The sequence below is a fragment of the Haliaeetus leucocephalus genome, unplaced genomic scaffold, assembly GCF_000737465.1.
Source record: "Haliaeetus leucocephalus isolate CR32 unplaced genomic scaffold, Haliaeetus_leucocephalus-4.0 Scaffold598, whole genome shotgun sequence".
Lineage (NCBI taxonomy): Eukaryota > Metazoa > Chordata > Aves > Accipitriformes > Accipitridae > Haliaeetus > Haliaeetus leucocephalus.
Window position 1 is genome coordinate 5,292,471 of NW_010973034.1, and position 62,323 is coordinate 5,354,793.

The 62,323-nt window shown below is 39.2% G+C and overlaps 1 protein-coding gene across 1 annotated transcript; it reads left to right on the forward strand.

The window, feature by feature from the left end:
- Positions 1-29,145: 29,145 nt before the first annotated feature.
- On the forward strand, positions 29,146-60,694 carry HAPLN1 (hyaluronan and proteoglycan link protein 1). The gene is made up of 4 exons (XM_010578052.1): positions 29,146-29,265; positions 41,933-42,307; positions 51,933-52,235; positions 59,916-60,694. Exons 1-4 carry the CDS (start codon positions 29,166-29,168, stop codon positions 60,203-60,205), a joined length of 1,068 nt encoding a protein of 355 aa, XP_010576354.1. The 5' UTR covers positions 29,146-29,165; the 3' UTR covers positions 60,206-60,694.
- The last annotated feature ends 1,629 nt before the right edge of the window (positions 60,695-62,323 follow it).

The following is a 62,323-nucleotide window of genomic DNA, read 5'->3' on the forward strand; positions in this document are numbered from 1 at the left end:
CCACTTCCTATACTTTTTTAAAATTCTTTACTTCTTTTCCTGATTCTGTCCCACATCCCACTGGGTGGGGGGAGAAGTGAGTGAGCAGCTGCATGGTGCTTAGCTGGTGCCTGAGTTTAAACCACAACAACCATCATCACAGCTTCCACTGCAGTCATCTCCTAGGCACCTAAAGCAAGTGGTGAATAATCTATGGTTCTGATCCTACGTTTTTCAAGTAAGTGCCACAATGGCTCCTGGAGCAAAGAAGTATTAAAATACTTGGCAAAGTCAAGCTCCCTGTGCTTTACTTCCTCCTGATTTTCATCACTGTTTGAACAATAAATCAAATGGCAACATCACACTTAGCAGAACAAACAGTTTCCATGTCCTTCTCATTCGCTTAGCTTTGAAAACACATTTTTTTGTTTCCTTTTAATTAGTACAACAGAGTGGAAATCTTGAACATGATCAATGGCTCCAAAAACAAACATTTAAAACATGCAGTAAGAAGTCACAGAGCAGTAATCTGCACCGACTACTTTGAAAACTTTTCTCAAGAGTTATATGAAATATTACCATAGGAGATTGTTAACATGATGCATGAGTTAATGGCTAAGTGAGAAGGAAATCTGCCTTTCCATTTTTCAGGCAAAGTTTACAAATGAAAGTCTAGGAAGGTAAAATATCACAGCAGCAAATGGGCTAATTGATTTGATGTTGTGCTTCATAGGTAACTACCTCTCTATTTAGCTCCACCTGACCTGGTACTGTGAATCACAAGAGCTGCTAATGGAATCAGACCAAACTGTATTAATGAGAGTCTTTGCAAGGTCACAGAGTCTCTCCCGGGACAAAGATTCCCACTAGTGTCACTGGCAAGCAGAGTCACCGCCATTTCCTAGAGCAGATATTACAGCAGAATCTACATCGTTAATTGTCTGGCATAATAGAAATAAAATCGTGAAACCAGAAGAATGTCCCTGGATATATGCCTCTGACTTCAAAAAATGTCATCTTGGCATTTGTCTAATAGCAGAAGACCATTATCTTGAGACGACTTTCCATTAATAATATCTCTGAATTACTTTAAATGCTTGCAGCCTACAAGGAACATATGGGCAATGGAGACCAGTTAGATTAGAAATGTGTTTGGCAGAAATCTAAGTATGGGAACACAAATGTTTCAAACTTCTCCAGGGGAAAAAGAAGGAAAAGTAACTTAAAGGTAGTTCAAATTTGGGTTTGGTCAATTTTGGTCTGTACTTTTGCAAGTGGATGTATTAAGTTCAGGGTTGCTTCGGGTTTTTAGCATGTCATATCTCTTTAATTTACACTGCTTATGTCATGATACCTGGTAACTCATCATCTGAAGTATATCAATAAGTATCAGATAAGTATATCAATAGTATACCATGAGGTATAATGACATCTATTGTGATTAACATTTTTCCACATTCGTAATTCCTTTCCTACAATAATGCCTATACACATAGAGAAGAGGCAGTCTGTGTACATCTATGCATATGTATGTTTGTATATAAATAAATATATATATAAAAAAAATACATGCTCACATACCCTATTAGAATGTGTAGGGTTTTTTTTTTGGAGCCTGGTGATTGAAAATTGATTGTGTAAAATGGCACACTGCTGTTGATTTGTAGTTTTTAGGATACAGACTATTACCCTCCATTGTTTTAAAACTGGTGATTCATTCTTCTGCTTGTTAGTGGCTATCAGTGCTTGGCTTTTGCATTTTGGAAGATCATATACACAAAAGAGATGGTACAGTACCACTGCACTGTGAGATTCTGATCCAGCAAAACAATATGTAAGAACTTTACTTACATTAGTAATTCAGTGAAATCAATCGAAACTCAGACAGGGCTCAGTGAATAAAACTATTAATCCATTTGCAGAATGGCATCCATAATATTGCACATGGCTGATCAAAAAGCAGTACATAAAGCTCCTGACCTGCAAATCTGTTTAGGTTTATAGACATAAGTACCTCAGCGATGTCAATAAAGTGTTAAGTAAAACTGTGCACATTTACAAAGAGTAGAGGAATCAAGACCTGCACCTATGGAATCTGTGTAGAAGTACAAGTTTAATGTAGGAAAAAAACTTTAATTGCTAAAATAACCTTGATACTCTCCAGTTGGAACTGAGTAACTACTCATCTATTTATTAATATTTGAGAAAATATGTGCTACACCCTGAAATATCTATGTGGTGGTTGTTTTTTTCCATAAACATATTTTCAAGCAAAAGAAAACACCTGCCCTGAGCCATATACAAAAATACTGCCTAGAAATGGGAAAAGCACATTGCAAATTTTCCTGTTTTGTAATAGCTGTGAAAACATAGTGTTGGGTCCAAGCAAGATGTTTATAAGAACCATATCAGAGAAGAATAATGTTAGAGTAGGTGTGGTAGTTCTGTTACTGAGATTGCAGTGATACATGTGTGTTGCAAATGTTGCAGGCCATAACGGTGCTGCCACCTTCCGATATGTGCTGCTTATTGTCTAGGGTAGTTTGCTCCCATCTTCTAACACCCGAGATGCTGTACATGCAGTACTGAAGCTCTGCTGCTTTAATTTCATGCATAACCTGAAAGATTAATGAGCACATTGTTATTTTCAGATAAACTATGTTTCCGGATTCCTAAATGTCTGAAGGAAAATGTCAAGTTTTGCTGCCTGTTTGTAACTTGTTTCTTTAATAGCTTTGATTATATAGATTTAAAATAGGTATACAAAGTGCGATTCAGCTTTTATTAGCAAGTCAAACAGGCAGGCAGATTTTTTTGTTTGTTTTGGGTTTTTGTTCAGATGTTTCTGTATTTTTTCTTTGATTGGTTTATTAGAACACATTTTCACTGGTGTACTGAAATATACTATGATTGGACTTGATTAACTTAAAGGTCTTTTCCAATCTAAATGATTCTAAAAAATGTATTAATGCAGTGACTGTGTATTTGTCTGGTTGTGCATGTGGTGGTGTGTCTGGTCACATATATCATCATGTCATGATGATGTACTTGTTTTGTACATGTACTTGTACATGTTTTTATGTACTTTGGGGACTTAATGGTTATCTCTGTGAGCCAAGAACCAATGAGAGACAGTAAAGATGTTGATCTCAAACATTTTCTGGATTTTGCTCAGCTGAAACAGTGAACAAAGAGGATGGTAATTCAGCTCTTATTATTGATAAAGATAACTACAGACTACAATCTTTTTACTCTTAAATATTGATTAAAAGGCTTGGTAAATCCAATTATAATCTGGCCACTTTGTACTGCAGGTCTGTTCTCTCGAGTGTTGTTGTAAATGAGAAAAGACAGTAGATTTCAGATAGTCAGATTTCACTAAAGAAGTAGGCTATCAACACATTTGAATGCCAGGGTAAGAGGCACCATGTTCAGAGTCATTTACCCAGGGGCTGGTGCCTGATATGGCACACTGATCTGACTGTGCCCTGTGCTGGTTTGAAGTGACCTGGTCCCTTACACCCTGTGCATAAGGGAGCACATAGTACGAGACAGATAGAATCACTTGGCTGCTGCAGGGGTTATATGTCTTTCAACACAGCTCCTTTGAGCCTGTAAACCATGAGCCAGAGAAAAAGCAGTTGCACTCCAGATGTGGGACATGCTGGTCTCAGTCTGACAACGTAAAATAAAAAAAAAGGCAGAAAAGAGCAGGTAGAAGTAGAATGTCTGTACAGGAGCCAAAGGTGTTGTGCAATTAAATAAACAATGATATATCCTGGGAAATCCATCAAGAAAAAAATGCAATTTTTAACCAAGAATGTCTCAGAGTAGATCAAAAGAATAATAAAACATTTGTTGATGTGTCTGAATGGTTCTCTTTAATACCAACATCTGGTCTTTTAACCAATGAATGGATTGTTGCATCCAGTTTCCAGGCATTTCATTCTGTTTTCCCCCATAAGCAGGCTAAGGGAAGCATGCAATTATTACATTTTTCCAAAGCAACCTCCATATCTGATTGCACCTGCATTTTAATGTGTGTTCCACTCTGATCAAATCAGAGAATAAGAAAAAATTTCAAATCCAGTAGGGCATTCCTCAGTAGGATAGGAGAATGGTAGTGGCATGTATAACATCTTCATAAGCAAGCTAGGAAGAGACTGTCTTGGTAAAACTAGTGTGACATGTTTTCAAAACTGTTTAGGAAATCAATAGCTCACTGTGAAAATAGAAGCACATATCAAATGGGATTTTGCCAGGCCTAGTCAGCTTTGATACTCTTCAATATTTTCATTAGTAACTTGGATAATGGAATAGAAAATATGCTTAAGTTTTTAGAAAACACAAAATAGGGAAAGATTGAATTCTTTCCGAAGCTGTGCTTTGCAGTTAAAATGTTCTTGCCTAACTGGAGAAAAAACTGGAATAAGTCTTTCCAGCAAATAGAATCTGGTAAACTGAGGCAGAAAGAAAACAATCTACAAAGATGAGTAAAGTTTAAGGTCTCATTTGAGCTTGCACTGGTGCCAGGTACTCGATTTTGAGAGCTGTATAGACCAGCTAAAGAAAGTCATAAGGAAAATAATAAAAATGATAGTTTAGGAAGCATGAGTTGGAAGAACCAACTGAAAAACCTAACCTAGCCTAGCCTAGCCTACAGATGAATATACTGAAGGACAGGCATAGTAATAGTCTTTAAATTATAAAAAGGTGCTACAGAGATAAAGTAAATCATCTGTTCCCTATGTCTATAGCAGAGAAAAGGAGAAGTATTGGATGCATATTGCAGGAAGAAAGACTGGAGAAAGAGATTTCTAAAAGATGAGAAAGCTCAGGCATAGGTTGCGTGGAAAGCCTGTGAAGTCCCATTGTTTCAGTTTTCAATACCATGTTAGACAAAATGCATAGAAGTATGAAGGTGGTGACTCCTTTTGGTTCTCTGTTGGACAACTTTTCTACAATTCTACTGAATTAGGTAGTTTTGTTTGGGAGAAATACTTTTGAAAATTATGACTTGCTTTGGCATCTAAACAAGAAGAACAGTATTTAACAGAATCTAAAGAGGTTAATGAGTTTTCACAGTTTGTGTCTCATGAAGGCAACTCTTTGTTCTTGAATATAGTAATTCAAATACATGATCTTTGCAGACACAGCTGAGTCCAATCTGGCTTCAAATCTCATCTGGGCAAATGGAGCTTGAGAATTACTTATTTTTAATCACGTACTGCAAATCTGAGACAAAAGAAACATCCTCACCTATGCATATCACAGCACTGAGTGATTCATTTTAGGTGCCAAGCTGATAGAAACTTTAGATTTACTGTTTTTCAAGAAGTATCAAGCAGAAGAAAATAGCAGAGAATTATGAGATAATGTCACTTGAATAGAACATTGCCGAGGAATAATGGTCATCTATCAGAAAATTAAAGCTACCACATCTATGGAAAACACTCCTAAGTGTCAAGGGAAAGTACAAACATTTATTTCCAGACCAGGAGACATAGATCCTGTCAAGTCACACTGTGAGGGTGAGTTATTTTTGGTGCATCTGATGATTGATGCAGATTATATTGTTTTATCTGAGGAATGTTGTTTCAGGACTGCACCATTACTGTATTACTGCAATTTGTTTGTTTGGACTTCAGCCTCCTCCTGACATTATATTGGGGATATGTGACTTTTTATTTCTAGCTGATTAAGAGTTTCAGCAAATCTATATTTATTTCTGTGACTTGCAGTGTGCAAAATACTCATCTTGGAAAACAACCCTCCTTCTGCAGACAATGATATTCATTGATTCTTTTATTATTATTACTCCAGAAACTGCTGTGGAACTACGATTTATAGGTTTTATCCTTTTTTATATATATATTAGTACCAACTGTCCAGTTGATATTGAGTTTCTCACATAAAAGTTAAATAAAATCTTACAGATGTTGTGTAATAATGGGGACCACATGTCAGAGGGCAAGAGCTCACTCTAAGAAATATATCTAAGGAGAAGGAGATGGGGGACTCCAAGGTGGAAGCACACCATCTTTGAGTTCCTTTGACACCAAATAGCCAATTTAGTATATTTCTTATATCAGGCTTGAATATGCCCTAAACTATGACACAAAGTCATTAGAAATCCAGGACCTTCGTTCAATAAATTTTAACTTTCTGTCTTCTAAGTCCACAGAAATGCCACCTATAAGCACTGCCTTTTTTGGCAATGGAGTCACACTCCCATTGTGTCTACTTCACGGAAATTTATAGATAGTCTTTGTAGTCTGGAGGAAAACCAGAAGCAAGAATACACCTCTTCTTTTGCAATTAGAGGTTTGCAAGTTCAGTTCCTGCACACTGTGCAAATAAATATGAACAAAAGGACAAATTAAACACTCTGCTGGTCAACAGCTGTAACTTTTTATTGCTGTGTTTTTAGGATGCATATTGTCATTTTAGGAAATTTGCACATCTGAACAAAATGTGAAAGGCAATTCTGGTTCTCTATAGGTACATAAACTCTTCCCAGATTTCAGTAAGGACAATATAACACAAAGGAAACACATGTGGGCTTACCTCAAAGAGAATTTGGTTTGTATTTCTCTGTCATGGAAGCTTAAATATGGCAGATGGTCTAGAAAGCATAACAGTCTACTCTTGCAATTCTCATAACATTTTGTGAGTTTGTTTTATTAGGTCATCGGTTTTAAAGTCATAATATTAGATAAGAGTCTTGACTCACACTAAGAAAAGTCTTTTTGGCCTTTGTGATTACAATGGAAAGCTTGAATAGGTGAACTGCAGAAGTAAATTTGAAAGTCCTAACCACACGATTTGGTCTAGCAATTCTCTGTATCACTGGGTTCAGTGAGACTGAAGGGGGCATTCTCATCTCAGTGGTGCCCAATGACAGGAACAGGAGGCCAGGGGCCCACACAGAAATACCAGAAATTCTGTTTAAACATAAGAGAAAACTGTGAGGGTGGTTGAGCACTGGAACAGGTTGCCCTGAGATGGTGGCAGCATCTCCATTCTTGGAGACAGTCCAAACCCAACAGGGCACAGACCTGAGCAACTTGCTCTACCTGACCCTGCTGTGAGCAGGGGGACTGGACTAGATGATCTCCAGAGGCCTCTTCCAACCTCAGCTAATCTCTGATTCTTTGTCTCCTACAGACAAATTCATAGTTGCTCGTGTATGATCTAGACTCATGGTACTGAAGAGGAAAAGAGTCATTGATTTTAGCTAGAAAGGGCTATGGGTTTTTTCTTGGCTGCTTGGATATAGAAAAGCACAGGAATAAAGAAGGACAATATATTACAAAATTATGCCAAACTTCCACTTTAGCAGCATTTTCTGATGCCATTCAGGGAAAGAGGAAGAAGGGCAAAAGTAGTGGGAAAGAAAAAGTGAAAAATATCAAAATTCCAATATTGCTTTTCCTCAAACAAGAATAGAGAGGTGTGGGAGGAAGCTCACCCCTTCTGTGCATGGTAACTACTGCTGTCAAACGTTGAACAATCCTCTTAAAACCGTGTTTAGCTGAATCTAGAGAAGGAAGCAAAGAAAGAAAGTGTACAGAAAACATGAGGCTCATTTACACTATGTTTCCCAATTGACTCTTCAATTTTCTATCATGCAGCCCTTAATTGCTCTTGGATTTGACCTTTAATGTAATTCTCTAGCGCTAAACTGATCAGCATCTCTAGATTGACTCAGGAAGCTATGGGTACTTCATGGTTGATTCAGTGCTAGAAGAGCCTTTTGAAGTGTTATCTTTCATCTCAAAATGACATCAAGTATATTCCATATAGCGTATTGCTTGGACAGTGAGGAATAAGCCAACATATTTGCCTATGACGCTGACCTTTTATTTCCTCCTTCTGAAATAAAATCACAGTAGAGGACAGCCAAAGGTCCATAGGCACAAAATAGACCATTAAGGATAAGTTAGTGCTTGCTGTATCCTTCTGATATAGTTTATCATTTCAGTGCTGCAGGAGTTCTAGTATGATTACAAGTCAGGCAATTTTATTGAAAAGATGAAGACCAGCACCTTACTGCTTATATTTCCCTGTCACTGAGACTGAGAATTTCTTGGTGCATAATGGAATGCCCACCAAGGACTTTTACAGGGAAACATTATTGCCATCTTAACTCCTTGCTGTTTGAAGGGAAGAACTGTGGTTGCTGTACTAGCAGAGAGAATGTAACACAATATCAATTCAGGCATCTGAAAACTGTTATTAATTGTTATCTTTTAATTATGTATTACTTGCAATAGGGAAGAAAGTATTACTGACTAGTTAAGACATTTTACTGTAAAGATATTTTACTGTTGCTTGAGAAGCATAGGTTCAGTTCTCTGCTCAGACTTAGACCCCTGCATGACCTTGAATAAGTTGGGATCTATTAGTCCTTCATTCCTCCATCTATAAAAATGGGATGATAAAACTTCCCCTCCTCACAAGGATGGTATGAAGATACAGGTATTCACGTAGGCAATCTCATCAGTTTATCTAGTAGTGGTATAGAGCCACCTATAAAATGTGGCTCTGCAACCAGTTCAGTTAAGCAAGGCATAACCTCCAGCTCAGTGCCATATGTATTTACTCTTGTGACACTATCCCAGAAAGTGTATATCCGTCTTCAAGCAAGCCAATCTAATCCTGACCATCTCCAACGGCTTTGAGAGGGATCATAATGGAGGAAATCCAGAGGAACCGCATGGCGAGTACATCTATAGCATCAATCATTGCTCAATTGATACCACATCATTGTTTTTATGCTAAACTCATGGTTCCAAAGGGGTTTATGAGCTTTTGTGTGACACTGAATCACAGCAAGCTAGTCACTGAGCCCAAAACAATTCCTCTAGAAGCTGGAATAGTTCTCAGTGCTCGTATTGCTTGGGGCTGTCATCTTCTATAGTACTTCAGATAGTCATTACTCCAAATAAAGGAGAGATGCCTGCATGTTAAAGACTGCAAGAAAGTAAGAAGATGAAAACGGGACCATAGGTAAAGAAAAGCATTTAGATAGCCTGAGAGTACTGGGAATTTTATAGTTTAAAAAAAAAGTCATCTTCTGCCCCAGAAACTTTTCAATTTGATTCTAGAAAAAAAATACAACAAACTACACAGAGAAGATGTGGAAATAACAACATAAAAAACTTACAAAAATTCATACAGCTTGTCACATATTTATACACATTTTAGTGATCAAATTTAAAACTAGAAAAATGCATATAGTAATAGAAATTATATAGGGAAATTTGTGCACCTTTTTTAATGCAAGGGAACCCCATTATTCACCTTGTTTAAGATACTGTATGTGAATGCTATGCATTTACTTCAGGAAGATATAATTGTCTACACGAGTAGAAGGCAAATAAAAATCTGCTCAAAATTGAGCAATAAGGTTATCGTTCCATATGAAGAAGACAAAAAAGGCAATTCTGGCTCATGCTTTGTTGAAAATAGTCATGTAACTTTCCATTGTTTACCTTTCCAAATGTTAATACAGCAGCCTGAAAAATGTTAAATAATTACAGTAAAGATTGCATATGCTAATGTCTTCTGGCTCATTGACTCAGAGGACTATAATATTCCTTTTGATTTTCTGACTTCATGCTCCCTCTAAAGTATATATAGCTTCTGAAATCATTAATTTATAAATTTGTAGCATTAATGGGAATACATTTAGGTATTTCTTACTGCATATTCGAAGCAGGTAAAATTATTTTATATGGTGGCCAGCAACGTCATCTGTCATGTCAATATGTCTTATATTCCATCCTAGCCTAGATGGATTGCTGCTGTCGTAAAGGTTTTGTTCCTCCATGTGCTGAAGGAAGGATTCAGTTATCAGAGTATGTGATCTTCTCTCTGTCAAGGTATTGGAAGGTCACCAATTCAAGTTGGAGAAAGCTAAACTTGGGAAGCCAAGCTTCCCATTGCACTGGTAAGTCTTTGTCTAGTCATGCCACTTCTTAGGCAATGACAGGCTGCAAACCCCACACAGAGCTCTAGCCTTGGGCAGGACTGTGCCATCAATATTCTCTCAAACAGTGTTCCCTTCACCAAACCTTTTTGGCAAACAGTGGCATCAATCTGACCAACTAACACGTGTCCAGGCCCTTGGGTTGGCTCTTAGCCAGCGTGTCAATCCTTGCTCTGCTGATTTCCTGATTATATTTCTGTGGGTATGTGCTTGATAAAGATGTCACAAAGTTCACATTTTGGTTCCTGGCACCTTAGTCATGAAGGTTTACCACCACGAAGGAGACTCTGAATTTTTTCATTCCAAGGAGAACGGTTCAGACATTTTCTTGGTCAAGCATCTTTTGCCACAGGGAAAGGATGAGAGACAGACAAAGCTGGAACAGAGAACAGAGGGAGGGAGGTATGGAGACTTCTCCCCCAGCCACTGGATGGAAAGCGGCAATAGGGAGATCAACTGCTGTGCCTAGGCAGATGCAGCTGCCCTTCTCACTCCAGCAACATCTACTGTTCCACTCATCCTCCTAAGTGGAGGTAGCATCAGCCTTTCTCTTGGGTTCTGGCATAGGCAAACAACACAGTGAGACCATGCCTATTCCAATAGTCCTAGTAACTGCATGTTTGCACAGGCTGCCCTGAGCCACCTTTGATAGCATACATATCAACGAGGCTTGACTGTTGAACCACTGCATTAGAAATGCATCTCACGTTGACTGTGTGAAATCTTCCTCTATTTTCCTCTTATTCAGCCCAGTCAGTGCAGCACATCCTGTGCATATTTATTTCATGAGGAGCATTGGGCAAGGGCACCATTTTGCACACCATTAAGTGCACTCCCAAGATACTTTGATATTAAAACTGGTTTCTATACACCATGCTCCTGTTTTAAGCTTAGTATTTACTGCATAAAAAGATATCGGGGATTTTAGAGAATTTAGGCTATTCAGGATTTTAGCATGTGGGAGAGGACATTTATGACCTTGGAGTTTCAGGAAAGCCAACATGAACTTGGGCAAACTGTAGTAAAAGATGCTTTAAGTGTGATGTCTAATCCTAGCCCCATTGTGAGTAGATATGATACACACCATAGCAATGTGGCAGAAGTGGCACGTGGAAGGACCAGAGGTTTAACCCTGTGTCTCTTAGCAGTTTGTATGTGCCCATCCACCTGTTTGCAGTAGTTGACTTAGGCGAACTAGCTGAGTATTTCTGCTAAAGCTATTACCCATGAAAGCATTAATTGTGGTGTATTTAAATAGTAATTTCTGACACTATACTTTTACTTCTTTGAAATAAATAGGAGCTGTGGGCCCTTCTGAGAGATACTGTTCTAGGCAGAATACTACAGGTTCAGCTAGGAACCAGAGAGCTGCTTGCTGTGAGCTCATATTCAAAAGGTTTTCTTCAGAACCATGAAAATCATACTTAGTTCCTACAAATCACTTTTCATCCCTACATCTTAAATTGTGTTACAAAGATGGCAACTAGCATTAAGTCATTTGGTAAAAGTGGAGGTTAAGTTAAATTATTTTTTTTTAATAAAAACTTGTATTCTGGAACACGTTTAGCAGTTTGAAGCAAAGGGAAATCTTATGGGTTTTGCTTGTTTGTATGCATCTATTATGCAGAGAATCCTAAATATGCCAATATATACAGATGGCGACAAACTCCATTTACAGTGGCTATGCAATGACTGCATCCTGTGCACTGCTCAGAAGTATTGTACAGAGTCACCATGAGACTCAAGTAACACAACAGCAAGAAACACTTTGCCAGAAAACATTTTCAGATCAGGATATTGCCTCAGCTATCTTGCACTGCTGAAAATATTTACTGAATCTGTAGCCTATCACTGCAGTAAAAACTGTGGATGTCTCTTGTGAAATTTATAAACTTTGCCTCAGTGGCCAAGAACTATAGACAGTGTTGTTTAACCACTCCTCTTGCATGCTAAGAAACGAACAATATTTGTCTTTGACAGTACCCACTATGCTCTTTTGCCAACCCCCAAAAGTTAGATCACTTTTCCTTTTTTCTGATGGCCAGCAAAAGGGAAGCTGCGCCTACACAGTTATTACTGTCTTTTTCTTTATACTTGTGAAACATCAAAACCCAGCAGTCTCAAATACCTTCATACAGTTTAGAAAGGCTTATCTTAGGGTTTTTTTTTTTGGTTAGTCCATTTTTCATAGGTATTTCTTTATTTTTCCAGGTAGTAGCATTATTCTAGGTGTTTTAGAACATCAGAGGGTCTATTTGTAGATGTCCTAGGAAGCAGTAGGTAGTTAGATTTTATTCTCTTATTTTCTTACCATGTGAACACAAGAAAGGAGAATTTTTAAGCTGGAGGTGAACATGTGGGTGGAAGCATAGTGGGAAATGGTTAAGACTTTTCATGAAGGGAAAGAATCCTTCTGAGGAAAGGTTAAAAAAAAATTACTTTGGATAAAATCACAATTGACTAAGTAGAGGTGCCTAACAGCCACAGAAGTTTGAAATGAGCATAGAGATGCTGGATACTAAATTGAAGGATAATGGACCATTGTCCTGGATTTTCTTTCTTCCTCGTATTTACTGCTTGTTATGCAATGGCATAGCAAGGAACTGCACTGTATTGCTCACTGGGTAGCAAGTGTGAGGCCTTTCACTGCAAACACATCTTTTATTTCCTGTCTGAATAATATTATGGAAAAAGTTTCTTACAAAATTTTATTAAAAGGTAAATAAGTAGTAAATAAATGGTGTAAGTGATGAAGAATTATAAAGAAAGAAATCAGCTAAAGTCCAAATATTGTTTCTGAATTCAGAGCACACAATGATAGTCTATGTTGTAGTCAAGGTGCTATTTATAGCTTGTACATTCAGAGTTTACACTAGAAATGAGTTTATAACGGAAAGTATGTCAGGTTATGAGTCTGCCAGTATCTTTTTTCAACAAAATCTAATTTGAGACATTTAAACAGAGGTGTTTGCAGTAGAGGACTAGTGTTGAAGGCTCTTTTTCCTTTTCTTGTGACCAATTTGAAATCCTTCATAAAATATGTGTGCCAGTCCTTTTATAGTAAAAATGAAGGGAATTTCTCAGCTCTTAAATAGCATCTGGCTTTACAGTCTTTGATGTCCCGGTTGTGAAAGAGGTCACCCACTAACTCACAAAGTAACTGGAAGGAACGGTGCACAACCACAGCACATTCTCAGTTCTTTCTCTGATTTTGGTTTTCTCCTTTCGCTCTCACTCTGCTCCCAAGAGATGGGATCTGTTGCAACGACCCTTTCCTTTATGCAGAATGGTCTGTCAATTGGCAATTTGTGGGTATGAATGTTAGAATTGACTCAGTATCCACTCCTGTTCCCCAACTTGTTTCAGCAGGGTACCTGCAGTCCCTCCTGGAGTCATACTTTTGCCTTTACTGCCAACGTCTAGACTACAATCTGCTTTGCTTAGTATAGCATTTATGCATTTAGAGCTGCATTACAGCTGAGGAAGAGCTGTCTTCCTTTGGGTGATCCAACTAAAGTCCCAATCAGATGCTCAGCCAAAGTGTGTTCCTTTCCTCTCCCCCAGTTCCTCGCCCACATTCTTGCTTTTGCTGCTGCAATTGCTCTCCCTTTCCCATAGAAGAGAAAGTATCACATTTCTTTAATTGGTTCCTCACCCCCCCACACCCAGCAGCACATCTTAGACACTGTGACTCCCTGAGAGTAAAATGCCTCTGGTATCTAATGGCAGAAATTGTTCCATCTTGACACCAACAAAGATCAAAGCTAAATGCTGCAAGTTAGTCTAGAAGTGCAAGGAAAATTGTCCTTACTCTACATTTATGTAAAACAGATCCATGACTATACCTCAAAAGATGTGTCATGTAAATTTCAGATGAAAATAGCAGGGTTCAAAGGCATTAATTCTATGTAGTGTAACCCTTTAGTGGCATGTTGGAGGTGTGAAATTGTTCTTCATTAAACACAGGCTTTATATGCATGCTTTTATGTCTATGTCTGATTTAATTAGAGCAATGACCTGATTTTTTAGAAATAAATTTCTACTGTCTACAGCATTTCCAGTGAGACTAGATTATTAAAAAGCTCATGTATTATATTTGTGCTTTTCAGATTATTTCATTTTGAGGCTCATGAAAGTACTTTTTAAATAGTAACCATTCCTCAAATTGACCAAAACACAAACGTATTTTATAAGATTATTATCATGTGTCAGCCAATTAAACCATGTCTTTTAATCTTCTGCTAATTTCAGTGACATTTTCTTTACTACTTTTTGCTGTAGTACTAGCTATGGCCCCTAAAATGACAAACTTTTCTCCCCTTGGATGTGCAGTCCCTGTGAGAATGTCAAAATAGCTGTTGTACATGAATAACCCATTTCAGAAACAGATTAACCATTACACAAGTATGAAGGAGAGGTGAGTGTGGAGGTTGCATGTGGGACCTGCTCAAGTCCATCCTGTGAGTTTCCAGTCCTAGAGAACATCAAGTTAATATGTGAATAAGTATTCACTTTCTGACTGGGATCCATAATAACTGTGTAAGTAGTCATTCTTTTTTTCAGAGCAGATAATTATGTGTCATGATGCTTCAAGAGTAAAAAAGAGAGACAAGTTATTTTATCACAGATTTTGTGTTTGGTAATTTCTCTCCTTGTCTCAAGTAGACGTCTCTGGAAAGAGAATGACAAAATTCTTGGATGCTGGTTTGTCTTACTAGCTTTTATTGCTACAATCATGTCAGCCAAAAGCATATCTTGCTTAATCAGAGTATGTTCAACAGCCAAAGTTTGAATGGTCATCCATAGATATGTAAATATGTGTGTGTGTGTGTGTGTGTGTGTGTGTGTGTGTATACATATGTAGCATTGTGTATGTACAATGGGGGACCTAAATGGGTTTCACTTTTTTTCCCATTATGGCTTGGGCAGAGCATCTGCCCTCTAGTTCACAGTAGCAGCAGCTACTGCAGCAGCAGATACCCACCCCATCATGGCCAAAATAGGAGCAAGTTGCTGGGCTGGTTCAAGCATGCAAACCATAGACTTTCTGCAAGGCAGCCATGGGAACAGGAGAGCAGGACTCGGGGACTGTAGTTGCTCCACAGGTCACTCGTCCACTGTGTCATGTACCATTGATGCAGTTGCACAAGTGTAAGAAACCGGTGCTTTCTATGACAGAGTTCACTTTGCAGACCAACTGCTATCAATTATGCTCTTGGAGGCTTTTTTTCTTCTTAACAGCTATGCCTACATTAGGACTGACCTGTCAGTATTGCTCTACCTATCTGGCTAAATCAACAAACCTTCTCTAGTGTAGATTAAACTTAATTAGGGATTAGCACATCTCCCAGTCTCTTGTTTGGCAGCCCTCAGGCTGAGAGGTGGAGCTCTGCTAGGGTTAGTTTATGGAGGCCTTCACCGGGATAGGTTTGGGTGTTTGGGGCTTTTTTTTAACCCCTGCTATTTGACCCTTTAAAAACACTGCCCTGGCAAAACACCGTAGAGAATGGCATTTAGACTGCAAACCCTGACGTTTGGATATAACTGAATCTGTGCATTTAGCCTCTGAGAAAGAAATGAAACTGTGCTGACCCTTCAAGATTGAAACTACTGGGTAAGTGACAGATCCTAGAACAGTGTCCCATACCCTGTGCGCTCTGTAGTTTATGTAGCTTGGGAAATTTCTACAAGTCACTGAGAGGAAAGCTGGCTTAAGTAGAAGCCAGTATCTCAGTTTATTTGATAATGTATGGTCCTAGTTGAAAATCACAACCCTTACTTCTAAAAGCAATAAGGAAATGGTAAACCTTGCTGATGCTTGGCACAGATCTGTCATGGTCTGACAAATACTTAAGGTAGGTGATGTTACATGTTGCATGTGGTGTGGAGAAAAATTATGATTATTCCGTGGTACAGACTGCGGAGCATCTGAGGAGAAATGAGCAGAAATACCAATTTACCAGGGCAATCCTTAGTAGATCCTCCTGTTTTCTCCTCTTCCCTGTGGGGCAATGGAGGCTATGGGCAACAGCCCCTGCCATTAGCACACCAAAGGGAAAACCAATCCTTTTTCCACTAGCAGCACTTTAGGGCAGGGTGTCTCCACTCAGACAATTTTGGAGAGGAATAATGCATTGTTGCCATTGCTTTTCAGGTCTTCACCCCAGGCCACAGTTTCAACACCCCTATTTGCATTGAGTGGGGGTTACTATGGAAATTTTCCTGTTGTCCTTACAAGCAGTTTGTCACTCTAGTCTCTGGGACAGGTACTTGGTGTGAAAGTATCAGTGAAGCTTTGGTAACCAAAAAAAAGAGCATGAGAAGGGCTATACTGTGTCAAGGCAAAAGTCAACCTTGCCCAGTGTCCAATGACCACATGCAGTAATTGCTTAGGGAAAGAATATATATTCCAAAACAAAAGGGCAGGAATAGTGCAGACCTTCTCTGGCTTGTGTTTTCAACATCTTTGTAAAAGATCCCTATCTGTAGCATATGACTGTTCCTAGGATTCCCACCATTCTTCACAGTGTGACAAACCCTGCCTAATAAGCACAGCTTCACTTCAGATGTGAGGATGTGTATTGGGTAACCCTGGTTGGAGGGTGTTCAAATGCTTGACAAGTGCTAGTCAAGAACTGGGAATTATGTCTAAATTGAAACAGCCTGCATAATCCTGAGGACATTAAAGCACAAACAAAAGCGTTGCATTTATTCTGGATGACTGTAAAAGTGCTGATCCCTGTAATTAACTTGGTTGAGTGGCACTTGCAAAAAGTATGTGAATCCTATCTGTTTGCCTGTTATTTAAACTGGGTATTGTACCTATGTATCTTTGAAGGCCAGTTCATTTTCAGCCTACCAGTGTTGCAGGTATCCTTATTATTAACTAAGCAAGGATGTGGCCTTGTTAACTGAGTTTTCCAATTCAGAGATTGTCAAGAAAACCTGTTGTTGAGTCTACGTCTTTTTTTCTGAAATCTGCACAGGTTTACTTTACCTGAAGGACTGACCAAATGCCAGCAGATATTTCTGGCATCCAAAATAAATGTCAAAACAATTCAATTAACAATGATTTTTTTAAAAATGTCTGCTGTTTTGTGTCGTATCTCAACAAATTAAAACCCATCCCTAGGATTTTGTTCTCACAATCTCTATCTTTGTGTGAACCAAACTCAGCTCTGTGATGTCTGTGGCTTTCCACATATTCTTTTTCTTAATATATGCTTATATGTTACTTAATTTGGTAATGCAGAATGTAGGTGTTTCCTGGATATAGATTCTTCAGTCACATCTTCCTAAATCTGAATATATCTGAATCTAAAATATGATGTACTTTTGTTCTTGTACTCGGTGCACTAAACTGTATACTCTGCAAGCTGTTTTGCTTACACAACCTTAGAGAGTTTTATTTACCATGATATGTTCTGCATGATGATTTTATCAAACAGTTGCAAATTATTCAGCTAATCTTAATTCTATATTTTACATGTTCTGAAATTTATGAAACCATTATACTATATCCTTATGAGGATGTTAAACCAGGATAGTGTGTTTGGGGGAGCTCCTCTATTCTTTTTCATGTTATATCTTTGATTTACAAGTGTGTGTTGAAATTCTTTTTATTTTCTCAACTTAATACCCTGAGTCATTCTTCTTAGTGGTCCAGAGTGGAAATGGAACTGCCATTTTCCTTTATTTTCATGTCATCCTAAATCTCAAAAGCATCACAACTAAAAGTCGTTGTGGTAAGGTTGCATTGCCCTACCACACCTCTGGAACATAAAAGCTGTCTTCTTCACGTTTTGTACATAACCGCTGCAGCAGGCGAAGCCAAACCTTCCATATGACTAAGCATTGCAGAAATCAGGCCATTAAGCCAGCCACATGTGCCTCCATTTCATTTGCAGATATTTAATGATCTGTATCAGGGACAACAACGTTGTTACATAAAGCATAGAGTCTACTTAGGAAATTAGAGAAGTCAGACACCGAGTCAGAATATTAAAAGCTGCTTTGAGATATCTCTTATAAGAAGTCCCAACGATGACAAAGGTGCTTTGCTGCCAGTGCTGAGTATTACTGAGAGCATGTTTGAAGCTGTATGTGGAGCAATAGGAAGCCCTGTCTGAGTGTATTGGATCGTATCATTAATAGCAGTAGCCAGGAGAGTTTGGACCTGTCATAAAAGAAAAGAAAAAATTTCTGCTTGAAATAAGAATTGATTAGCCTACCTAAATTGAGGCCTTTGCCAAAAATTAGGTATACAAGAACAAACAAAAGGGATGCTCTGTGCCATAACCTGGTCCTCTTCTATCCACATTCCCCTTCATCCCAGGCATTTTTTCACAGAGCAAGCAAGTTCTGATTTAAAACTAGCTGTGTTTCTTTCCTCCCTGCTAAGATGTCTTTAGGAAGACTGTGATGTTTTTCTACAACTTAAAATAATTTAACTCCCAGTTTAAATTTACTTATGGCCCTACTTGTTCTGTTCCTAAATTTTAGCTGAATTTGTATTTTTCTTCTCTGGCATTTACTCTGTGATATATTTATAGAGAGCATTTATATCCTTGCTCAGCTGTGTTTTGCCACACTAACCAAAACAAGCTCTTTTGGTCTCCTTTTGTAAAACAGATTTTCCTTTCCTCTGATTGCCCCAGTAAACCCTTCCCTGCATGTGTCCCATTTTAAGTCACTCTACCTCCTAATCCCATAGGACCAGAGATGCAGGCAGTATGTCTGAAGGTGTTGCCAGTGGTATGGAGTTGGAATAGAGATTGCCAAGTGATGGTGATACAAAGTGGTCTGTCCACCTCTGCGGTGCTCCCTGGCAGCTCCGTTGCCAGAACTTCCAGTTTCTATTGCAGCAGTGATGGAGGCCGTCTGGCTAACCACCCACTTAATCGGGTGCCACATGGTGATTCCACTCTGTACATACAATGCCTTTGACGTTTTTTCATCCATAGATTAAATTGGTATGTAGCTACTTTCTGTGCCAGCTTATTAATTAAAATACATAGAACTAATAATACATAAAAATACATAAAAATACATAATATAATAATACAGATAACAAATCTGGTCCTGAGATTGGTCCTTGAACTCATATGGTGACACCCTGCAGCAAAATTTGGGGTTTTAGCACAACTATAATATCATGTAACTTTTTCTAAGTTCTTTGCCTCCTTGTATTAGTCTCTTCCTTCTGTATCGTAAATAATAATTTCCCATGTTGAGTCATAGCCAATGTTTTGATGCTTTCCTGGAAACCAAGTAGTGTGGTGGAATCCCACTCTTACCTAGACACAGAACTAGTCCGGTGTGATCTACCTGTAGCAAAGCTTTTATCCTTCACTGGATAAAACATTTACTGTTCATTCATCATGAAGAACTATTCCACCTTCCCAGAAGTATTTCTTCAGGACTATCAGTTTTCAACTGTAGTTTTCAAATTATTATCTTTTCCTCTTGAATCTAATAAATTCTTTTCCTATTTCTTTCTAGTGTTGCTGTTAACTTACTTAGTTCAAAGTGCAGAACTGCAGTCACTATTTGCCAATATCTGCAACTGGTAGATATATGGAGTCTGGACCTTTGAATAAAGACTAATTTTTGGCATCTTTCTCACATCTGACTGACCAAGGATGTCTGTGCAAATCTCTGTTATTGCTGTAAACCAGCAAAGACTATTTTTTTAATAAATAATTGAGTCATGTACTTCTTTGACTCAAAATAAAAAGTAGCTTTCAGACCATAGTTTGAATTTGTGGTATTCTCACTATTGTTGCTTGTTTTGTAAACCAAAACAACCAAAAAAGTGTATGCATAATACTGAAGTGACACTGTTTAGCAATAAAGTTTGAAAATGTTACCTCTATCTAGATAAGTTTGCTTACAAACATCCATGATCTTAAAAATGTCTATGATTTGTTTTCAGTAGAATTTAACTAACAAGAAGTTAACTAAACAATCATGACTCGTGTATTTCCAGTGCTTTCAGGCTTAAGATACTGCAATGAAAAGATATTTAAGAAAAGCAGGGGGGAAACTTGGTACAAGTAGACATCTGCCTGTTTGTCTGCATGTATACATGTGGTCAACTATCACATTGTGCTTTGGCACATGGAAGTGTGTAGTGTTTGGAAGTGGGAAGAAGTCCCCTTCTGTTCTAGATACTGATAAGTCTCATTGCAGCAATGTGAGAGCTCCTTCTAACAGTAAATGTATTGACTTCCACAATACCCTCTGAGCAATAGAAATACTGTTATACTGTCACAGATAGTGAGTTAAGATAACAAAAACTAATCCTCTCCACCACTTCCACACCCTCCAAGGTCCACATAAAGGGTAGAGAGGGCAGAGTTGAACTCATGTCCCCCAAAGTCTGAACTCATGCCCTAACCTCTAGACCTTCCTTCTCTTTAGAATAACTGATCTCCGTAGAAAGTATGTTTTGCCACTGATTGCTGATTAATTAAATTTAAAAATTGTTGAAAGAATTGTGCTTTTACAAGTGATCCCCATATGGCTTTGATCGGGCTGCACCCACAGCTAATTCTTCATGACCAAATATCCAAAGAAAACTTATGTATCATTGCAGTAAGGAGTAGATGTTTGATGAAAATGGTGCTGTTGTAAAATGAAAGTGATTACCTTCTTAGAAGCAATGATTCAATGGGAACTTGCACTGGAAATGTGTAACAGCAATTTAAAAAATATGCAGAGCAGTATATCACTGTTATTATTTCTTTAGGAAACTGAGTAGCTTGTTAAAGTCATTCTCAATGACATTGAGAGTGCAAACAATGCAATTCTCAGACCACAAAAAAGAGGGAGGACAGGAGTAAACAGTCATGGTTGGCTGGACAAGGAGTCCCGTCTTATGCTTTGCAGCAGGATCCATGCCAAAAATGGTATACTGCTAGTAATTCCTTACAGCAGGCTGGCACCGGGCTCCTACTCAGTAAGTCTGGCGGCACATCTGTTGTCTCACATAGTGGGATCCTTCAAGGATGTGAAAGCACTGTTAATGTTTTTAACTTTTATTTTTATGGTGCTGGTACAGTCAGCTTAGCTGGGGAAAAGGAATGAGAATTCCATTGAATTAAATGTGGGACGGTCAGAATAGAGATATTGCACCTCCCTTAGATAAAAGAGATAGTATCTGGCCTATTTGCATATCTCAAGGTATTATAATTACATGGACAAGTTTCCTAACTTTACCATTCCAATAACTTTCACAGTACTTCCTAAGCAAAAAGTATAAGACTAAGTTTTAAGTTGTGATTAGATCATTTGGCTTGAGTGACTTATCAAAATGTTTGAAATGACTTTAGAAAGCTACTGTCTACAATAACACAGAATTTCTACATGCAGTATCAGCATGTGATTTTTGTGGCTTCTCTTGAATTCATTCCTTTTTGCCATATTTCCAGAAAATAAACTTCCTTCTTTTCTTTATCTTTATAGGGGGTGTATGTTTGGGGTTTATTTTGTTTTTAATGTGCGATAACAATTTTTTCACCAAGTGTACACTTGTACTTGGTGGAAACTGGAGAAGACTTCAGTCGTGTAAATGCATCTTCTAGGTCTGCTTCAAAACAGCAGATTTTAGGTGGCTAAGAGCAGAGGAGGACTCTTGGGGGAGACATGGCATGGGTTGTAGGATGGATGAGCAACCATTCACCACAGAAAACTGTGAAATGAGACTAGTATTTAGAAAACCTGTTTCTTGTCATCCTGGGTCCTGCACCTGGCAGACCTTAGTGGCCAGGCAACAGTTAGTAGTGCTGCTGTGATGCTCAGTAACCTGAGCATTACCAATAGGAACTAATAGTCCTAGAGTCTCCCTACTCAAATGTCCCAATCTAATGCTAATTAAATAAATGTCAGAATGTCCACTCACTTAAATGGGCTTTGAGTAAAATTCTTTGCCTTATCACTGTACACAAAAACCTCCACAATTCTGTGCCACTGCTTAGAAATGGTCCATGGATTGAACTAAACATTCACTTTGAAGCACGAAATCTAGCACTGCAAGTTTAGATACAGAAAGGCAGTTCAAATTCCCAAATACAGCAACTTTAATAATACTTAATAATATAATCACATCATTATTTACTATTATAAACAGGTCAAAAGAACAGTTTGTAAGAACCTGTCTAATAAGATATCATATGTGAGATCTTTTTAATGATCCAGAGAAGATAGGCATATATCTTTCATTCACCTTTGGTAGGGGAACAGAGCACTAGAAACTTAAGTCATTTATGCCTCTGTAAAAATTCAAGCATCCAAAAAAGAACTGGCAGAACTGCAAGCATCAACAGAGTGAAGGTTAGAGAAGCTGCAAAAACTCTGGCAGAACTTCCCAAAGTAAATGGCCTTGTAGAAGTTGTGCGGGTAACTAGGAAATATAGCTGCAACCAAGAAAGCACCTTGAAGAAGTGTAGGTAACAGGAGGGGACCTGGGAAGCAGTGAGGGCCTGATGAGAAGCTAGCTTTGTAAATATGACCAAGGGGCAAGAAATGAGGGAGAGAGATCAAGTTTTCTTACTGACCTCCAGTGACCTCCAGGCTTCCATGCTCAAGGCTAAAAGAGGCTTTTTAATGAAGAATATGTCAGAATACAAGCACAATTTGGCTGAAGAGCCAGCTCTCGAGCTGGATTGCAGAAATTCTTTGAAGACCACTGATATGGGGAGATTGCAGTAAGTATTTTCTCTAAAAAAGGGACTACAAACAAGTGGATCTGCTTTCTAAAGAAAAAAGTGGAGTTACCTTACTATGGCATCACACTACGTGTTATCAAAGAACATCCCATTGCCACACTTCAAGCAAAATTATCCAGATTCCTAAACTAAAGGTATATCCGTATAGTCCATAATAAAGAACAAGAAAGAAAACTACACAAAACACTAAGTGACCAGTATTCCATCAATGATGGACCTTAACTGCAGCACATTTGCCTTATCCCTGTTTGCATTAAACATAGAGTACCAAATTTTCTAACTTCTAGTCATAAAGCCAGACCTCATGACCTTGGCTATATTCTATGAATAATGTTAAAAGTATTGTTGCCATTTTTACCCTGTGTATCTGGAATAAATTTCATATCTAACACAAGGCAGATACTTCAAAGACCGTAAAGATATTTTCTTTCTCCCCGCAAGCAATTTATCAGCATTCTTCCCAGGGAATTAATAGACTCCAGGGGATTCCAGATGTCTTTGAATGGTCATGCTGCTTTTCCACTGAACAGTACTGCCTATGGTTAGGGAACTACTATGACAACCTGTTCTCCAGACATTGACCGTCTGGCACTTTAGATGGCCCCAAGACTCACACAGTCTCACAAATTTCCAAATTGCCTTAACTAATGAAGTGGCATGGGAGGAGGTCTTGGAAAGCTTGCTCTAAGTCATTCTAATAGAGCATGTAAACATTATCATTCTTGTGCCATCAGTTGTTTTCTTTTTGCTATGGCATTGGCAAAATTTCCTTTGTGGGAACAATTTAGCTTGGGGACCAGTCTGCTGAATCTGTCTTGCCTTAATTCCATCAGCCTGGGGGGCTTGTTCACTGAGAAGAACCTGTCTTCTCAGCAAAATAAGTGAAAAGTAGATTCAAGACTAGACGGTGTAAGGGCATTTCAGGGCAAGAAGTGGTTTTTCATTTGATTTTAATAACTGAGTTCTTAAGTCTGTAGCTGTAACTGAGTATTTTACTGTTGCCCTTGGAGAATGCAAGATCTTGAAGGAGACTGTAAATACTTATAAGAAGCTAGGTGCCCTTCAAGACCAGGGTTGACTTTGCTGTTGCCTACTTTAGATGCCCACTTTAGGCATCAGGATATCTAAACCGAGTATGTCAGTGCTACCAGGATGAGTCAGAACACTCAGCCTCCTTCTGCAGTCAGTAGAGATGAGTATTTGTTTCTTAAAGTGTTGCTTACCATGCTGAGTGGAAAGCTGTCTAGAGCTGGCCAAAAGAAATGCTAATTACGAGAGGGACTGAATCCCCACTTGTAAGGAGCCCCTGCATCAGATCTGCACTTCAGGCACCTTTGTCCATTGCTGTCACTCTGATCCTGACTGATGAGTCCTTGACTAAACTAATTTGCATCTGTACCTTGTTTGCAAAACAGCCCATCTTAGACCACTCAGCCAAAGAAGCCACACAAGGTTTCCTCCACGTCAGTGAGCAAGATTGAAGCCCACAATTCCCACTTCTCCGGAGAGGTAACACTGCAGATGGAGGAAGTTATTCAAAGACAAAAGTGAATAGACGAAAGGCATCCTAGGTCAACTAATCACACACCCACCTTCCACTGACCACATTGGTTAGGTATAAACTGACTGTAACAATAGCTTGGGCTCCTAAGTGAAATGTAAACATTTTACATACAAAAACACTGAGTGTGTGAGTACTGCCTAGACTGATCTTCATCCTATTCTATTATCTACCAGCAGCATGTAAGGATGAGAGACTCTGAATTACTGCAGCTGACACCCTCTTTCTGAAAATACATAAGTTTTGTTTCATTAATAGGTACTTCTCTAGTGCTTAGCACCAATTCCCAGATGGAACAGAGCTCCACAGAGAAGGGCCCTGTAAAGGCTTATATTACACAGTAGCTTTGTGCATGGATGTGAATAGTCCACAGATTTGGGGGGTATTTCAACCCTAAATTATTGAAACTGATTTTACTGATTCTGTTACCTGTTTTAGATATCAATTACTGCCTTTACTTGCTGGGTCTCACTGTATTAAATATAGGGAACTCCACAGAAAGACAGAACCTTTTATGAAAAAGTCCCCTGTGTCTGCCCTAGGAGTTTGGTTTTCTCTCTGTCCCTGTGCACTGGTACCTCATCTCCTTCTTAGGTGTCTGCTTTTGGCCTTCTTTCCTCCTAAACCTTTTTTGCACCATGAAGTTACACACATGAGAAGATGGTATAGTATGTTGTTTCAATACCCTCTTCTCTGAGGGTTCTGTGGATACCTGGGTAGCTGTCAGCAAATCACAGTCCTGCAAGATCCAAAAGCAGCAGAGATGTTTCCACAAAAGCAGCCAGATTTTTGCATGTGTTAGGTAAAATCTAGTTTAAGCACTTATCTTACTAGGATGACAGTGTCAGCAGCTGGACTGTAGGAGGTGGTGGTTGTATTACCATATGCTCTTGAGCCATTGTGAGTTCAGGCTTCCATAGGTCTTTCTTCTCAGGGAGACAAGCATTTGACATAGGACATCACCATGGCTTAATATAAGACAAAAATTAACTCCAGTGAACAAAAGCATTCCCCAGGCTTTTAGCTGCTGCCAGAGAGAATATTGAGCTAGGTGGACCTTTGTCCTCACACAGTGGATGCTCTCATGTTCTGTAGCTAGAAAGTAGTTGCAGTAGTATATAAGAAATATGTTATTTTATTAAAAACAGAGATTGGTATGTAACATTATTTTTCAGTACTCTGTTCTTCATAGAAGTGCTTGTTACTTATGCAGTTGAATTACTTGAAGGCAATTTGTTAATTTTCAGAATATTATATTAAAATACAAACATTGGTGCTTTATAGCCTTTTAGATTTGCCAGTAGTAGATGAACTATGCCTGGGTAGGTATGAAAAAATAGTGATTAATATCAGAATTTCAAATTGTATCTAATAATGAACAGTTCTTAAGAATTTAAAAACTGAATGTACAGTGACCTTGACCACTTCCCTCAGCCTTGAGGTCTCCCTTTAAAAACTATTTTTCAGATTCTTTGTATCCCTGTCCAGGGAGATAGCAGATTCATAAACTGCAGTAATTGAAACCAGTGCAAATTTCTTGAGTATGACTGATCATTACAATTTCTTACCGAAAATTCACTTACTCCCAGCCAAGATTTTATTAATTTTAATATGAAAACATCCACACCTATCATTTCTCCCCTGAGGTCTTCCTAGGCTGCTGCAGAAATGGAGTCTGACTTCTATTGCTTTGGCTAGAGTTGAGGATGTGAATTCCTCTGCCTAATTGCTTTTTGGATAACCTACAAAACACCAGGGGTCAGATTCTTGGCCTGGTAGTGTTGCTTTGCACAGCTCTGGCTCGATGCCACAGCTCCCATCATGGGGAATCCCAGGAAAAGAGTGGTACAAGGTCGGGGTATTCCTGACTTCAGATACCCACGTTTTCTCAGCTACTGCTGTACATGGCAATAAAAGGGAGAAGCCTTAAAACTGCTCAGACTTAAATGGAGGGTTGAAATGGCCCCCAATGGGACGCTTCTGCCCAGCTAAAACTTTACTTTCAGTTGATTGACCTCAGGTATGAAGCATCTGGTGACTTAAGCAAAGATTTGTGATGGATACAGTTTCTAAACCGTTGACCAGGCATTTGCTCCCCTGGGAAATAGTTTTTAAGTTCTTGCTAGTTTTGTGCAGTCTGACAAACACACCTTAGCAGTGCAGATGAACATTACCAGAGTCAAAGATCACAGATGTGCACACATACGCTATCTGTGTGTGTGCTCCTGCACAGACAACGAACACTTTACTATGCCCTTTCTGTTCATAGTAATCAGGGAAAACAAGAAACCCAGCCACCGTAAAATTTGCCTATTAACAAAGCTAAAGTACCACCATCTTGGGTATATATCCCTCCAGAAAACATGTCCATCTGTAACCCTAAGGTTGATTTTGTACCACATTTGTGGCATGTGACATATGAAATTGTTCACTTGCATCCAGGAAATTCAGGAAAAGGAAGAGCAGATCTCCAAGTCATAGCTGACCTGCCTTTCATCCTGCTTGTGCGATGCTATCACATAAACTCTATAGAGTAACATGATATTTGCCTGAAGGTACAGGCAAATATCTCTAAAAGGTATATCCTGCCCACTCAGTGCACCAGGCTTATCCTGAAACCAGTTGTTCTGACAATCATCACCCGATGATGCTACGTGGAGGACTTTCCCCCATCATATTAGGGAGACCTTGACAAAGAAGAGGGGCATGTGTGGGGTTCTCCAGCCATATAACCAGAAAGTAAATCTTTCTTATTCCACAGTAGAGCCCCAGTCCTTGTGCACATAGAGTTTGAGGGAGAAGGGGATGCTGTCCCAAAAAAGGGTAGTACTACCTGTCATCTCGTTGTATGGCTGTTTCTTTTCCCTAGTGCCACGCAGAGGAGCAGGTTTGTGACAAGAGGAAGAGGCAAAGTGTTAATGAGCAGATGAGTCACTCCCAGAGCAGGTCTGTAGAACCCCTGTGGGCTTTACCCCCACTGACTGTGTCCAGGAGGTTTTGCATTTTGATCTGCAGATTAGATTAAGGTGGGAATACCCCCATAAACTTGCCTTCAGAATCAAAGCTTCCTTGTTAACCAGAGTATTTCTAAATCAATAACACTATCCCCCACCAATAAGAAAAAAATATTTCTCAGTTGTTATTCAACAGCCAAGAAAAAACCCAAATCCCAAACCTGAAGCATTTTTCACTCTTAGAGGAACTACGCCGGGTGCCTGGTCTGGGATTTGTGAGAGAAAGAGCAGTGTGGTTTTACACAGGTGTGCCCTGCTCTCTTGAGCCGGTGGTCCCATCATGCAGGAGGAAGACCCCGCCTGCACTTGCGTGACCCCTCCGGTCAGCCCAGGCTGGGGCTGATGTGCTCTAGGCGGAGCCACATCTGCCCTTGCTCTCCAGAATGGAGGTCATCAGCCTGCCAAGCTTTCCAGGAAAGAGGGAGTGGCCGGAGAGTCTTGAGTTACCGAGCGTGGACCACCTGGAAAATAGTGTGCAGCGAGCACTTGTCCTACCTCTAGACACTCCACACTAAGGAGTAAGGGATGCTGAATTGGCTTTGAACTCCCACCCAAACTCACTTTGAAGAAATGGAAGGGCAGGCAAGTAAATGCATGTTCTGTTATGAAAAAATGGCAATAGCATTTTTGCGTTTTAGTCTGTAATAGAGGTTGGTTCAGATTACAATATTTGGATCTAGGCTTGAAACACATAGGTGTCTAAGTCTATCTGGGGACAGTGACTGTTTGCAAAGCCCTTGACCCAGGTTCTGACCAACAGTACCCTGCAACTTTGATGTGTTTCTAGCTCTGATAAAGAAAAAGGGAAAAAAATAAATTTCTGTCTGCATTAGCGAGAAAGCATATTTATAATGCTGCCACTATTTGGTGACTGGGGAAAAAAATATAGTCTCTTGAAAGGCAAAGCTGGGAAATAGTTATCTTTTATTTCAAGAAATCAGGGTCATAAAAGTTATAACTATAAAACACACAGCAGCCCCAACCCTGTACATAAAACCTCTTGTATTTTATGCCTCCTTTTCTATTTCAGGTCTTCATTTGCCTAATTACTACTCAGAGGCTGGCAGAGATTTTCCCTGCAGCGCTCAGCTCTGCTGACTGCAGAGACCCTACCTGGCACACTAAGTTAGTGCGTCAGCATTCTAGGTAGAAATGAATGAAAAATCAATCAGGGCAACTGCAGTGGTAGCATATACAACTCTAACCTATTTTGTGCATGGTTTCGAACATTTCATTGTGTATTTAGACATCTTTTAAAATGGTAAGTGGATCTGAAATAAAGTAGATCTTTCTAGTGAGCCTAAGAAATGTTTTGTCATCTTTACTGCTTAGCTCAAGCAAACTTACCACCCTGACTGCTAAGTTAACTTGCAGTCTTGATTGAAATGCCAAAACCTCCGAGAAGATTGTTTTAATCTCAAAAATCTATCACCAGTGGATTGCATCATGCAGTGGATGTAGATATAGTGATAGCTTTGATTCTTTTAACTGTATTTACAGACCAGATGTAGAGTAGGTCTAGAAAAGAAAAGTACACTAGAACCTTTTCTGAAACACAGGTATTGCTTACATATGCAAGGAGTTTGGTTTATGGGTATTTGTGTGTGTGCTTTTATTTTTTCATGTTGTATTCTGCATAGGCAGACTTAAATATGGATTGCCAGATTCATTTAATGTAAGTTTATGTTAAAAAGGTCTAGTCTTCATGCCTAAAAAATTAGTAGCTGTTGTAACTTTTTCAGCTGAGTGGGTTAGATGTGTTATAGATCCCTCATAAGATCATTGCTGTAACAAGTTGTGCAGTGCAACACTGTAAAGGTTTCCAAAAATTCACAAGCTTTTTTGTTTGTGATGCCCTTACAGTGAAGAAGATTCTTTTGACTATAAAGATGAAGAGTCTACTTTTTCTGGTGCTGATTTCTGTCTGCTGGGCTGAACCTCACCCTGACAACTCAAGTCTGGAGCATGAAAGAATTATTCACATTCAAGGTAAGGAAATACGTAAGAAAATGCCAGTATCTTCAGATTGCTGAAGGAAACAGAATAATGTGCTTAATGATCCTTAATTTTTTATTCTGCTGCACTGTTTTTTAAATACTATTATTACTGGTGATCAAACCTTTCCTTTTCTGGTTCTGTTGCATTATTATTACTCCTAAGGAAAGTAAAAAAAATGAAAGTTGCACTGTTTAATAACACTTAGTCACAACCTTGCAAAGATTAGTGAGTAAAGTAGAGCATGATTTAAGATAAAGAAAAAAGGCATGCATCCTAAATAAGCAACTGCAGTGGGTTGAAATACTTTTAGTTTATTGTAGAACATATTTGATTTTAAGAAGACTGTCATACATAGTTCTTAGCATTACAGAAATGTATTGCTATTTATTATTTAAAAAGGCTCAGCACATCTGAGATCATAATTGAGCAATTTAAACCAGTAAAAAAAAAAAAAGGGAGCTTACCCTGAAAGAAATGTGTCTTCCCTCATACCTTTAATTCGCACTAAGTATTATACTGGCCTTCTGCGTAATCCTGTTCGGTTCATGTTTGAATCCTAGAGCTTATAGCTGTAGCAGGATTTGAGTCTGCAGTACAATGCAGCTGTTTTTTCAGTCCCAGCTTCAGTCGTTGAGGGTCATCCTGTATAAGAAAAAACAGGGGATTTATGCAGTAAAGACAGGCAGAACGAACAGGGATTTTCCTTCTTTCATTTATATGTTTCTTGAGGCTGGCTAGAATTAATCTTGCAAAATCAAGAAACACAGAATTATTGTTCTCTCTCTCTCTTTAAAGTTTGAATCCTTTCTCTCAACAGCTGGCAAATTGTGTTATTTGAGTGTTTGTGTAAATATGAATTATCAAGTTAGGGCAGGTTACTAAGAAAGCCTGAACATTTAGAAGTTCACAGGAAAGTCACAGAAGTTAAAGGTACCTGCACCTATTAAAACTGTCACTCGGATTGTCAAGGTCAAATAAGGAATAACAGATAGCTGGTTTCACTCTAAGGAAACTTACAGGATGAAGGTCAAATGAATGTGTTATATCAAAATGAAGACCTATCACTGTTGTGAGATGATGAACATGGGTTCCCGAGGGTAAATTTCAAATTTGACACCTATGTATAATAAAAATACAGTTTGCCTTTCCTTTTATAATGCAGTTTATTATCTCTGAACTTTATTTATCTTATCTTTTTGGAAGATTAAATTAGTGGAAATAATTAAACCAAATCAAAATTATTTTTCCTTAACCCATGATGTTAAACTTGCTTAGTCAGCAGTTTAGTGTAATTTGCAAGTCATACATGTTGCTTATTACTAGTCCTTCAGCATGTATACAGTGCAGTCTGCAAGTGATAAATAGTTCAAAGCTGATAGAAGTTTCAGGATGGACCATTCTTCCTACCCATGAAAACTTGTCTGAACCTTGAGGTTTATTACTTCAAAGAAAGCTAGATAAAGCTTAAAATTGAGCTCTACCATGAGCTTTGTACCTCAACTGATTCAGGCTCTGAAATGCGCAGACCACAAATCAGAAAGAATAAAACTGCTTGGAACTTGGTATTTTTTCTATAAATTTTCTTCATTCCTCTCTGCATTGTGGAATCCCATCAGGGTTGGGATTCAGCTCTGCCCAGTGCTGCATAAACACATACAATGATCTACACCTGGAAGCGAGCTGGAAATCAGGGAAGCCTGTGGAACACATGTGTTATAGCTTCATACAAAAGGTATTTTATATTATATTAAGGACTGAAGCATCACTCTCCACAGCTGAAATCCAAGAAATGTGTAGCTAAACTCCTCCTGCATTGCATGCTTTGGAATGCCTTGGAATTATAAAAGGTGAGGACAGATGTTGTGTAGTCAAGTACACAGAGCTGAAAGGGATCTCCTGAGGCAATGAATTAAACTGCCTTCTATTCCCATTTCTTTACAGCAGGTAATCTCTTATATGTTTAGTTTCATTTTTAAAAAAGCTGGGTTTCAAATCTCATTACTGCAAGGTAGTTATTTTTCTGATATAGAAAACATTCACCTAATTCTCCATGTTTATTCACAAACATTGTATGGTCTTATCCTTCTCCTAGTGTTGTTCCTTAGCTTCAAGTAACAATTTTTCTTCTTTCACTTTAAAACATTAATAAGATAACACCATATCCTCACAGCTATTATTTGAGTAAACTTTTTCAAATTCTTCTCTAAGTGAGAAGTTAGAAATCTTCTCTAACCTCCAGTTACCTGATAATGTTAGTTGTTCATCTCTGCAGTGGTTCTTGTTTGAATTCGTACTTCTTGAGTGCACCCAGCCAGGATTTTATTCCAGGTAAGATCTTAGGCTGGCATTAGTATTTTTGTTTTCCAGCTAACAATGCTTTTTTTTTCAGACCTTGGATCAAATTTGTACTCTTCCCAGCCATGCTGCAGTGCTGATCGATAGTCTGTTGTGATAAACAATATTTAGCAGTCATTCTCCCTCAATATCACTTTCAATTAACAAGTACAAGGTCTATATCAATAATTCTTCATACTAGGCCATAAGGATCTAGATTATGCATTCAGTATTAAATGTTATCATACTTTTTCCATCCTTCTTTCTTGAAACTTTCTAAATATCCATTCTCCTCCCTTCAGTGATGTTTAATGTGCCACGTGAAATTTTTATTAATTCAATAGTCATATTTACTTTATAACGTAAAACAAGTGGAAATGTTAAAGTCTCAGAAATTACACTGGAGGCAGTTCACTGGCCTTTTTCTAGGCTAATCATTTATGTTTCAGCCCAGCAAATTGCAGTTTCCTCTGTATCTAGTGCTTGGACACTTAGCAAAGTTTCTACCAAAACACATATTTTCTCCATCCTGTCTAATTTCATGTATTTCCCATATCACTTGCTTCCCTGAGCTCTGAGCAATTGATACACTACATTTCCTTGGCCTTATAGATTTATTTTTATTATATTGTTGATAGCAAATTAGTCTGGCACCCTTTGGTAAGTATCTACTGCATTTTATCCTTCTTTCTAGTGACTTACTCTATTTCTGTTCTTCAACAATTTTTCTTCAAAAATTGTTCTAAGGTCCTGTTTGCTGTTGAGGTCAGACTAATCAACCTGTTAATAGTTAAATTGCTTTCTTTACATACATTTGTTATTTTGCGGTTGTCCAGAAACACATGATACCATTCCTAAAGTGAGACATAAGCTAATATCTCTGCCATCAGGTTCGCCACACCAAGTGCCAGTAGTAACATCAGTACTTCAGGCTGTGAGGTTTTCTACCCTTTTATTTGATCAGGCTATATTTTCTGAGTTCAGCTTTCATCTTTATGTTTTCATTTCATATCAATGCACTTGTGCTTTAAACAACATTATACTTTAGAGCATCAAAACCAACGTTATTAAAAAGAGAGGATTTGTTAATATAGTACTTGGGTAATTTCTCTATTGTCTTCCACATTTATTTGTGTAGTGACTCACACTACAAAATGAACCTGTGCCTGTGTCCTGGTTTCAGCTAGGATAAAGTTAATTTTCTTCCTAGTAGCTGGTACAGTGTGTTTTGGATTTAGTGTAAGAATAATGTTGATAAACCACTGATGTTTTTGTTGTTGCTAAGGAGCGCTTACCCTAAGTTAAGGATTGTTCAGTTTCCCGTGCTCTGTCAGCACGCAGGTGCACAAGGAGCTGGGAGGGAACACAGCCAGGACGGCTGACCCGAACTAGCCAAAGGGATATTCCATACCATGAAACGTCATCCTCAGTACATAAACTGGGGGGAGTTGGCTGGGAGGGGCGGATCGCTGCTCCAGCATCGGTCAGCGGGTCGTGGGCAATTGCATTGTGCCTCACTTGTCTTTTCTTGGGTCCAATTTCTCTCTTTTTCTTATATTCCTTTTCATTACAATTATTATTATTGTTATTATATTTGTATTATTATTTTATTTTAGTTATTAAGCTGTTCTTATCTCAACCCAGAAGTTTTACTTTTTTTCTCTGATTCTCCTCCCCATCCCTCTGAGGGTGGGGAGGGGGAGTGAAAAAGCAGCTGCATGGTGCCTAGTTGCTGGATGAGCTTAAACCATGACAGACTGTTTAAAAGACATTTTTCACTGCTACAGTAAGATCTTTACAGTCCTTCCTGACATGCTTCTGATACATGCCCCATTTTGTCATCACTATCATTTCTTATTCTTCACAACCTGCTAAAGCACTAATGTACAGTGCCACCTCATCACCTTTATCTTTCATTTGGCCTTCCTAAAAAGCAGCCACCTATTAATGCTGTATTATTGTCTGATGGCTATTTCAATGTCCTTCTGACTCCCTTAACAACTCTGTGTCAGGAACCAGAAGATCTAGTTACCCCACTTTGATGCTGCTCCATTAGTATAAAAACTCCTGCCATGTCTCTCAGACTCAGCATTTGCTAACCAGAATGAACAGTATTTCATAAATTGTATTGTCCTCTGATTATACTGACAGGTCATTGCTTTTATGAACACAGAGTTCTGTCTTTCAGATGTCCACTCTCTTGAAACTGTGGATTTCTTCAGCTTTACTAAACACTTACCAACCTCTTTAACATTGCAATAGACACAGATATGGCCTCTCTTAAATCTTTCAATTTTTCTTAGAAATGAGTTGCTGGTTTCATTAATATCTCTGTTCCTGCTGTCAGTGTCAGCTCTAGTTCCTGTTTCTTCCCTTGTTGGTTAATACAGTGAAACTGGACCTCAGCCAAATTTCTCATCTGCTAGACAGTTTTACCTCCCTGCCTTTACCAGTATTCCTTCCTGCTTCTTTCCTCTGGCCCATTTCCTTCGTTTATATCTTTTCTTCTTTGGTTCTATTCCAATATCTATGAAAAAAAATTATAAAATATCTAAAACTGCATTTTATCTCTTCTGTTATTTTATATCCTTTCCTGAAGCCTGTGGTGGCTTTCATGGGTTTGGTCAGGCTGCTCTATTATCTCAGACTGCTTGATGATATCACCTTCCTCCCTGGTAGTTTGTCTGCATACAAGTCATTCCAGTTTAACTTTGGTGGATAAAAGCCAATGAGAGAAGTATATTTAAATAAGATGTGTGGTCCGCCTCACTCCCCCACCCCAGTAAACTCCATGTGCCTTAGGATACCAGTTTCACTCTTTAGGAAAAATCATATTTCTGAATGAAATCATCTGGTAAATGTGAAAATGGGACAAAAGTATACCCTAGCCACATAAGTGTCCTCAACAAGAAAACAATGCTACTCTAAGCATATCAATGTAATTAAAGACTCGTAATTTTTCTCTGAAGTCAAGATCTGTGAAGGACTCTGTGACCCATGAGAGAGGAAGATGATTCTTTTCAGTGCTCAGCTTTGTGTATCTCTGTGATCTATTCATGGTGCTAGTTGCTGACCAATTATTCAAAGAGGCAGAGTACCCTTCAGAGATAATAGATAATAGCATTCTTCTGTGTGTAGCTGTTCTGCAAAATAAATGAAGTTGACTAAGCCATTACAGTAATTGCTAAGTTAATTACTTAAGGGTAGCAGGAGCTTTTAACATATGCCTCCAGTTTGTTCAGGTTTTAGAAATACAAGAAAGGCCAGCAAAGAGAACACAAATTTTGGTTTGTGAAAGATCAACCTTTAACTTTTTAGCTTTTCCTTGAATATAAGTGAATTTACATTATGCAGCATTTCTTTTCCTTTCAGATACAAGAATACACTCATTTGCCTGTCAAGATCTTTGCACCAATTTATTTATACATACCAAGAAATATGTCAACATGGAATAAGCAGAAAACTTACTAATATTGCCCTGTTGAAAAAAAAAAAGAAAGAAAGTTAAATCAATTAATCAATAACAAAAGCAGAAGAAATCTTTGCCCAACTTGTTCTGCATGATAACAAGTTTTATTTACAGTCCACTTCCTCTTTTTCAAAACAACCCAGAACCAACAAAGAGAAAGAAGATTTATAGAGTTGCTGGACTAGCCAAAAACATGATAAGAGATTAGATGCACTACTGAGTTGACCCCTAACAATGATTCTTGCCTTCCCACGTGTCATGCTTTTCCACTTTCCTTTTGACTTTCTTCCTTTGGTCCACCTTTCTGCATTTTTCCATTTTCAGTGATGTTACTTGTTATTTCTTTCCATTTTCTTGCATTAATCTTTTGTGCTTAAAATTTCTTACTAGATTTGTTGCCATTCAGGACACTAGATTATGTCATGACGCATTTTGCAGTCTCTTCTTATAACTGAGCTGCTTCTTTTACATCAACACAACTTGCTTTCCTCTTCAGAGGAAGGCATGTTGCAACAGCATGTAATAGAAATGTCAGCAAAGAGCAACCTCACCTCCTATTGGCATGTTAGTTTCATTAAAGGCATTCAGGACTGCGTGTTCTGGAATAGATCTTAAATGATAGGTACCAGTATATTTGGGTTGTAAGAAATTATTACAGAAGCAAAAGTATTCACATTAAGCATAAATTTAAATTGCTAATTTGCCTTTACTTGCTACATCAGTCTAATTCCATATATATATAGCATTTAAAGGTAAAGAAATGGAAAAGTTCCTCATTGGCTCTATGTGATGTTTTGGTTTTGCCAAACAGTCTAAATGCCACCGATAAAGATTTCCTTCTGTGCAGAAGAGGTGCAGAGACATTGTCATGATTTCTGTTCTATTCTGCTCTGTGAGGCCTGATCGTCATGTAATTTCCTTCTCTATACTGAAGTAAACACTTACTTAAAGTTTATTTAAGGCAAAATGTGGCAATATTTTAGAAGAGCTGAAGTTTGTTATTTCCCTGTTGGTTTTATGTGCTGTTAGATCTCCTAGAAACTTAAACTTGGTTAACACGGTCCCTTTAACCATTCTCCCCACCCTGTTACTCAGGTTGAGTAGCTGGGACCAGCTGAAAAATGTTTTACCTCAGTCCTGTCATCTCTATGTTGGAGAGACAGATTTCTTCTTTGCCATTTATAAAACAGGTATTTTTAGCTGTACTGTTATTTGGAACCATGTACCTGAACTTTTTAACTATGATTTATCTAGCATGTCTCTTACCAGTTGTATGTCAAAACTTAACAGTAATGTCTAGAGAGTATTTTATCCTGTCAGTTTAGAGGTAGGAACACAGGAGTCTGACGCTTGTATTTTCTTTCTTGTGGCATAAACAAAATTGCATTAATGCTTGGGCCAGATAAGAATAGCTTTTCCTAGTCTTAACAGCTGATATACAACAGTTTTCAGATTTTTTTCCAAAAGCAAAAGTAAAAATGTAGTTAGTTAAAACATAGAAAAAATGTAGTAGGAAAAATATGTGGAAAAAAGTCTGTGTGTAATTCTTCCTCATGTTTTCCCCTTCAGATTCTCTGAGTAATACACATATATATGTGTATATCAATAATACACTTCCCTACATATTATAGCAAGTGGGAATTATTGTTATCACAGAAATTATTTTTGAGGTTTAAATAAGCATGGTAGGATAACAAAACATGCTACTGCTATAGGAAGAGCAAGGGTATTTTAACAGAAAAGTTATGCTCAAGTCCCTGGTAACACTACAGGAAAGCAAGAAACAACTCTGTGTTAATTTAAAGTAGGATGGCATACAGTGTTATTAACCTAATGGCTTGCTAACAATGTAGAACATTTAGGCAATACATGAGTTTATCTGACAAAACACATCTATGATGTGACCCCGACTTACGATTTTTTCCCTCTAAAAATGCACATTTTTTATCCTCTACTGTTTTTCTGTACATTAAAATGTGGGAATAATCAAGTTTCATAGCCAGGTCAGCATAAGTTTCTGGGCAGTTCTGATGGATAAAGTGGATAAAGCTGTTTGCCAAGGGTCGTGGCATGACTCATCCTCTCTGCCACACACTATGTTCCTCACCTTCCAAACCTGGCTTGACATTACTCTTAAGTGCAGAAGCCAATTAAGAGAGAGAAAAAAACCACAAACAAACAAAAAGAAAACTACACACACACACACACACACACACACAAAACTAAAAAGACAAGCAAATCTGAATACGTGTCCAGCAGTAAAATTTGGAACTAAACCAATAAGCCATCAGGTGAGATGGAATTGAGAGCTCTAGCAGCATGAGAGCAAGTCCACTTACTGTCCTTGGAATGGGAATCCCACTAAAGTCAATGTTAGATGTGTACAAAATAATGACAACTAGAACAGCAGTGCTAATTGCATAGGATTCAGACAAGGGAGAAAGAGAGGTGGAGAATAAAACAGAGGCAGATAGCATACTGCTGCCTGTGCCTTATTACTTAAGGTAGCAAGATACCCCTTCACCTGCAGTATGTACCTGCTTGATTTGGCACCGCTAAGATACAGCAAGCGGACCCAAACAGCAAGGTTCCAAGTGAGTTTTCATTTGTGGCAGGCAGTCTTTCCATCAGCTTGGAAAAGCAGCTCCCAGAGTTGTGTGTTATCCCACACAGCTGGATAGCTTCTGCAACTTGGACAAACTCATTTTTAGCTAACTTAGCTGTTTTTGCATTATGTTGCCTTTGTCATCCATTTAATTGCACCAAGAGGATTAACAAAAGGCCACAGCCTGTCAGGATCAATAGTAGGGAAGCAGGTGTGGAAAAAATACAGCAAATTAGTCACCAGTGGTGCCTGGTTCTGTGCTAACAGCTAAGCTGCTGCCTGTCTCAAAAGGCAAAATATGCCTGGAAGGGTGAAAACCCCACCTAGAAAACCTTTCTCATCCCATTTCTGACCTTGGAGCTGAGACCAGAGTCAATAACCAGGCTGTTGCCATCTCTGTTCCCATCAGAAAGAGCACCTGGAGGTTGCCCAGCACACTCCTCACCGTTCGTCCACCGTCTGAGGGTCTTGAGTGGCCATGCATGTGGTCTGTCTTGTCGCCAGCAAGGATCCAAACTGTCCTGTTGCAGACAACTGTTTAGCGAGGGATTATCTGGGGTTCACAGAGTTTATAGTTGATTAGCCATTCACCTTACAAATTCTCTGATGGTACTTCTGAAGAAAGTAGTTCTGGGGGAAAAGAAGTATTGTCTTCTTCAAGTAACGTGCTGGACTCTGTGATAACGCTCTGGTGTCCCATCTTTTTCCTTCTTACACTCATCTTTTAGATATTTCTGCCATTTAGATACAAAGATAATTTTATTCAGAAGGAGCAGCTTTGTCAGAAACCCCATGAGGAAAGCAGCCAGGGAGCCAGTCTGATAAGCCTCAGTGTTTACCCTGTCTTCCATGATCAGATCACTGTTTTGAAACAGATCGTTTCCCATTGTATTAAGGAAACCCAGGAAGCAGGATTCATTCCTCATTTAAGATGACTTTCAGAGCACTAAGCTAGAATGCTGCATCCAGAGTGCTAAACATATTTTAAATGTAGGGATTCTGGTTTGTTCTGTGTTTAGGCATTTGTTTGTTTGTCTGTTGTGGTTTTTTTTTTAACTCCTTTGTCAACTCCAGAAAGACCAAGACCATTCATTTTGCCATGCTACCCAAAATATGCAGTTAGGTGAATTGCCCCTGCTTCTCACCGGCTGCTAGATAATGAAAGCCTCTTGGCCTCTTGCCAAACCCCAGTCATCTCATTTTTAATCTGAAGTCCCTGCCCCCTGCATGTCTTCTGCATGTCTTCTAGACCAAAAAGAAATTATGCAGCATCCCCCAATCTGACATCTGCTTTTCCTCGAAATCCAGAGGTTCTTCCTTCCTCCTCTCCTAGGTCTGGGAGCAGCAGCAATGCAATTTTCTGCCCCACAGCCTTTCCAAAGAAAAGGGTGCATAATCTCTTTTTCTGTAAAAAAGAACTGGCTTTTAGAAAACTCGAGGGTGGGAGGCTTATTTCAAGTGTTGCATCTTCCTTGGAACCTCCAAGGATGTAGAAGATGTTCCAAGCTTAGAAAAGCCATGCTTTTCTTTCCTTCCCCAGCTTACCATCCCCTCTGTTCTTTACACTTTCTGAGATATAAACTCAGGTAATGGCTGCTGCAAAGGGCCAGAGGAGGTGGGAAGCAGCCAGGGAGAGAGGTACACCACCGCATTAGGATGCTAATGCTGGAGTCAGAGGTGGCAGAGCTCTGGGCAAGTCTCCAGGCCTTGCTGGCGCAGACTAGCTGTTGTTAGAAAGAGCGAGCATTAGCAGCCTGAGTCAGACTCTCCCTCCTGCCCCAGTCCTTTCTGCCAATATTTATTGACTTGACTATTTCAGTATTAAAGACCCAACATACTTGAGCTCTGATTCAGATTTCTTGGTACTAACCACCCCGAAGCATAACATTTCTCCTCCCAACGTGGACAGAAGTCTGTGGAACGTCTTTGTCCCTGAAGGAAACAGGGAAATTTGCAGACCAACCGTCCTGGCTGCCTTCACTTTCTTCCTTCTCCTCGTCTTGTGGAAACAGTGTTAGCAACACTTTCCATGGTGCCTTGCCTCAAATCACCTCTCTCCTTGGATGCTCTCCTCTGATAGAGGGAAGATGGGTTATCAGAGCTGCCCTGAGTCTCTGCTCACCTCTGGGAAGAAGGGCAGTGACAAAGAAAAGCAGTTGTATGGGACTGCTCTGCAGTAATTATTTCTCACTAGGTAGGAAGGTCTCTCGTCCTGGTAAAACAGCTTGCAGTGCTCAAGCTTGTTCATTCTTGAGGAAGCTGGTGCCCTGGCTAGTCTGCCCTGTGCAGGTAATAGCAATGCTCCTGACACAGCACCCCCTGACAAAGAACTACACATTTGGGATACCTGTTTTTCTTAAGCAGATGCACGTTCACACTCAGCAAGCTTGTCTTTGCAATTACCACTCCCGAACGTGTTTGCATAATCATAAAATGCTGCATACCCTGGGTCTTTTGCTGCTTAGTGTAGCCAGCGTGGACAGATAGTGCAGTCAAACTGAAACTGCAGTTTAGGTGAACGTATCATTTAGCCGGCAGACCTGTCAACAAGACTCAGAAGCCTAGGACTATCTGGAGACATTTATGAGCTACAGACCCTAATGTCTCCCTGCACCCGCTGTGGCTGCAGACACACCACAGGTTTTCACTCTCTGGTGGGCTCCTCACTGAAACCTCGTCTGTCAGCCCATCTCCATCCCAGTCCTTCCCTCCTTCAGTCATCCACGCCTCTCTCTGGCTGATGACTTTTTTGCATGCATTTCTGCAGTTTTGTCCTATCAATCCAGATTCATCACCATGGATGCCAGCAGAAAATTGCTGCCAGCCTTCACAGGGTCAGCCTCTCAGCAACATCTGCATTTGGGAAGTTAGCCTTGGCTTTTGCTGATGTTAGAGAGAGGCAGACCAAGCCTTAGAGTCAGGAATCACATTTCTAGGCAGTTACATTGACCTGCTGAACACACACAGGGAATTACAAAGTCTTTCTTTGCAATCTGTTACATAGAGTGAGGTCAGTAATTCTTTCCCAGCGAGCAGAGCACCGGTGATTCATTGCTAGTTTCGGTCAGTGTCTCAGTGATACAGGACAGCAATATCTACAGAAGCGCTGAGCTTGCTAAATCAATTTTGCAAACTGAGCATGGGAGGACAGGCAAAAGGTACTGAAAGAAGGAAATATTCTTGCTTTTGGATACATCTGCTGACTGCCACCATGAAGTCTGTGTTTTCCAGGCTTTTCCCAGGGCAGCACATGCTATCAAAGAAGCCCCAGAGACTTAAAGTTGGAAGTGAGCACCTGCTCAAGCTGACTGTCCTAAACATAATGATTTTATAGAGCAACATCAACCTTTTTCTTTAGAGAGAAAGAGCAGGGAGTCTGGAGTGAGGGTGTGGAGGAGAGGAGCCAGCCAGTTAAATATGGGTTTGTGTAAGAAGTGAGGTCAAAATATCAAAGATAAAATAGTGACGAGTTTGAAGGAGATGAGGAAAACAGACGAGGAAAAACCAGACTGAGATGATGGGGAAATTGGGCAGGAGAGGACCAGATTTTACATTTGAAGATAAATTGGACTTTCTTACTTTGGTGGAAGTATGTCAGAAAAGGAACTCAAACTCAAAAAGTGGAATAAAATACAAATAGAAAATGAGATATTTTAGAACTACGCTGACATTTTTCATGTCAATATAAATAGTGCTATTGGATACAATAATGGTTCTTCTGTTTTGTGAGTGTGACTCACGGCATCCCAGATTGTGAGGGGCTTTGTATGCTGACACCTGAATAAGCTGAGTCCATACATAAAAATTGAATTATGAAAAAAATTGCAGCACTGATAGGCAGCTTTTGAACAACCCGCAGGGAAATATGGGACATTTGTGTGGAGCCTTTTATGGATGATGCCATTCATCCACCTGCTATACAACTCTGTAAATATATTTATACAGCTCTATCTTCATGATTATGGAGTATATAGGATGGGTCTGCCTATATGGGGGATAATGCGAACCAGTTTGCCTTTCTGCCTGTCTGGCAGTGTACACACACAGACATACTTGCAGCTAAGTAAATAATTATGTATAACTGGTTTATACACTCTACTACTGCGTAGGTACAAAATGTTTGCAGGGAAATGATCCTGCAGACTTAATGTATAGTATAGCTGATGGTTGTTATGGCATTGATCATATCCATTCTGTAAAAGATAGATTGCAGACTAATTCTTGTTTTTGTTTTTCTCCTTGAATCCTAGCAGAAAATGGACCCCGTCTACTTGTGGTAGCAGAGCAAGCTAAAATCTTCTCACACCGGGGTGGCAATGTCACACTGCCATGTAAATTTTACCATGAACACACATCAACAGCTGGCTCAGGAACCCACAAAATCCGGGTCAAGTGGACCAAACTCACCTCAGATTACCTCAAAGAAGTGGACGTCTTTGTTGCAATGGGACACCACAGAAAGAGCTATGGAAACTACCATGGCAGAGTGTTTCTGAGGGAAAGCAGTGAAAATGATGCCTCTCTTATAATCACAAATATAATACTGGAGGATTATGGGCGATATAAGTGTGAGGTGATTGAAGGATTAGAGGATGATACAGCAGTGGTAGCCCTGAATTTGGAAGGTAGGTAACACCTGATTTATACTTAAATTCAGATTTGTGCAGTGTTAAGGATACCTGCTTTTTTCTTCTAATACTGCTGATACTGTATTATCAGTGATAACAGCAAGCTGAGAAGTGGGATTCATTGTGCTCTGGGGATCTCAGCCTGACAGCCCATGACAACAATCATAAATTAGAAGAACATTAAGACTTCTATAACTTATGCTAGCCTACAGCATATTCAGCTACCAGTGAGACCTGGTGTGAGGGGAGCCAAAAAAGAATGACCAAACATAGTATGAAGAACTCTATATGTTTTTAATTTTCTCCTGTCACTTTACAGAAGTCATTGCATGTTTTTACAGTAGACTTACTTAGGCAAAATTATATTAAATATTCCTCTAATAGCCATTTTGCAAAACTTCAGGACATTTGAGATAATCGAGCAAATACAAATCTTCTTACAAAGAGGAAAAATGTTAAAGTAGTTTTCCAAAGACAATGGTTTTGTTTTTTCCAGCCTTATAATTACATAAAATAGATCTCTCTACTGCCTGCCGAGACAACTCCTACATGTCGTCTGTAGTCATTTCTTTCAGCAACATTCTTGAAAACAACAGAGTACAAAGCATTAGAAAAATTAGTGAAATAGGTTTAAAGAGGACCAAAAATTCAGCTTTCCTTTACTCTTATGAAATTCAGATAAATTTTATGAGATTCAATGCATGTAAACCAACACTTGGCCCTTTACCCCAAAGCACTGCACTGAACTAATTAGTAAACTAAAAGTTGCATGAAGATGTCTCTCTTTTATCCTTATACTTACCACCAAGTGTGTGCCAGAGACAACTTTATAGAAGCCACGTTATCTGGGAAAAGTAGTTAGGAAGTGAAAAGGAAAAGGAAAAGAAAAAAGGAAAGAGAAGAGAAGAGAAGAGAAGAGAAGAGAAGAGAAGAGAAGAGAAGAGAAGAGAAGAGAAGAGAAGAGGAGAAGAGAAGAAGAAAAATCACATCCCTGGCTCTCACACCTGTAAACAGGTGAAATAGATGACTTTCATTGAGAGCTAGTGTACATTATCACGGTTACACAGTTACCCTGCACAACAAGACTGGCTGAGTGTTTCTTGGAACCAAATAGATGTCATGGGCTTGGCTTACTTCTTTGCATCTATTTTTCCATTCCTTGTTGGAGGTTGCTGCAGCCTTCCATTTCTGAGTGCAGAAAGGCCCTGCCCAGTTTCCATGCCAGCAGGATAGTTGATTTAGCTTGTTTCACCTCACATAAACCATCTTTGACAAGAATGTACACTGTTCTTTTCAAACTTAGGAGATAAAGAAAACTGGACTTATACATGTCCAGTTTAAGTTGTCTAAAACAGTTTTGAGTGAAGACAGAAATGAGTAGGAGGAAAAAGCATTTTACTTTATTCTACTGTGCTAGCCAAAAGCTCTCATGTGGTCAATCTCCTCTTCGCTCGGGTGGGAACTGCTGTGTTTGCTCCTTCCAGCTGCTGTTATTGAGAGAAGCCACTAAAGGGAGAGCAGTTTCTGCTTGGCATGCTCAGCTTTACCTAACCAAAAGCAAAGTCCTCTGCCCAGGCTGCAGGTATGAGCCCTGGCATTGGAAGACATGTTATGAGGTGGGCAGCCCCAGGGGACAAGAGTGATCCACCTCACAGGGTGGTTCCCAGACAATAAGGATATAAATAAAAATGTGGTAAGTGCAGCTATTTACTACACTTGAGGAATAGCAAGCACCATGTAATCCAGGTCAGAAACACACAACATCTCTTTGGCTGTGTTTAACCCCAGCACGCCTCTTCTTTCGCACTGTTGTGCAGATGGTCCTGGAGCGCACTCCTGGGTTGCGAGGATGCTCAGTAATTAGATAATATTCTTCTGACAGTCTCCTTACATCCTAAGCACATACCTCCATCAGGCTTTGAGATGTTCCAGGTCAATAACTATATATCTTGTTCCCCATCAGATAGTGGGATTTCCCTGCTTTTTATGGCATTATGGTATTTTTGCCAATGAAAAGGGGTCAGAGCCAGTGTAAAATCTTTAACATGTTCATGACACCACAGATCTGGACCGGATACTCATCTGGTGCCACTTAGCATTGTGCCTCTGAAGCAAAAGTTCATTAGCTTTCTGCTATTAAAAGCAAGGAGGTTCCAGTACAAATGCATCCTGCTGTGCCAGGAGTGCTTGGGGAAGGGGAGATGCTGATGGCTGTAGTGGCAGATCAGGAGGGTTTGCCTGAAGCTTGGTACATGCTTGTGCACATGCAATTCCACATTTGAAAGGCGATATCTGATTGATACTAGAGCACGAAAGCAATGAGAAATCTTTTCTTTACTGCAGGCAGTAAGACAACCGAAAAAAGGACTGTTAGTCTAAACAGTGTCTCCCCCTGAAGTATGCCAACTCCAGCCCACCCTGTACAACTGCACCACTCCTTCTTGTTTTCCCCCACCTCCAAAATGAGGAAACTCGTAAGGACAGGAGAATTCATATTTCTCCAACCAAGAAGTTCCAATCTGTCCTCAAAGGAAAGTTTATATATATTTAACTAGTGTCTGGCTAACATAAGAAACAATGTCTTTTTAATGATTTCTGTCAGACATGGGACAGGTGTAAGACTGTTCATTTCTGACATTCTAGAGTGATGTTTCCTAAACTGACAGGAAAATTTCATTTGCCAAACCTCATGATAAAATGTAACCTCTCATGTGAGATAAGACTAGTGAGTGTATCGGTGTCAGTCCTCCTTATGACAGCTAATTCCAGTTATTCTGGGTCTAAGTTACATTGAAGTTTCCTTCTAAAATAATAGTGATTAAAACACACTTATATTTACAATGGACTTATATAGTTGATGGAATGTATTCCTCTGTTTGCATGCCCCATGCTTGTTTTTTCATCTCATCTTCAGCTTTATGTAGTGCTGGTTTTAATTGCTGTTTCATGTATTTGAGCAATGCAGAACAGATCAAGGAAAAAAAATCAATCTTTGGACAAAAATAAAAATATATCAACCCATTCCAACATTCTACATCTGTTATAAATAATAAGGTTGATCTCACAGTGGGAAGGATTTGCATCAATAGCCTGATGTCCTGAGATAGTGGCCCTAAGGATGTTAATTGGCAGCAAGACAAAACCATTTATATCCAGGAATGCCCACTAGCAGTACAAAACAGCTGATCACTCCAATGTGAGCTCACTGTATAAACAGTATAGCTTTGGCTAGGTAAAAGCATGTTAATATATCAATATGAAAATAGTTGACCTCTACCTTAATGGACCTTTTTTCTTCTCCAAATGTGGTAGTGTTTTATTCTTATTAGACTTAAAGGCCTCCTGGGATTGTCATTAAATAAACTGTTCATAATAATTGGGTACTTTTAGCTTTGAAAAAATAGTGGATTTAGATTCAGTCTGTGTTTGTTACATACCTTACGTGGTTTGGGTTTGTTTTCTTCACTATTATTTAATGCAGAACCGTACCATTTCCCTCCTGTACTAGACAGACAGTGCTGTCTCGCAGCTACAGCTCAGGACTAGGATTCCCTGCAGTATTTCACAACCACCAGCTTTAAGAACGGTTCAATCATGTCACAATTATCATCCTGTTTGTATCCTTAAGTATAAGGACTAGTGTAAGGGAGGAGGGTTGGGCTGGGCACAGTGGCTGCAAGAAATGTCAAGTACTGCAGAGAGCAGGACACTTTTTATGTTGGCCTTGTCACCAAAGCCATTTTCTCACTGAACTGGCCTTCCTCCCCTCCTGCACATAAACTATGGATCATGAGTTTTACACTCTTTGTCAAATGTTCTGAGAGTCGAAAGCTGAACAAATTAATGGGTCTCCTATGGCAGCTAGATATTGTTGCCTGAGTCATAAGCAAAGAAAGAACTCTCAGCTTACATTAAATTTTCTTTATATTGGTGTTTTACTGTTCTACGCTAAATTTTCTTTATGTTAGTGCTTTACTATTTTCCTCTCTTATGAATACTAGGCACTGTAATGAATCTCACTATATCAGGTTTGTGTGCTTCAGCTTCCGAGGCAATGCAAAGGCTCCAGCACTGGCCCTCAGTTATACTGCTAAGGCACAGATTTTGTGTACTATTGCTTTGTGAGATTCATGGGCCAGGTGACAAAGAAAGTGGAACAACACTAAAATGCCAAAGGCAGATGTTTTATTATATTAGAAATTTTTTTTATTGTTTCTGTCTTCAGGGAGAGGTGATAACTGAACACATTAGTTTTGCAATACAGGCTATAAAATAATTACTTTGTACGTTCAACAGTACCAGAAATATGCAGCTCTAGATAAAGCCATTAAAAATCTCTGTGGAAAGCTGCTTCTAGATAGAAGCTAACTCTTTGGGTGGCTCCACATGAACCAAAAAACCCATCAGGTTTTATGATCTTGCTTAGAGGTATGTTAGCCTTTATGTCCAAGATAGAGTTAGAAAAAGAACAGGCATCTCTTTCAAAAACAGACTTTATAGTTCAAAACAGATCAAACAAATCCATAAGCTTCATATAAACAAATTCTTCTAAATTTTCACAACAATCATTTTCTAATCCAGTCATTTGCTCTTAAGCTGGATGTAAGCAATGGGGAATTCATGGCTGAAACCAATATGAAACCAACTCCATGCTCTCAACAGCAGGATAAATCAGATTTAGCCTAATATTGTATGTCATACTTGTTTCTTCTGTGTGTTGCTGTTATATTTATACACAAAAAGCTATTTTAAATATCCTTTGCATGACAATCTGTTGTACTCTCTACTATAAAACTGATTTTATAGGACACACGATTTTTGGGTCCCTAGAAGACAACAAAAAGTCTTGTAAAAGGCGACAGGAGTTTGTCAAGAGTAAGTTGTGACAGACCAATGTAATTCCTTCTGTGACAGGGTGACAGGTCTTTGCAGACACCGCTGTGTTTGCAAGTGCTGTGAGAAATGGTACTTGAATGATGCAGGTGAAGTAAAAAGTTGATAATACAGCAGCAAAAAATTATCTGGAAATGATGACCCAAAAGGAAAATGCTAAAAGAATTAGGACTAATTAGCCTAAGGAGAGCAAGGAAAGACAAGAGTCTCCAAATTTTGATAAAGGCTGTAGAAAAATAAGCGAATAATCTGCTCCCAGGCTAGGTGAGTCTAGTTCATATACCTGTATTTGTCAGAAATAAGGAACCCCACTGACAGCTTGGTTATGGGATGCTGTGGCCTGGATGGACACCATCTGAAGCTTCAGTTTCATTTTTAGGGAGATTGATACCTGCTGACAGCTAGTGGTCCACCCATGGAGTCTGTGCTGAATGATCAGTTATCTGACAGTCCTGACAGGCAGAGAACTGGAGATAGAGTCTCAAGGAAAATGAGGGACTTACCACTTTTTACAGAGTTTTAGAAACCCAGCATGGAAAATTTTGCCATCAAGTGTATGAACCTGCCAGCATAAAACTGTACCCTACAGTATAGTATATAGCAAACCCTACCGTTACCCTGTGTTTACACTGGCTACAAGAAAACTTACTTTTCTGCTTGGGCTAGAACTAAAGGAAGCCCATTTCTTTACTTTGGCTATAAAAAGACCTTTTTTTCCATATGGGTCAACAGAAATTTGTGTTGTTTTGTTCTATGTGTAAATACCCTTAAAACTGCTAATTGTGTACGGTGCTGGCTTAATAGTCACCCATAAATTGTTACAGGAGTTGAGCTTTCTAGGGCTATTTCTTCACCCTGTTGTCTGGGGTAATCATTACTGCTCCTTGCACTGACAATATGTCTGTAGTGACTGAGTAATTGCAGAGCACTTGCACTGAATTTTAGGGATTACCTGCATATAAGACTCTGAAATACAAATAGCTTACAGAGGACACACAGATATAATCTCTTTTGCATTCCCTAAAAACGACAGTAACTGAAACAGAATTGTACATTTACAGAATTAAATGTAATGCATTCATGGAAATACAGGTGTGCTTATGGGGAGGATATGTTATACATCCGGATCTTATTTGGTAGAAATCCTAATTTCTATTACAACAGTCATTTTTCTGGACTGTTATTGCGTTGTCATAGGTGCATACAGCAAGCTTCACTTGGCCCTCCTCTTTCACTAACAGATTTATTCTCCACTGAATTGGTGTGTCTCAGGTTCTTTCTCCCTTGCTTGGAGGACAGGAGGTCTTTCCCTGGGGGCAGGACCTATTCCAGAGAACGGCATGTTTGAGAGAGGACCCACACTGTGAAGTCGATATTGTAAATTAATATTCTCCATTAGGCTCTGCAAGTGGCTCAGCTGCTTCCTTAGGGTAGGGAGCCGAATCACGAAGGTCAAGTTGAGGCTCCTCAGATCAGTCTTCCCACAAACTAACCAGTTTTTAACCCTCTGAGGCTGGAAGTTTTCCTCCATTTTTTAAGCTGAATTTGTTAACGTTTGGAAGTGGGTGTTTTGTCTAGTGGTGAAACACAGGGTTGGAGTCAGGAGTTTAGATTCAGTCTGTAGTCTGGGAACAGTAACAAGCCTCAGGACAGCTTTTGTCCATTCAAGAACAGATGGGATGGATTATCTTTTGACGGGTTATAAGATCCAAGACTGAAGAAGATGCTTTGCAATTAACTAAAGTTCAGCACTGCTAAATTGTAACAAAAGGAAGATGAATAGTAAGATCCAACTATAAATTTCAACTAGATTTGATAGGGAAATGAAGAAGAAGAAAAAATATTAACAAAGATGCAAGATAATGCAAAGTTACACTAAATACATACCCAGTCAATTTAGCTCTACAAAATCAGCAATGGCCACCCCCATCTGCAGGGTGAAATTGATGCTAATCAGTTGCAGACTTGTACTGCAGATGAACTCAAACAAAAATCAGCTTCTATGCAGTCTACCCGAATATAGCCCAAAGCTAATATTACAGTTTTGTGCATGTTTATATTATTAAAACATTATGTCCCAAACTGTCAAACTCAAATAGATTTGTAACAAATTTACATACCTATTTAACCCCTTTTAAAAAGTGATTCTGGAAACCTTAAGGAATCAAATCTGTTTGAAAAGTTTCCATTTAATTGTTGCTCATTTTTTAGAAATATGTAAGTTTAGAACGTGATTAAATAATACCCACCTCTGATGATTTTAGGGTGGTTTTTTACATGTATATGCAAATCAGACACATGTACTGGACAAGGAGTCAGTTGTCTGGGGAAGTGTCATTCTGGAAAAACAGTAAGTATTTGATTTCTAATAAAGTAAAGTAATAAAGCTTGGACTCCTGACATTTGCTACATTTTTATCATAGCCAGTGATATTTCTATACATTAACACTGAGGGGGAACAAATAATTTTTTAAAAAAGAGGTGTGGAGGAGGAAGGAAAAACAGAGATCCAGAAAAATATGAAACATCTACAGCTTCTTGTTTATGAAGTTACAGTTAACAGCACATGTTGTGTTACATTACATTCATGCTTTATAGTTCAGAACAGTTAATAACTGAAAAGCCCTTTAACAAAAGATTTACAAAAGGAAAGAACCTCAGCAGACTCTCTAGTTAATTGCTGAAGGAAAGCAAAATATTGTTTATTATTATCCTGCCAAGTTTACATTTGCATGCTTTATTTTCTTGGACCAAGTCACTTAGGTTTAGTAATAACAAAGATTTTGTTTAACAAAAATAACACTTCTAGGATGATAGATGGGTGAGGGAGAGAAGGGAAAGAAAAGACATATTAAGGTACTGGTGGAATACACAGCAAAGTGTGTTTGAATGTTATGAAAGAAGAATGGCTTCACTGCATGGTGACAGTCTTGCATGACCATAATGTAATTTCTCTATCCTATGCTACACTTCCCCGGAGACAAGGAACTTGTTATAGGTGGGAGAATTCATCAGCAGGAAGAAAGTAAAAAGAAAGAAGGGCTTTTATACCAGTGTAAAGGTTTTGGCTCATCTTGTATTATCTTGTCTTCAGTCCCTCTGCATCCTACAGCACTTAGTTCTACAAAGATGTTTGAGAATAAACATTCTGAGCTGGATCTTCTCCAATGCTGTTTTATTTCACCTTATTACTAGACTGGGCTAAAGCCAACTGTAAAATTTAGATCTGGGTTAAGTTTCTAAACCCTGCCAAAGATTAGGGTGGTCTGATCCAAACTTTTGTTCCAAGTCTCTCTCTTCTCTTTCATCAGAGCCACATGGGGAGGTGGTTCTTCAGCATTTTCTGAAACATCTTTCATGCTTCAAGATGTAATCTGTAACTACAGATATTTTTCATAAAACAAGCGGAAAATGTACTGTGGAAGAATCTCTCAGATAAGGGCAATGACTTTGATAAAATGTTGCTGCTGAAATGATCCTGGAGGTGTCCCCTCATCTCCCATCTCCACTTGGATGTCCTCTGTTATGAGAAGGTCTCTCTGCCATCACCAGTGGTGACCAACACACAGAGCTGTGGGACGGCCTGTGACCGGTCCTCAGGGGTGGAAGGAAGCATTTGGCAGGTCCGTGCTCTTTGTGCAGTGGCTCTCCAACATGTGTCCTTTGGTCAAGGCAGCAGCGCTTTTGGCAGCCGTAGGGGCAGCAAGGGAAGGAGGTGTCTCACATGGCTTCCTAGCAGGGCTGTCTTGCATTGCTGCATGCTGTGTGCTACATGGCTCACCATCTGCATTTGGGGAAACCTGTCTTCTGCTCAAGGATCTGTGCTCCCTGATGCCTTCTGTGAGGAGTTCTCCTTCCTTGAGCTGTGACAAACCACAAAAAAAATGCTGGAAAGTAGCAGAAAGGTTTCCCTAAAACCACACACGACTTCACTGATTTTATTTCCCTATAGATTTCCTACTTTAAGACCTCAGGATACTAAAATTATGTCTCCTACCAGTTTAGCCTTGAAATGTTGTTATTAAGCCAGGCATGAAATACCTTCCTGTTCCTAGGATAATGTGAAATAAAAGCAAACAAACAAACAAAAAAACAACTTTCTTGAACCTCTCAGGAAATCTTGGCAAGGGTCCATGCAAAGAACATAGCATTCTGTTATGTCAATCAAAACATTTCATTTTAATGTCTACGTGTAAAATGAGATAGTTCATATGTGTCTGTACTACAATTTCTTCTTTCTAAATGACTGCCAGAAAATCCCCAAACCCCATCCCACAAAAAATAGAGCTAGGCTGGGGTTTAATTTACTTTTTTTTAAATGAGAAATTGATCTTACAGCTGATAAACTGGAATTTTCTGTTGTGTAGCTGCAAAATTTCAGCCAGTCCTGCTCCTCTTTGAGCACTCTGGGAGTGCACGAGGGAGAGATCACAGTGGGGACAGGAAAGCTGCAGATGAGAGCGACATGCAAATCTGGCATGGTTCCCATTGGGAAAGGGATGAGGTTGCAGGGAGAGGAGCCGGCTAGGTAAGGCGGCAGCCCTGTCCCCCTCTCAAACCTAATAGCTAATGTGCTGGCAGTGCGTTTTTCCCTAGAAATAAAACAACTTAACAGTTTGACACACGCCATGGAGTTAATTTTATTTCCTTTCCTGGTGACTGTAGATACTGTTTCCCTTTCGTCTGCTTTTTCAGTGTCCTGTAACTCACCCTCTTTCTACCCCTTCAGGTGTTGTATTCCCTTACTCACCACGGCTGGGTCGTTACAACTTAAATTTCCATGAGGCTCAGCGAGCGTGTCTGGACCAAGACTCTGTTATTGCCTCCTTTGACCAGCTCTACGATGCCTGGAGGTCAGGGCTGGACTGGTGCAATGCCGGCTGGCTCAGCGACGGCTCCGTGCAGTACCCTATCACCAAGCCCAGGGAGCCTTGCGGAGGGAAGAACACAGTGCCTGGGGTCAGGAATTATGGGTTCTGGGATAAAGATAAAAGCCGATATGACGTTTTCTGTTTCACTTCAAACTTCAATGGTAAGAGTCTTCTTCACCACTACCTTGTAAATGACTGTTTCTGTGCTTAGGAAAGAAACTCCAATGGCAGCAAGTGATATTTGATTTGTCAAAGCTTATGTTAGGCTTGGAAAATGTTATTGTTGAATTTACAAGGACACATGTGCAGAGTAAAGTTGTCTTTGCCACATGTTCACGTAGATTGTTTTTACAACTCAGAACTTGCATTGGCAGGAGTTTCTAATATCTCTGCTTTCACCCTGTTAAAATTTATATGTACTTTTTCAGTGTCGGTGTATGCCCAGTTTATTTTAGTTAAAGAAGTGACGAAGAAACCTGTGATTCATTAATTGAGCTTTCCTGTTGAATTCAATTATAGTTATGATGGTTTACAACTTAAATGTATCACCAAAACAAAATTCTGATTACCACTTCATCTACGCTGTTGTGTCAAGCAGCTCCTGCTCATGTATGAGGTCTAATATGACTAATACTTCCTTATCAGCAAACTATTTCTGGCTTTCATGCCTAATAACTTCGATTCCTAATCTTAGTACACATACCAAAACCCTGTTCACTTTTGCTGTGAGCTTGGTCTGCTCTGAACCTTATTTTAGCATCTCCAAGCTTTTTGCTATTAGTAGGTGTTACTTTTGGTATGAAATGACTTGATCTTAGTTTGCTATCATTTCAGGTTTTACCTAGTGGCTGAAAAGTATTGCTGTGAATGAGAGGAACGCTGCAAGGAAACATGTGCAAAAGGAGTCTACAGTCCTCTATAGCATCACACTTGTGGATAATTCCTACACAACTTTGCACATGTTTGGCTTGCAGCCCACCCAGACCAAGGAGCATGGCCTTTTTTGTTTATGCACAGATTGCTTATCCACAATGGAGCATTTTTGTCCTACAGCACACAAAAAATAAACATAAGCCTTTCTCTCAGAAGATACGGTCTAGTGCTAAGTCTGCTCCACCATCTCAGAAAAAAACCCAAATCCTCCAAGCAACAATATTAAATTAGGTTGGATGCAGTCTGAAACAAAAGTTTAGCTGATTTTTATCATGCTGAATCATTCCATGATATGCTGGCTCATTTTTTTCTTGCTTCAATTATCCAAGGCAAAATCCTATATGAGCTCATCTTTTATATGCAGATTTAACCCTGTATTATAGAAATAGTGCTGAGGAATAAAATAAATAAGGAAAAAGAATGAAAATGTGATAGCTGCACTATTTATGATGCCTGCAGTGTAAACATTTGTGACTAATGTTCGCTAATGACCACCCTTTTCCACACTAGCAGCTGGACAGTATCTTTTAAGAAAGAGAAAAATAATTTCTGGACAAAAAAAAAAAGTATTGACAGATAAATATTGTCTGTGCATTGATACAGCAAGACAGAGAAAGAGAAAGAGGAATAAGGTAAGGTGAGGATAAGATACACAGGTAGTAGAAAAATCAAAGACAAGACACTAAAATGAATCTCATTCTTGGTGCATCTGTTAAACTGACCTGCAAGACAGAATACTACACAGCAGTAGAATGATATATAGAGCTGAGCACCATCTCTTCTAGTTCCCTGCAACTCAGTGTCATCTAAGTCTCTCAAGGTATCAGCAGAAAATCTAGACTTCTGCTTCTTTCAGCGTCCATTTCCAAAACCAGCAACTCACCAGATGACATTATCCTCACACATCCCTGCTATATTCTCCTCTATTCATGGGAGACCAACCCAAAATGCCAACTTCCTATTTTCAGCTCAATGCTTCAGAGATCTTATGTGTGCTTAACAGCACACGTTAGCTTTCTCACTGTAAAGGAAAAAGCTTATAATACCCCATTTTGCCACCAGGTCGCAATTGCCATAGGTATTGGCTACGGGCAAAGAACTATTTCTGCAACACCCAATATTGATTCTCTCAGCTCAGGAACAGCCAAGGAAAATGAGAAGTGGTTAGGACACCATGCATTTCCAGCAGTGGCAGTGACTGCTGGAGTCTCCTGATGGTATGAAACAGAGAAGCCTTCAGCTTTATGTAAGGGGGCTGGAAAAATGCCAAAGGCCCCAGGATCAGGAGAGTATAAGGCATGCTCAAAAAAAAATTAAAAATCTCAAAGAATGTCAGCTGTGGGAGCTGCTATGAAGAAAGAGGGTGGGTGAGGTTTAAATTTCTGCTAGTTGGGTTCTTTTTAGGGAAAGAAACCCCCCAAATACATTATGATCTCAGGGATCATAAAAAAGGGGGGGGGGGGGGGGGGGGGCCAATTTTAAATAGTTCAGCAGTCAAAGCAAAAAGTCTTTTCTAAAATACATGCAAAGCTTGTTTTTTTCACCTGAAGAAGAAAGGTACAGAACAGCAAAATTACCTTCAGCCATTAAGGTGAAAAATGAAAATGTCATCATCAATGCAGTGAGTTCAAATCCAGGCTCAGTGTTTTCTCTCTGGAACTGTTGGAACCCATCTGTGGTGAGCTGAATACACCAAAAAGTACGGATAAAAAAAGGGGGGGGTTATACCATTAGTGAAGAATTCTGTATGCATTCCTGTTACTTGCACAGGGAAACTGTTTTAACAAAGTTTGTCTGCAATGCAATATAGAATAATCTTAGTACTTTAAGAAATTACCCTCTACAGCGTATTTTCTTAGTTTAAGTGCAATACTTGAACATTTTGTTCCGCCTGTATAACTGCTTCATACTCAAATCTTTCTGTTGGTTCATAGAACTGTTCAGGCTTTGTGTCTGTGCAGGCAAAGCCAAAAAGCTGAAAGTGTTTCATACACTTTGTATATAGTAGTACCAGCAATTTACCAGTTTATAAGAATACATAGTGATGTGTTTCATAAAACAATACAAAGAGTAAAATTAGCATAATGCTATTCGTTAAATCCATCAAAATATTGTAAAATAACATAATTTTTCTGCCTGCATAGAAATAACTATTGGATGGCAACATGTTTCACAACTTGCTTTTACATCCCTTGTGTTGATAAAGGCAATAGGCAATTAATATACACAAGTGGGAAGTTTCTAACTTAAATTTGGGAATTCCATTTTGGAATTTCGTGGAGTCTGATGGCTCAGCTCAGCTCCCTCACCACCATTTCTCTGCCACTTTTCCTTCACAGTAGGAGCCACTTTAGTCCATGTTCTCTTTAGAAAAGCTAAAGGCTCCTGCCCCATGTTGTGGGACAACCTGCCATGATCGAGAGGTTTGCAAGGGCTGCAGACTACCCCAGTTTCTCTCCCTGCCCTACCCCAAGGAATGGGGATGCTCCTTTTCCATACAATCCCTCTAGAAGATCAATTTGGGCTTCTACACACCAATTCGGAGGAATAAATGCAGATGAATCCTTTTGGTTTGGTCTTCCCCACAGAGCCCAAAAGGCATAGGGCAAAGAATATATAATGGTAGAGATGAGTGGTTATTATTTGCTTAATTTCAAAGGCCTTCTGAAGGAGAACAGTGAGTTTCCTGAAGGAAAAACCATAGGAATCTTTTGCACTGAAAAGTGTAAAGTGAGCTAAACATAAACATATTTATCTGCTCCTCTACAATTAAGGATTTTCAAAGCAAAAAAAGATAGAAGGAGAGCCTGTATCACACTTTCTGCTCATTAATGAGCATTTTGTTATACACTTTGCACACAGAACCACAGTGCATAACTGATTTGTTATCAGCTCTAGCAGAATCAAGTAAAAATCTCATGTTAATGAAGTTAAAAATACAAATAATAAATTTTAGGGATCGTGTTAAAAGTGCAGCTGTGAACTACCTGTTTGTTACGGTAATACATGTGATAAGATAACCACTTCCACCATTTGACTATTTCAGAATATTTTAGCCCTGGGAACATGTAGCTATTGTTCCAAAAAGAGAAACAAACCCACCCAAAATAAAATTACATACCCTTCTTAGAAGGGATTGATTTGGAGTCACTGGAGTCACTGCTGATATCAGGGCAATTCAAAATCAGTTACCTGAGATGATCACCAGATATCAAAATACTTATCAGGACCTTATGATTAAAGGAATTGAAAGCATCTCACTTTGCACAAATTTTTAACAAGTTCTTCAATTTTGAGGAACAATGGCCTCGCTCAACCATTTAGTATTGCTATACGATATGCTGAACTGAGTCTGCTGAACAGATGATAGGGTCTACATGTTGTGCAAGTTACAGATATACCGCGCTAACTGCTCAGAATGCCTTTTATGGCCATATGAAACCACAAATTAGAGCAGTTTTACAGAGTAAAACTACTTAACTGATTTCTGTAGCCATAAGCTTTTTGGCATAGGCATTGATCGCTGGCTGCAAAGGCAGTCCTGCACTCAGCATTTCTTGTATGTGTGCTGCCACCCACCAAGACGAGTTTGCTGCTCGGCTGCCCCTGCACAGCACTGAAGGCACGAGACTAAGCAAGTGGGTGCCCCAGCAAACCAGTAAGCTGTTGGGAGTCGTCTTAGGGCTGAGCCCAAGTGCATAGATACTTGGTGGCTGGCTGCATGTGGAGGCATCCTCTCTCAGCACTCCACCAAGAACCCTCTTTCAAAGGCATTGCATTAACACTTTGTGCAGCAAATAGTGAATGGGGTGGTACTGCTTTTCTGTGCCTCTGAAGGTGATGGGCCATCTCTCAATTTAGAGGTGAGCTTGGAAAAATCTCCAAGGGTGGTGCATCCCTCAAACTTGCACAGTCACAAGGGTGTAGGGTATTTAGGTCAAGTGCTCAAGTTTTCCTCTTTAGGCTGTTCTGTTACATGCAAAAGCTTAAAATAGCTATTATAGATCGGGTGTGATTAGAATCGTAGAATCATAGAATGGTTTGGGTTGGAAGGGACCCTAAAGATCATCTAGTTCCAACCCCCCTGCCATGGGCAGGGACACCTTCCACTAGACCAGGTTGCTCCAAGCCCCATCCAACCTGGCCTTGAACACTGCCAGGGATGGGGCATCCACAGCCTCTCTGGGCAACCTGTTCCAGTGTCTCACCACCCTCACAGTGAAGAACTTCTTCCTGACATCTCATCTAAATCTCCCCTCCTTCAGTTTAAAGCCATTACCCCTTGTCCTATCACTGCATGCCCTTGTAAAAAGTCCCTCTCCAGCTTTCTTGTAGGCCTCCCTTTAGGTACTGGAAGGCTGCCATAAGGTCTCCGTGGAGCCTTCTCTTCTCTTCTCCAAGCTGAACCACCCCAATTCTCTCAGCCTGTCTTCAGAGGAGAGGTGCTCCAGCCCTCTGATCATCTTTGTGGCCCTCCTCTGGACCTGCTCCAACAGGTCCATGTCCTTCTTATGTTGGGGGTCCCAGAGCTGGGTCTCACCAGAGTGGGGTAGAGGTTTGCATAAACTCTCTGCCCCATGATTTGGATGTGAGAAGTCAAATCAAGCAAGCTCATCCTCTGTAGGAGTGACCCAACTATCAGATATTAATGAGAGAGAGACACTTAATGCCTCCCTCTCCTTCCACATCAATTAATAAATACTAAGATTGAAGAGTTAGGAATCCTTCTAACCTATTAGCAGGGGAAACCCAGCAAATCTATACTGAGTTTATTAACAGAATTTTATTTAATCAGACATTTTGGATACACTTTGCATCCCTGTGGGGTTTAGTACTAAAGTTCTCCCATTTAAGGAAGGGGCAGAGTATAGGCATTTTTATTACTGATGTCATATGTCAAAAGCCTGACCTTACTGCAAAGCCCTAGGAAATTACATTCCATTGACATATGGTTTGAAGAGCACCTAATAAGCTAGGTGAAGTTTACATACTATCAGTCCAAATCCCTGTTCCACTAAGTCTGAAATCCTGTTTGCTTTGGGGAAACCTCTTAATAACATAGTAGAAACAGGTTTCCACTTGATAAACATTCCTTTAGCAACACTTTGTAAATACTCTCAACTTGCTGAAATGGAGTTAAGCAAGCATTTTACAAAGGGGTAGATTATCTACTCTCATGAGTTTTCTGTGGAAGTACTGTAGATATTTTCTCTGACAGTAATGAAATTTTTTAAAAGTTTCTTCACCACAGCTGCAACGTAAATGCCTTTTTTTTTTTTAAATGTTCTTGTCACGGTACACAATTTCCAACCTTCACACAAAGGTAATTCAATTATATTTATATTGTCATCTGACCTGACATTTCTTCACTTAGAAAAAAGCCATATGTTTTTTTCAGGGATGTGGAGCTGACGTAACTCTTCATCTTGCTCACTGCTTTTTCTTCACCAAGCAAGTAATCTGAAACTGAGCAGAATTCTGTTTGTGTGTCCGCCTGTTTTTTATGAGGAAGAAAAAGGATATTATTCTGGAGTACATTGTTATTTAAGAAGTAAAGAGTGTGCTCTGGAATTAGAAGATCCCCACATGAATAAATTCTTTTGTTTTTCATCTAACTTGCTTCTTACAGGACAGTCAGATTGAAAGCTTGTGAATTTATTTGGAAATTGTTATTCTTTCAAATGAACACTATTCCTCTGCAATCCATTTCTACCTCACACTTAGTTAACTGTGAAAGCAGTGATGATAAATAACCCTAAGTATAATGAATTAAAGGCTAACAATTAATTTATATTGCCTTGATAAACAAAATTAATGTTAGTAGTATTGCTGCTTATGGATTAGTAGGGGAGACTTCCTTTTTGAGCTTTACTTGCTGGCATATGTTTTCATTACCTTGAGACAGAGGCACATTTTTCTTAGCAGCACTATCAGTTCAATGCTGCCTTATGGTGAGGATATACCCTTTGATGCCTAAAGAGAAACAGAGCTGCGGAACTGCTGCGCGTGGTTTTGACACTGCTAATGAAGACTTAAGACAGGCATGGTTTTGATCTACCACAGGCTCAAACTCTGCTTCTGAGAAGCTGCGCAATATCTCAGCTTTCTTACAAAAAAAAAAAAAATTGTGCTTGTACTTAATCAGAAACAAGGTCACCGCCTTGTCAGATAGTAAACCTGCATGTGTTACCTCCAGCCACCCTCACCCAAATGGTATCAAAGGCCAGATCTTGCTATGCCATGCTTCTGAGAGGAAAACTTGTAAGGGTTTCAAGCTAATGCTGGGAGCATAATGTAGAAGTGAACTGCTATGGATGTTTAACGGCTTTCCTTCTCTGACAGTAAGCTACAGCTGTATGAGATCCACTTTGCCTGAAATCTACAGGGTTCCTCAGATGTTTCACTAGATTGTCATTGTCACCTTGTTGGTAAATGCATCTGGCACCATAAAGTTAGATGCAAAACAGGGGCCCTCCTCAGAATCCCAGGGCATCTTCCATCATCCCTCTCCCCTGATCTTTTTCTTCCTGTTTCTCTGCCTCTGAGGATGAAAATGCATTGCAACAGTTCAGTTACCACTGAATACAGGTGGGGGTGGGGAGGCCATACTGTCCTAAGTTAACAGAAATAAATGTAGCACTACTTTTTTTGTTCGAATAGTCTGTTTTCTCTTCCTGGTTTTTTTTTTTTTTTTTTTTTTTTTACTCTTGATATTTATCAATTCACCATGCAAAAAATTAAGGTATTTTTTAACAGCGCAATGTCCAAATTGCACAGTCCCAAATCAACCACTGTTTGATATCATTCTGCAGTGGAACACCTCCATTTCTTCTCAAAAGCCTCCATTATATTATTACACCACCTTAATCATGTCACTAATGACCCTTTTTCCTTCTTTCTCTTACTAGGTCGTTTTTACTACCTAATTCACCCAACCAAGCTGACCTACGACGAAGCTGTTCAGGCGTGCTTGAAGGATGGAGCTCAGATCGCTAAAGTTGGCCAGATATTTGCCGCCTGGAAGCTCCTGGGGTACGACCGCTGCGACGCTGGCTGGCTGGCTGACGGCAGCGTCCGCTACCCAATCTCCAGGCCAAGGAAACGCTGCAGTCCTAACGAAGCAGCGGTTCGCTTTGTAGGCTTCCCTGATAAAAAGCACAAGCTGTATGGTGTCTACTGTTTCAGAGCGTACAACTGAAAATACCTAGAGCACAAAAGTTTTAAAATCATTAAGAACATGTGAAAGATTTCTTTTCGATATGAACTCATGCAAGTTACCAAAACTGTGATAAACCTTTTTTACTTACTGTAAAGAGTCATTTTCATAAAGCCAACCCATTAACTTTTTTGTTGTTGTTGTTTTAGTATTTTTGTAAAAGTATCATTCCATAGATATTTTAAATTAATATAATTTAATGGAAGCTCTAGGTAAGGAATTTTTAGAGCCAAATTCTTTAAGCTACATCATCCCAACAAAATATACTTTTCATGAATGGGGCATGCAATAGAGCTTGATGATTGCTAGGGCACAATTATGGAATGTAAGGCTACTCAAAGCAGAAGCTTTTAAAAGCACAGATTTTACGTATTTGTAGCAGTTTGAGAAATACTGCAAATTGATTATATCAGGAATTTTGAAATAAGATAATCTTTTTGTTAAAGGGGATCAGTGAGGTTTTGCAAAAAAACCTCACAAAAACGTAGGTTAGAAAATAACTGTTTTCACTGGTTTCACATGGGAACAACACAGAGTTTAATAAAAGCAGCTAAAACAGTCCAAAAAATAGGACTAGTTTTACAGTTTAAAATCTTGCCTTTCTGAAAAATAAGCTCATGGTCCCATGCATAGGAACAAGCACAATTAATTCTTCTGAACATTTCAATTGTGGGGTTTTTTGTGTATAAAACATTGATGAGGGAGTGAATAATTAACTAATAAGAAAGCCCTGTTTTCTTCTTAACTCCAATTAAAGATGCCTGAGAAGTGTTGTATTACCTTTGAGTAGCTTTACTGAGTTATTTTTAAACTCTTAAAGGCCGTTTGCTAAGCAGCATATAGCATCTACTCAGGGCAGTTGTATAAATGAACTGCTGGACAGAGAAATTGTAAACTTTAGCAGCTTGATTTTACATTAGCCTTTGAAATGTTATTGTCTTAATGAAAGAACATTACAATATTTAATATTTCTTACCTATTTACATATCACAAGAAACAAAAATTAGAAAAAAATCATTAAAATTATGAAGTCTTAGAACAAGATTATTAAATAAAATCTGAAACCAGCTATTAAGGTTTAGAAGAGAAAAAAACACTTCCTTACATCTTATTTGTATCCAAAAAGTACATCTGTTTTTTAAACTATCAGTGAAAAATAGTATCACTAGCCCTGAATTATTTAGTTAATCCTCCTTAGAGTTAACAGAAAATAACTATTGAAATACTTCTTTCCACTAAATCTGCAGTGGTCTAGGTGGAAGATGTTTACCTATATCTGCCAGTGTCAGAGAAAAACATGCACTGTGCATGGTGCCTAGGATTTTCAGAGCTGCCTAAAGCAGTAGGTCCTCCCTAAATACCAGTTTGAGGGAATTTGGATTTCTGATGCAAACTTATTTTGGATGCAGCAATTCTTGGTGCTCATCTTCAGATACCTTAATGCAACCAGTTTTTCAGAGAGTGGGTGCTCAAGGCTTTCTGAATATTTACTCCACTAATGGTGTCTCAAGCTGGATATCCAAAGAAACAAAGAGGCCTGATTAAAAAGAGGACTGATTAAAAATATCTTGGTCTTGAGTAATCTTTTAGGCAGTTCTGACATTCTCCACCCAGTATTGGTTCTACCAGTTAAAAATGGAGAACTCTTTTTCCTACTCTATGCTTGCTGACTATGAAGATTTCAGAGGACCAATATTTGTATTACGCAAAGTTTTATAGCTTCCCATTTTTTTCCATATCTAAATGAGACATAGCGGTATTTATCCAACTAGGACACAACTGGTATACTTTCATGGTTTTGTGTAGTTATTTTCCCATGGACATGAGTAAATAAATCTCTTTCCTGGAGTGGTTGTGGTCCTGTTTTAAAACTCTGTGAACAAACCAGGAGCAATGTATGGTAGGATTCTAGTGGAAAGATACCATAGTGCAAGAGGTATTTTGTTGGAGCTCGTTCCCGTCAGGCTCAGAGGCAAATTTCCATCCTTCTGAGGATATTTGCATCCACTGTGGATATTTGCTCATACTATACAGATGAAGCAATCTCAGTGCCAACCACACACGCCCCCCCCCCCCCCCCCCCACCCCCCCTCCCCTCCC

What these genes read in the sequence shown, in the direction of transcription:
- HAPLN1 (XM_010578052.1), top strand. Translation starts at nt 29,166, where the DNA reads ATGAAGAGTCTACTTTTTCTGGTGCTGATTTCTGTCTGCTGGGCTGAA. An exon ending in GGTAGCCCTGAATTTGGAAG is followed by an intron (nt 42,308 to 51,932) that starts GTAGGTAACACC and finishes CTACCCCTTCAG; the next exon opens with GTGTTGTATTCCCTTACTCA. An exon ending in TTTCACTTCAAACTTCAATG is followed by an intron (nt 52,236 to 59,915) that starts GTAAGAGTCTTC and finishes TTCTCTTACTAG; the next exon opens with GTCGTTTTTACTACCTAATT.